Source organism: Lepeophtheirus salmonis, chromosome 7 (assembly GCF_016086655.4).
Source record: "Lepeophtheirus salmonis chromosome 7, UVic_Lsal_1.4, whole genome shotgun sequence".
NCBI classification, from domain to species: domain Eukaryota; kingdom Metazoa; phylum Arthropoda; class Copepoda; order Siphonostomatoida; family Caligidae; genus Lepeophtheirus; species Lepeophtheirus salmonis.
In genome coordinates, this window is record NC_052137.2 from 32,092,949 (window position 1) to 32,153,896 (window position 60,948).

Consider the following 60,948-nt stretch of genomic DNA (forward strand, 5'->3'; position numbering starts at 1 on the left):
AAAGCACAATCGGTTTATCTGAAGAACCAAAATCTATCGCAGATAATTTAAGTTTGGATTTAGTCGTGTGGTAAGAGTACATTTCATCTTGGGCATGACTGAAGGTAATCGAACTTAGTGAGACCATATTAATCATTGTTAATGCATCTGCAACGCTGTTATTTTTTTCCAGAGATGTATTGAATATCCTTAGTGTATTCTGAATTATATTAAATGTGTCTTTGTTGACGTGCAGACTAGAGATCTGAAATTTTAGCTAAAGCATATATCAAAGGTTTGTGATTTATACAGACTGTAAACTGTCTACCTTCCACAATATTTCGAAAATGTCTTATAAATGAATGTAGGGATAATAATTTCGGATCAAAAGTACCATATTTCAGTTTGGGAATATGTAGTTGCCTTGAAAAGAAAGGTAACTGTTTCCAATTATTGTTTGGAAGTTGCTCTATAACTCACCGAATTGCCGTGTCAGAAACATAGACAGAAAGAGCCACAAATAAGGTACAATTAACTTATGCTAATTTTGCACGATTAAATGATTATTTTACTACCATATTAGGCTCAATCCTGTATTTGATGAGAGAAGCTTTGATCCAGGGAGCTCCTTTCATTAGTTGAAAGAAAGATTGTAGAAGTTTAGCCATACTAGGAACAAATCGATGATAAAATTTAAAAAACCCTATAAATTCTTGGACTTTTAATAGATTGGAAGGAAATAGATAAGATTGAATTGTTTTGAGCTTGTCGGCGAGGGGTCTGATGATTCTACATTATGACCGAGAAAGTCTATATATGTTGCACTTAACTTACATTTGGCTAGATTAATGGCTAATTCGTAGTCATGAAGTCTTTTAAAAAGTATCGTCAAATGTTTAAGATATTGCTCCTTAGACGAACTTGCCATTAAGATGTCGTCTAGATAAACGAAGACAAATTTAGCACATTTAAAGCAAGATCCATGAGTTTTTGGAACGCTTGTGCTGAATTTTTAAGACTGAAAGGCTTATATGAAAATTTGAAAAAGGCCAAAAGGGGTAATTATTGCTGTTGTAGAATATCATCAGGTTGTACTGTAATCTGATGGACACCTTTGACTAAATCGACTTAAAAAAATTGAACATCCTGCTAAGTGTATATTCAGAAGATGATATGGATCTGGAAGTGAGACATATTGAGTCGTCAAAAATCGCCTCAGGGTCTCCACTTTCCATTAGTTTTTGGCACCATGTGCTATAGGGATACCTAAGTACCATTTGTTCGTCGAACAATACATAGTTTTTCCATTTGAAGAAATTCTTCCAATGCTATTTTCAATTTTTCTGGGAAAGCTGACGAGCCCTAACGTAAAGAGTTAGTCTAGTTGTCTCGCGGCTATGAATAATGAAGTGTTGTTGTTTATTTCATAAGAAATATAAATATTCTAATTTTGACTTAATTTTTGGAATCCTCGCTCTTCAAAATAGTTAAGTTACAAATTTCTAGGGGTTAGCTCTTTTGGATCAAAAATACACAAGAAAAAGAAGCCTCGGGTAAAAAGACATGAAAACGACTTTAAAAATGTTGGTCCAAAAAGGCACTCAGATGAGATCTATATCTCATGAACGACTCACAATAATGTGCTAAAATTTGGCATACTTAATCTACTCATGAATTTGAGCTTCTGTGCCAAAAATCATCCATATCTAAAAGGGACAGGTGACATTTTATTTTTATTTTGGTCGGTTTTACATGGAATGACCCAGTATCAAATAAAATACTAGTAATAGATTAATGTTATGAAATAAATACATATAAATATGAAATTTATTTTTCAAAATTGTGAATAAATAATATGACATTGATAGTCTGGAAGTACAACAGAGATAATAAGCTCCTGATATAATTGACTTAATCACCGAACAACCAGATGATTTAGGAGCTTTTCTCTGTTTTCTTTTTGGATAACAGGTTGTGTGATACAATTGAGGTAACGTCCTGATACGCAAAAAGCTAAGAATTATGATACTCTGAAGGGAAAAAATAAAATAAGAATCTAAAATATGTACAGTATTGCCTATAAATTTTAAAAATAATGTTCTCACATTTCTTATACTTAAATTAACATTTTCCCTACATACTTTGTTCGCATTCCCTAATTATTATACATCATTCAAAATTATGTATACCTACCCTAAAGGCATATATTATTCTTCTTTAAAAGGCATATTCAACATGAATTAGTTATGAGAATTTATGTATATAGATTACATACCTTTTTATTAGACAGACCCAAGATCCAATTATCTTACACACAATCATTTTACATAAGCAATCGGCTTGTTTATTGGTTGGGAGGAAAACTCTAATAGAATTATTCATTTTAATTAAACTTTTAGAAAACACAGTATAATTTTTTGGATTATGGGGAACATCTGCAAGGGATATGTCATTGTAGGAGACCAGGTGTAGTATTAGTGGTTTTTTTTAGAAATAAGATATTTATAGCTATTGAATAAACAGCTTGACAAAAATCACAACGCAACATTTTTCTTTTTTTTACCTTGTTATTAGAAGAAGGTTTTCATATGTAAGTATAAACAATTTCCTTATTTTTAATCCAAAAACATAAAGGCTTACATATTTAATAGTCCATATATGGGCATATTGAGTAGCTAATAAAGGTTGAACAAATACCAATTACATGTAGTATTGTCTTATTATAAATTTAATATACTTTGACATATATTTAGTGTGATTCTAGGATTTTAATTACCCAATAAACGACTACCTTACGTCCGTATAAATCCTATGATGTTACTACCCAACCGTTTACCCTTTATTATAACAACAGCAGCAATCTACACCCAAACATTGACTCTTTTAACAATCATAAAAACGTTATTATTAATTTCACTAAATGACAAAAGTACTTGATATGTTTAGCAATTTTACTTGACATCATCAATTGTCACCGCAATTTATTTGAGTTATATTAATATTTCATTTTGGATCTAGAAAACCCACCATCTAATCTATACTACGAGCAATTATGTTTAGACGAACAATCAAATAAGTTCCAGGTCCTTAACACTTCTTTGAATCCTTTCAGGTATAACGTATTATTGTATGGCCTCGCTTTCAAACCAGCAATTATGTAAACTAAAAAGGAGAAACTCCTTGGGATATTCTCGATTTCAATTATTGTTGAAAACTGTCTTAATACAGAGTAATTATCCTTACTAATGGCATCATGAATACTATGCCTAATTAATTATAATTTTTAATAATTATACCACGAATTCCATTGACATTAAATCCGAGTATGGAAAAGCTTGTCCCTGTGGAGACAACTGAACACAGACAGGAGGTAAAATAAGGGGCCGGAGGGAATCATCGAGTACAGTAGGTGCCTTGTTTTCATTAATAATGTGTATTATGTGCTAGTTTCATTTATATATTTTGGAACCAGATAGCCTATAGGTTCTTTAAGCGATGGGTACACACTAAAAAAACAAAAACATTACTACGTACGCGTAATAAGTTGAAAATACATTTTTCTTATCAAGGAGAGACATGGATAGAAACCAGAAGGAGGCGTTAAGGCAACGGGAAATACAGAGCTAATCATTAAATTAAATGATCATGTTAAAATAGATATTTTTTAAAACGTCTTATGTTACATGCATAGGTGAATACCCTGTAATTAATTACTTCATCTTATTTTTATTTGACAAATCATTTGCATATGTAGTGATGAAAATCGTGTGTATTTTGGGCATGATGAAAAATAAGAGAAATCGAAAATAAACATGGTAACCCTGACATTTAAAAAAATGTTTTGATGGAGGGCAGTTTAGTCGTTATAATTTTTCATTAAATCAGCTCCAATAAACAATGAAGAGAGGGAGAAGGGATACACTAGACCATAGACAAGAATTTATCTGATATTGGTCCTCAATTCTACTCGAGTTCATCAAGGACTTACAATTACAACTCCTCCACAAATCATCCGTTTTTTATCTGCACACACGAATATTCACATGAAATTTCCCTTCTAGGTCCTTATTTTAAAAGAAATTGTCCCGATATGTGTAAGGATTGTATTATATTAATTTAGAAATTTTTGCTCCTGGTCAGAATTATAAATGAAGGTATACCTAATGGACTCTTAAAAAAAATTCAAATATTACATTTTCTATACAAAATCAACAATTTTCTTGGAGGCTATTTTTTTTTTTTTTTTTTTTCATAACTTAGAGAAGTAATAAATAGTTAAATTTCCGTAATAAATAAGAATCAGAAACGCAAATTAAACATTATTTCCCGGATGCCAATCCAGATTACAGAAAAAAACGATTATTTGATTCCTCTTGTCATTTGATGGAAGGAATTATTCCTCTCCTGTGTTTATCTTAATTCTCTTTTTTCAAGTGTCGTTACTCTCCAACTCCCATGAGCCAAACACACCTGTGAATATTTTTTATTTTCCCTTCTCAAATGTTAATTAATAATCATTAATGATTTATTGAATAAAAGCTTGCTAGAATAAAAAATTGATACTTTTTTTTATTTCTATGTATATTCCTTGTGTCTGTAAATCATATCTATATAAAAGGAGCTCTGACGTCTCTTTTTAAGATACTTTCTTCTACCTATAGAGGAAATGACCCAAAATTAGGGTAAACTTGTCTCTCTAATTGAACAATGAAAATATAGATATTATATATAGAGCATTGACCAGTAGAAATGAGATTAAAAATAATGCAATAATAAAAATAACAATTTACAAAAATATGATCAAATAATGTATAACGTTTCAATTCAATTTATTTGTGTACTAATCATGAAGGGCTTCATTTCTTTCTCTATTTCCTTATTAAAAAATGCTTAATTGTCTAATTAATAAAGCTTCGAGTAGTCTAAAAATTCACAATTAAAATCAATGAACTTTGACCTTTACTTAAGCTAAAAAGGCTTCTAGTTGCTAACCAACATACGAGTCGAGAAAATGAGACTTGAATGTAATCCACGCTTTTGACACCATTAATAAAAGAAACTCGTTTTGTCCGTTGCAACACTATGTTGAACGAGTCTGTCGAGTTCTTTTGAACTCTTCTTTAACAACTTTGACCCTTCTACAGTCCTGATGCTAACCCCATCGACTACACTTTTTGAGTGCATCTGGAGGGGAAGGCCTGCAGTTTCTGTTATCCGAAGATGAGGGCCCTAAAATCCATTCTCAGACACCACTGGGACATCATGAGAGAAGACTACATCCTCAGCGGGTGACAGGACTTTCGCTGCCGCCTGAAAACCATCATTGCCGCTAATAACTACTTCATTAATGATTTAGAAAGCTCAGACAATCATCTATTTATAGTATTAATTTTGTTGAAATTTTTTACCTTATTAAGTTTTCTCTTCAGATATTTTAGATTGCAATTCAATTTATATTTTTTTTCTCGGATGTATAATGTGAAATTCACAGAAAGAAAAAAAATTCTTAAAGTAAACTAAGTTATCTTGAAAAAATGAAAAAACAAGAAAGCTATTTCGTGAATTGTTTTAAGATAATTGAGAAGGAATTTACTTTTTTGAAAAAATTGGCAATTTTCAAAACTTTGATATATTTTAAATATTGTTGAATTTGGATCAAACTTTGCCAATTGTATTTTCTTTGCCAAAAGGAACGGATTTTTACACGGTGACTCAAACAGTGCAAGCCTTTTTCTGAAGGCCACGAGGCTCAGAGAGATAAAATAAGGGCATATTTAGAATCAAGGGATCAAATTCTAATAAGTTAAACATATGTTGTTCTAATGCATAAAATAAAGTATAATTATATTTCTATACAGAATGAATTTAAATTGTAAACAAAACTACTCCAAATGTGCACATCAGCAATTATACTTCATAGAGGGGGATTTAAAATTTGGGACACCTATGGAGGATCGAATAAATGGGACCTATTTTTTTCCCATCCCAAATTAAGGACCTGCAAAACAAAACAAAGAGTTTTGTTTTGCAGGAGGAAAATGCAAAATCTTTGCACGCAACATGTTATATAGTTTTCTCTTCGACTCTTTCGCATTGAGAGTCTCAGGACAACATAAATATTTCTTAGAGTATATTTAGACATCTTTAAAAAGTTATTTGCAAAAAAAAAAAACTGTATTGTGAATTGTTTTCAAAATAATAAAGAAAAAGTCAGTTTCTTTAAAAAAAAAAGTGCAATATCAAAACTTTATGGTCGTTGAGCTACCTCTAAACTTTGTTCAATTTTGATGAAGCATTGACAGTTGTATTTTTTTATCACAAGAAATGGATTTTGTTCTCGCAACCCATACATTTTACAAAATAAAAATAGAAAACACACTAATGTACACACCTGCCATTTTCATTGAAACGCCTACAAGAATCTTCACTTCGATATCAAAAATATTTGTATAATATAAATCAGGGTGTACTATATACAGTAAATGATGTATATTTACATGCAATCCTTTATGCAAACGCCTGCAATAATTTACTAATACAACTAAATTCTTATTTCATACATCAAAATATGTTTATGATATACAATATACATCATGGGACACATTATAAACTTTGCTCTATTGATTTGATTTGTATTTATATGGTCAATTTGCTTTCTTTTTTGTTATACATACTGCCATATTGTTTACTTCTCAAAAACATAAAAGAAGAGTTATTATCATTTATCACATACCCGGAGACAGTTTTTGTTTACGCCTCAGATAAAGATACTTTCGTGTAAAATCTCTGAGAATGGTATTTTTTATCTATTTGAAAATGATCAAATATTAATACATTTATGTGCATATATGTTTTTCTATACATAATATATCACTGTTATAAATCTTTTGTTAGTCATTATTTGAGTAAAATATACAGAATAAATATGTTTCTCTTTGTAGTTCAGTCTTTTATTATAACTAATAAAAAACGATTAATCATAAAGATACATAATGTATAACAAAACAAGTGAGTTTAGTGTGTTTTTTTAAGAAAATTGAATCATAATGTCATTTACCGGGTCCTTTCATTTGGGTGCAATTTTTTGGTAATGTTGGTAATTTCGGTCTGATCTAAATATCATAATTCATAACAGAGCTAGCACATTGGTTGAAAAGTCCTGGCTTCACTCATAGATGGCTCTATATATTTTATAATTCCCCTCATTTTCAGTTATTAACAAAATAAAGTTTTGAAATTTCTAAAGCAATGGATCAAAAGAAATTGAGTCTTTTAATTTTACACGTCTTCTTGATGGGACAACTACCATTCAAGTCTAGCATCAGCTTGAAAAGTTTTTGAGGTATTCTGCTTCATCAGAAACATCGATTAAACATTGGTTTGTCGACTTCAAATCTTGTCAAAGAGACTCACAGAATGCAGAATATGTTGTGTACGTCCAAATGAGGTGGTAACAACCGAAAAGATCGTAAATACATCAAAAGAACATGTTGTCTCAAATAGAATGATTATATGTCCATAAGGAATCTCTTTTTAAAGTAAGCCCCAGGTTTGCTAACTTTTGACCAAAAACAAAAATGGGCTGATGATTCTGAGCAACATTTGGCCATTTTTTTCCCTACGAGGTCTTTATTCATCCACATTACACGTACACATAACTACACAAATAAGTAAATAAATAAATTATCCGGTTAAAAGTTAGTATAGAGTTGAGACAACAACTAAAATCGAAGACATACGGAATATATAAATTATAATTATATGAAAACGAAAATAAATAAAACAGAAACACTAAAGGAAAGTGTCATAAAAAAATGATTTAAAAGTAAACTTATACAAAAATATAAAAGAAAAGGATTTTGCTCCAAAGACATAATCTAAATCCAGTCATTCCAAATAATAAATTAAATTCCGCGTTTTTATAATGTATTTTTAGGGCAGAAGGAAATTATTTAGTTAGGTCACATACATATTCCTATCCTGAGTCCATCAGAAGCGTAATCTTCAATGAGAATGCAGAGTATCTCGTTGCAGAATATAAAATAATCTTCCTTAATTGCAGACCACATATAATCGATCCCTTAGCTAGTTTTTGAACTATAAGAGCAATGCAATTACTTATCGCCGCTTTTAATGTATCCTCCTCATTGGAGCAAGGGTTACGAAGGAAAGGGAAGTCCAAACAACGCCTACAACTCTTGCTAACAGTTATGAAATTGCTCTTATGCCCATCATTCTCTATTGTCGATAATTTGTTATATAATAGAGCTCCTAGGGGGTTAAAAAAGTTTAGGTAAAAGTGTTTTTACGGCTTTGAGAAGAAAATTATGTAGGTTAGTATTAAATTTTTTACTGAAATCAATAATAATTGTGGAGGCATAAACATTCCTCTGCTTATTTGAGTCCAGACCAGTTTGAATATTTTTAGAAATATGGACGTTGTGTCCGTATTTAAAAAAAAAAAACCTTTTTTCTCAACTCCCAATCTTTTGTTGAGGAAAGGCTCTACTTGCTTTGAGAGCTCCAGACCCCAATATTCTGTAATATTCATTGAGTATATTTAAGGGAATTCAATAACCATAATAATAATCTTTGGAATAAGCAAAATCCTACCACTCATGAGAGATGCAGAGAGTTGCAAATAAAGGCCTGCTGAGAAGCATGGTGCAAAATAAATTACTGCCATCATATACAAGTATTTATGTGCGGTAAGGTGAGAATGATGTCTCAAATTTGTCCTCAAAAACTGAGCCATTGTTTGGCCTATTGAACATATATCCCTGCAATTTAACTGAGTCCAGAAAGGACTTGACCATTAAAATAAATGAATATATTTGGCATAGTAAATATTTAAATGAATAACAGGTACTATTAAATTACTTGAATACCTCAAAAGAATAAGTATAGTACTTGTACTTAAAATTTCTATGGCTAACTTTTTCTTGAATTAAGTACATTTAAAACCCTGATACATACACATAACAAAATGAAGATGGTCTGAAAAGTTTCGGACCTAACAAAGATACAATAAATTTTCGCTGTTTTTTTTTATTTTTCAACATAGTCTTCTTGTAACTATACACAGTTCTCTCAGCGATACTAGTACTCGGTATTTTTTTTCTACAAAATAATGGTTCACTAGGGTAAATGTCTCTTCATTTGACGAAAATCTTTGCAGTCCACTGTTTCTACTTCATTTTTCTCTCAGGTGTATAATGGTGTATCCAAGTTTCATTTACAATAATTAATTGTTTATTGCAAGTTTTAAAAAAAAACAATGCATGGATTGTTGCGAAGGCATCTTGGTATTTATCTTACACTTATTTGGATAATGTTTTTACAAACAAAAAGTTAAATAATAATATTGTTTACTCGGATAAGAAATTCTAAGATGAATTAATCAATAATATTATCACGTCATTAATCTTTTGTAATAAGATGAAATAACGTCACGGGTTTATCATAATATATAAAATAATTAGGTGTATAAAATAAGGATTTTTTTGCATTTCTCATCCTTTACTCAAAAATGAAAAAAAAAATGGCGTCAAGCTACGTGGTTCTTTTTTAATTAAGTAACTCTTCTCAACTTTAAAACTATTTCTCCTTTAAAACTTAGGATTTCCACAGCTCAACACAATTTAATTTGAGTTTAACATCATAACTAGAGTTGTAAAAATATGATCTTTATGTTAAAAAAGAAAAATAACAATTGGCATTGTAACCCTAGCCATTTGAAGAATGCTTGGGGAAAACAGTTTGTCTGTCATGATTTAAAAATTGGATCAATCTTGTTAGGTGTTTGGATTTATTAAAGTTGTATCTATAAACTCAAGCATGAACAACCTACTACACCTAGATAAAAATATAGTTATGATAAAAGTTTAGTTATTTCTTCGAATCTTTGTTAAGAGATTTCTGAGTCTTTTATATATCTTCTCGTTAATAAAAGTTTAATACAAATGTTGAATAACAAAGCGATAAGCCTAAAAAGCTATGTAAATATCTATCTACATACATGTGCTCTTAGATAACATTTAGGATTATTTGTTTGTTGATTTTTTTAAATATAATTACATTCAACATATAATGCATTAATTTCTGAGATTTTTTGATAATTTGTGTTGGATCGGTCTACAAAAACTAAATCGACTCCAGTCCTACCAATCCGGTTCTGATTAATTTTATCAGTCCTAGGTTCGGCCTTCCTCTGTCTTTTATGATATATACATCAGTTGAAATGACAAAGTTACTAACTACGTCTTTTCAGCTGTTGAAGTTTTATCACAACTTCTTTCAAAGAGATTAAATACCCAAAGTTTAAAATTGGAGGTGTGTGGTTAGAACAAAATAAATAAACTCAGGTATTGAACGTGGCATGTAAAAAAAAAAAAAGTATGCAGATCTCTTTTTATTAATGGGTACTGGTTTTTACCTGGGTATATGTTATGTATTAATCCTTATCGATAGTTATGCTTGTACAAAAGAGATGAGTCATATCTTGACATCATAATGCACCAACGGTTATAATTTATCCCTTTTAACACACAAGGTATGGACGTCCATAGCAGGACCCTGAGTGAACTAGGATGCATGTATATTAATTATTAATTGAATTCCATAGAATATGTTTAAGTGAATATATCCACCCTCAAATTTGATGGTGAGCTCCAGGTTGTTTGATATGCTGTTGCTGTCCCTCTGGATGTACTCGGCACTTATGGAGGCACAAGCCTTGTTGACGGAGACATATTAGTACTTTCCCAAATGGCACTACTCCATCATTCTACCTATTGAAGACAAGATCACCAGTAAGGGTCTTCCCATCAAAAGATCACAATGAGTCCATTTTTTGCTCTGTCCACATGACTTTTTTTTGGCTGCTCTTTCAACAAAAGCCTGAGAATACAATACAGAGACCTTCCTCCAGCATTTTATACATTTTCTTGCCAATTCAGCAATTAAGGAATTCGCCTTTGTCTTGAAGGCCGAGTTAAGGCGTTTGACGGACACAGAAGGTTTCCTGTCTGCTGAAGGAGAGTGTCTGGGATCCACCCCCATCTTCAACCGCATGGTTATATTGTAAATATTCTTTCTTGAGACTCATGTCTTCTCCCAGATGGCCTTTTTGGATAATCCTGCACGGAGGATCGTTGCAATCTCAATCCTCTTCTCTTGCTGTAGGTGTTATGTATTGTCTTTTATTTACTTTTAGATCATGACGTAGGGATTTGTTTTAAATAGATAGTAAGGTACCTTGTGTTTTTACGAGTTGGTATATTTTAATAGTCCTATGTATGTACATCCTTTTAAATGTAATCCCTTACAGAATATATGTTTTAGTGTATGATTGTACCCCCAATCCAAAGGTGTTCTTATTGACTTTACTCCGGTCCGTTGCTTCCGTCTGTGTGGTGGTGTTCGTAGAAAATTACAGTAGGCTAATGGTGGCACCAAGGACAGTGTTTTTCTTAGTAATGGACGGTCAATTATGTGTTCCACTACATTGCTCATCGGAACATTGTAAAAAAAAGTCTTTTTAATCTCTCAAAATTGGCATTATAGAGATGAGTAAATAAATAGGGCTGGCCAGGTACATGCGCTCCTACTCATCACCCGGGCGCTAGACTCAATGGGTTCTATGGGTACTTGGTCGTTCTCATAAATGAAAATATATGTATAATATCTACATGGACTTCACAGACAGTTCCTGGGACAGATGGAGTAAATATATAATTAATAAATAATTAAAAAGTGCAACTCTATCTCACCAATTAAAGGAACATAAAATAAACACATAAAAGCTATTATTTAATATTTTCTTCAACTCCAATTAGATGTGAAGAAACCCCAATCAACTGTCAATAAGGATATTACTATAAGGACAGATTAAAATGATATTAATCCTAATGGAAGGTTTCCTATTTCTTTAGAACCACTGAAGGAGGTTCACAGGAACTGTGTTAGTGCTATTGATGAAGAAGTTCAGGCTCAGATATCCTACATTTCAGATGTTTGTACTAAATCACCTGATAAAGCAGTTCGGATGAATCATCACGAAAATGCGACTCAAGATGAGTATGAAGGTGAATTATAATCTCAAGGTTGTATGAAGGAGAAGGAACAACTTATTTCAATTAATATGCCCCAAGGTAGAAATTTGGTTTCTACACGTGTAAAGAAATTTAGGTCGAGTTTCCCTAAGGAATTATAAATTAATAATAAATAGACTTTGCAATATTGTTAGACCAACCAAATGACAAAATCAAAAGTGATATTTCATCAAGAAAATCAAGAAGACCTACTGGTGATATTTCTGAAGAATATATTATTCTGTGTAGATCCAGAGCTGCCTCCCATACAAAAATACTCGCTTCAGAATCTCAAATGGCAACAAAAGGTAATGAGTAAACCCAAAAGTTATTTAAAAAATCATTTTCTTTTTATCTTTAAATTACAATTCCCTTCAGAGTTTGGGGAGAAAAGACGATTTGATTAGATTATTAAAATTTTTAGAAACTCTTGATATTATTATATTATCTGACACGAGGTGCAGTTTAGAGAATCAATTTTGCTTGTCAGAATACTACTATTTTTTTAATCAAACGCGGAAAGTGAATAGTAGCATTCTGGCAAGTAAAAGTGATTCAGTTATTTTAAAAAATACAGCCAAAAATCGAACACCATTGTTCTGATAGAAATCTAATCAAGGTCCAAGGTAGGGTATCTAGCTCTTTTTTGATGTAATTGGGGTATACCGTCCAAATCGTTACAATCCGACTTTTTTTATGTACAACTTTCAGGTTTTATATCACGTGTACCAACCATAATGAGTGGAGATTTGAATATGAAACTTAAATAGATTCTATTCAAAGTACAAGGAATCATCATTCTCGAGCTACGGCGCCCCTCTCTTCCAATTTAAAGACACACAGATTTTATGCCTGTGCTGACTTAGTAAGAGATTATAGTCATACTTTTTTTCTGTGTGTATCAAATGGATACGTTAAAGTTGTACAAAGGGATAAACACTAAAATATGTGACCATTGTGGTTTATTTATTGAAATGAGCCCCATTTCAAGGAAAGCAAGAATTAGAGATCTTTGGAAGCTTAATTCTCTACTACTGGAGGATATTAATGGGAATGATGGAACAGTTGATAAAATTGACAATGTAAAATCAAGTGTTAAGAATAGTAGTGACGTTTTCACTCAATTGCAAAAAACTGTTTATCCAAATAAAAAAGTGTTGGTCGACAAGCGGGTCCAAAAGGTGCCAATAAAAGAAGCAGACAATTGAATGAAATAGAAAATGCAAAGAAAAGTTAATAGCTGAAAATGCTAAAAAATATATGCTTGCCCAACTTTATCGAGAAGCAGACCTTTTTCATAGAGTTAAATTGAAAGTAACGAGCATCGAGGGTTGATCGAAATCATGATTACAATGTTTACAGTTTGAAAAGAAAAATAACCTTAATAACAACTTATCAATGATACTGAAAAATGGTATTGAATCGAATGATCCTGAATTCGTTTGCAAGGAGATGTGGTCTTTTTACTCCAATATGTATAATTGTATTGAATGCAAACATACATATACATGAGATACAATTTAAGAAATGCTTATCTTGCTCCGATTTTACTCTCGTTTTATGAAAAGGTTATGAGTGTTGGTTTTTTGCCTGAGTTCACTTCAGAAGGACACATCGTCCTGCTTCCGAAACAAAAAAAGGATACTAGATATCTTAATAATTTAAGATCACTTGTTATGCATAATTGCTTATTCAAATTTATTTCATTCGTAGTCACTAATCCTATAAACAAAGTTTCAAGCAAAATTTGACATGGATCACAATATGGTTTTGTAAAATGTGCAAATAAAAAAAATATAAACAGAGTACGGAAATATATAAACAATTGAGCTCGTAAATGGAGATTTTTCATAAATTAATGAAAGGATCCAAGCCCGATTTTAGCTGTCAAAGCCACGCCATGATCCCAAAGTTTAATTAAAGATGTACAAATTTTATTTATAGGGATAAAAAGCCGCTCCCTTGACATCACCAATCTCAGAAATTTGTGTTATGAAATACACTAACAAAATGTTAAAATATTGGATATACAGTATAATTTTTTTAAACAAGAACTTGAACAAATTTGGTTTTAATTTTACAAGATCTAAATTAACCGAAAATAGACGAAAATGTTTTAATCAAATTGAAAATATCAATGAGGATGAAATATCTTCTTAAGAAAAATATTATGAAATAGATCAAATGTATCGCAAAGCTGTCAAACTCAAAATTGAAGGAAGTTAGTATTTTGGGCTCTTGGATTGAAGCCAGCAGCGTGGATATGAATCTGCAGGATATTTTTATAAAAGAATGAAGAAATAAATTAACTTTTTCACTTCTCTAAGTTTGAACATGTGAGATAAAATCAAGGCCTGGAATATATATATGTATATTATCAAGTCCAGTGCATCTACTTCGTGTAAATCCTTTTCAAATGTTAACATTCTTGAAAATATCAAATATGGAACGCACATTTTTCGAATTTCACAAGAAAAAAAAAACACTAAAAATAGAATCTATAAACATTTAGATTATGAAGGCTTAGGCAATTTCAATTTGTTTGGTTTTTGGAAGTCTTTCAATAGCATCTGGATTCGTAAACTATGGTACAGGTAACAACATTTCTGGTAGGAATATTTCAATAATATTTTGATACGGGAAAGTATTGGCTTTTTAAATAACCCAAATGATGTTCCCACAAAAATATTATCAAAAATGTCAATATTTTCATCTCGAATAAAAAGATTTGTGAGGGATCTACAAGTATTCTGGAGAAATATAAACTTTCATTGAAATGGGAAATGCTGATGAGGGAAAATTTAAATAAAATGACTATAACAACAATATGCTCTGATATTGCAGGGGATGTCGTATTGTCTAATTCCTTGATCAATCAAATTGCCTTTAAACGTTTATCTTTGATATTCGGTTCATTTTTGAATTTGCAAAGACCAATTATGCCTTTTAAGTTGAGAATTTCATGAGTTTCAACAGCCTTCCTAAGGAACTATTCCAAAAAAAAAATTCTTCTGCCTTCCAAAATTATTTAAAAAGACGAAATATATCCTAACAAAACCCAGTAGATTGTATAAATGCTATAAAAGTTCAATTTCTAACTTCTCCTGAAAAATAGTTTAAATATTTCAGGACTACTTTCTGGCACACTTGAAGTCGATGAAAAGCTTATCAAAGACAAAAGAAATTTATGCTTTTCCTTCAAAGAAATGCCTGAAACGACAGATCACATCATGTAGGAGTGCATCCAACTACATTTGACCTACATGGGTACTACACAACTCATTGAAGAGCGACAAGGTAAGAAACTTGAAAGGATCGACTTTCTGACAATTAGTGAAAACGCTAAAATTGACGCCGTGATCACCAAGGTACAGTTCATTTTATAGAAGCTAAGGACTATAAAAGACAATTATTTAAATGGAATAATTCCTATTTTAACTTTCTACTCGACACCTTTATATTCCATTTAATTTGACATTTTAATTTAATATCGCTTTGAACTTTCTACCTGATATGTTTTATTAAGATATATTTGATGTGATTTCGTTGCTTTTGTTTTTAATATTTTTAAAGAACTTTTAATTACAAGAAGAATGTATCCTTATAGAGGCCGAGAAAAAAAAAACTTCCTCGACTACAAATTTTGGGTGCATGTTCAAGGAGAAGGCCTACAGTGTCCGTCGTCCAAACTCCGAGGTCCTCAAAGCCATTATCAGAAAGCACTGTGACTCCATGACAGATGACTACATATGTAGCGGGTACCAGCCCTTATGCCTCTGCCTGGAAGCCATCATTATCGCTAAGGGTGGCTGCATTAATGATTAAGATAACCCAGACAAGCATCTACTTATATTTTAATTTTGTTGAAATTCTATTTTTAAGTACTAAATTATATCTTGTTGAAATTTAAAATTGAAAGTGTTTAGATTTTAATAGAACACTTAGTACTGAGTCAAACAATTACAAAACTGGTGACTTTGACAAGAATAATTTTTTTCTCACCTTCTTAGAGGAAAAATACTTACCAAATTTTATAGAATAAACAAAAAATGTGTGTAAAATACACATTTTTATAAAACTTTGCAAAAACTTTTTTTATTCACAATTCTTTTATATGTACAAAGTAATTACGTAAATAAATATACAATTATAAACATTTTAATTTAAAGTTATTCCTTCAAATAAGAACTTTCAAAAATTTCCCCCAAAGAGGTCATATGAAAAATAAAAACACATAATAGCATAAATCATGCGCAGTGGGATTCTAGTGGGAAGTTAAGTGTCATTTATTTAAAAATTTAAAAAAATGAAGTGCAATAATTTTAATAAAAAAAACATCAATAATAAAACACATCCATAATTTTTACAATATAAAAATAATCGAAGAGTCCGGGTTATAAATTCTAAAACTTCTGAGTATTACCTACAGTAACTTCTTATATTGGAATGATACCAACGGATAGAATTTCACTTATTTTGCCTGTGGCATCTAAGACGTGCCATAAGCATTGGGGATTTTCAAGGAAAGGATGATATATCTAGCTGCGGATGCCATAAAAGTTGTGGCTAATAAGTATGTAAGGATATATTAGCCAATAGGATGTAAGCTTTCCATCAATTAATGCCGAAGGGCTCAATAAAGCAAAATCAATGGCTTTAGACTTATATAGAGACTGATTCTTCTTTTGAGGTGATCCAAAGAGTATAGAAGCTTTGATTAAATTCAAGGGTCCATCTTCCAGACCTGTGGAAACGAATCTTTGCAAAATTTTGACACCTCTACAATCCACAAAGGCATGCAGTATATTATTAAATAATTTCCCACAATCTTTGCATGGTTTATCAAATGTAATACCTATTGGCAGAGATCTCAAATTGAGAGTCAAATTTCCTAACACCCGATATATACATAACGGGTGGTTAAAATTATTTTTCCCCAATTTTCTCGAAGTCCTAACATATTTAATTAGTAATCACAAATAGATTGAGCTACGTCCATTGGTTTAATAAAAGTCATTTTAAGATGCCAGTGTTTCGGAACAATAATATGTTGTTGTTTTTTTGTTACTTAAAGGGAAGTAAAAACGACCATCGCCAAATGGGGTTTGCACCTTTAAGTCATGAATGATTAAAAAAATTACAGGGATTCTTCCTTTAATTTCTTTGGAGTGTTAAGATTCCTAAAGAAGAAAAGCTTCTTAACCTTGCCTCGGATTACATCCACAATAGAATCCCCATTGAATAAAGGAACAGCTGACTAAATATTGAGTTGAGGTGCAGCCCATACCGGGGAGTGAGCAGTAATTTTCTCGTTGGTGAGGTCAGTACCAATCATGAGCCTATGGCAGAACTCGTTCTATGGAACCTGTCTCATCCATTCAACGTCTGGTTTCCTGGACATATTGATAGAAATCTTGGTATATATTTTGAAATTACATTCACTAGAAGTGTCATTCCGCCCCAAATGAGTGATTTAGGCCTTTTTATGGGGGTTAAATAGCATTTGTGAAATAGCTTTTTATGCCACTCTTGTTCCTTTTTTATCACCCTCATAGCAAATTGAGGCGAAGCAGTGGGTTTGTATATAACTAGGGGAACTACTTGTATGTAATTTATATCAATTCTTCTCTTAAGATTAAAATTTATCCACCTTGCGAGGTTTTGGTAAATAACACAATATATAGAATGCCAATTCAAAATATGAGCACCTTGACACTCCCAAATCATGCCCAAGATCTCAATTTGACGACAACTTCTTACTTTTTGATCCTTACATGGCTTCCAAGCAATGTAGAGGAAGAACGGAGGTTTTTGCCTATTGAGTCTTAAGCCAGATCTTTTCTCATACTTTTCGAAGAAGTTCAGCAAGATATTGATTCTTTGAAGAAGCTGTGACTCTGAATTAGCTTCTACTGCTAAAGTAATATTCTCTTTATAAGCATCGATCAGACGCGGTTTGTCATTAAAATAAACACCAAATCCACCGTACTTTTTAAAAATTTGTATAGTGAATTCTTCTATGGATGCAATGAATAAAAAAAGCGCGGTCGGGCAGCCTTGTCTGTAGCTTTTTTTTCTGATAAATTGGTTCACTTTCTACTCCATTTAACGTAATAATTGATGAAACATTATATAAAAAGCCGCTCATTGGATCAAAAAACTTTTAGGGGAAAAGTCTCTAAATAGCTTTGAAAAAATGACAACGATTTATCGAATCGAATGCTTTACTCAAGTCAACTCCGATGATTGCTCCATAGTTTGTTTCTAGTACTGACTGATTCGATAGCTGCTTGGATGTTTCGTGACACATCGGAAATTTTCATTTTCTTCAAGAAGCCTCTCTGAGCCATTCCAATATTTTTATTTAATATGGGCTCCATTTGCACAGCCAAAACTCACCATAAAATTATGTAATAGGTATTCAATACGGTAATAGACCTCCAATGATTGAAGTACGTCCTCTCTCCTTTATTAGGAATCAAAGCTATTCTTCCTTGTGTGAATGATCCAAGTATTCTAAACGTCATTTCAATCGTACACCCCATTAAATACAGAAAGGCCTTAATTTCATACGGCCACAAGGGAAAAAGCTATATTTTTCATTGAATAATTGTTGTCATTCCGCCCATATTCACGTCTTTTAGGGAAAAAATCTTCACAGTTTGGACTACTGATTGGAAAACGGAATGAAAATATTGCAAAATTTCTTTTGAGCTTGTAATTAGTTTGCAAATAGTAATAGTTTTTTTTATTCCAGGAGATGAGTAATTTTATTGTCTGGGAATTTTTTTAAGTCTTCTTTTTTAATCACTCTTATCCATAACTTTGTCATTCATTTCCTTCTTGGTTATTTCTGCCTTATAAATGAATTAAAAGTATCTCCCGTAAAGGTTCGATTAAATAAAAAGCTAGAAGTTAACAATTTTTCTACTTTGTTTTGATATATTCATTTTTCTTTTTTCCTATCCCCAAAAATTTTTGAAGCGGAAGTTTAAATAACTCGAGATATAACATGTATTTCTTACTTTGCGTTGAATTTGGAATTATAACATTGAATAAAAAAAAATAAAAAATTTGTACTCAATGTTGTTGTTTTTTGCCAAGAATCTATCTTGATAAAATAAATGAACGCCGTTTCAAATAACAATAGAACCTGATCTCTATTAGTTTATGATCAAATGCTGGTTTAAGTTGTAGGACAACAACCCCAAGTCAATCCAAGAAGACTCTTTGTTTCTATTCTTTTTTTTTTAAGACGTCTACCAAATTAAACCTCACACAAATCTCGACCAAGACTTTTGAATTTGGATAGTGATTTTTCAACCCATCAAGGTCAACGATCAAGTCTCCAACCCATATAAAACGAAGAGGGTCTTTCTTTGAATATTCATTATTGATTGGAAGAAAGGAGTGGTCATTTGCTAATCATTTGTTCCAATATTTTATTCCAATGTAACCCTTTACAAAATTAACATGATTAACTTTTTTCCTGACTAGTGTCAGAAAACATCCAGTAAACAAGCCTCCATTAATGGTCAAATTAATTTAGCCCTTTTTTTGTTAAACTTGCCCTCAAGAGTCCATGAATCTTATCTGATCAGAATTAAACATAGCTTTACGTATTTAACTCCAAATTCTGGACAACTTTTATTTTATGTTTATGCCTGAATATCTCTCGAATTTGTCAGTTTTTATTACTAATTTTTCAAGCAGAACGAACAAAATTCAGACAGACACAAAAGTTACTTTAATGTTTTGAAGGATAATTGTGTTCAAATAGTAATAAGGATAATTAATTGTTTTTACATCAATAATCCGTAAAATGTAATCTTAATCCGGATTTTATCTTTATTGGGGTCCGAACTTTTTGTTAAATATTATTAAAATAAAACACAAGTATCTGTCTAAATTTGGTTTCGGATCTGGATCCCGAAATTTACTCGAATGTTTACGTCTAAAGATCAAAACCTACCCGAATCTGAGAAAATGTGAATCCATCCTATCTTTAATTACAGTTCATGATTCCCCCCTCCAAGTTTACGTTATTTTCCTTTTTAACACTAGAACGATTAAGCTATCATTTTTTATATCCATTTGAGGTATAATGAAAATCTTTGGAAACTTATTGATTGTATGTGTTTTTAAGTTCTTCTTTTATTAGTTGTGAATATCCGTACTATTAAAAAAAGAAAAATCCTATACTTGGGGAGAATTACATAATTTTACTGATTATCAACTGATTTTGAGCAGTTAGTTAATTTGTTGTCTCACACAACTTTTTCACTGAAAAAAGAGAAAAAAGCGACAAAATCTGTTAGCCAATTGTTTCAAACTATGGAAATTAATCAATCACTGTTGAAAATATTTCAAATTCAGCCAATCAATGTTTAGAGTACCGATTAAGGGAAAAGAAGTAGAAACATTGACGACTGACAACAAAATACACTGTGTATTTCTGAGTTAGCGAGTTAACGTTGTGACATACTAAGTGGAGGAAATAAGGCCAGCTGATAAATATTTGTTTATTGTAGGGTCCTTAGCAATACTCATTTTGTCTTCTATCACGGGCGTATTTTATATATATTTTTTTTTGGGGGGGAACTTTTGAAAAAAAATTCAAAATCCATAGCTCATCTCAAAAAATTTCAAAAGAATTAAAACTTTAAAAAAAAAAATTCAAAAATTAAACTCTATGGAAAAAAAATTTCAAAAATTAAACTCTATGGAAAAAAAATTTCAAACTTTGTAATTATTATATAAATAAATTTCAAATATTCAATTTTTGGAGAAAAAAATTCCAAAAATTAACAGTTGTTTAAACATAGTTCAATTTTTTTGTAAAAAAATTAAAAAATGAAATTTCAAATATTAAATTTTGGATCGAAAACAAATCTTAAAAATCTATAGTTAATTAAAGAGTATGCAATTGTTTCAAAAAATATTTCAAAAGTTAAATTATTTGTAAGAAATTTAAAAAATCTATAGTTTTTCAAAAAAATTAAATTTGTTGGAAAAAAAAATAACCCTTTTATTTCGTCACTTCTTTTTTTTATCCCGATTTAAAAAAATCTAGTAAAAAGAAAAAATACTTTTATTTGGGGGGATTAAGCCCCTCCAGACCACCCCCTGTGGACGCTTCTGCCTAGGGGCGTTAGATGCTTCTCGATAACGCCATGTGGGAATTAATTTTCTGTCTTTTTGGATAAGTGGTTCAGCGATGTAAACATGATTGTAATGAAAAAAAATATTATTTTGTCATTTGCTTGAAAAGAGTAATTATTTTTAATATTTATGTAACAACCACAAAATATCCAACGTACTTCAATGACAAAAATAAATGAGTTTATCTATCCGATAATCCTTTTAATGACTGTAAGTAGCACTCAAAAAGGATTTATCCATTTCTAGGTACACCAATGGCATGTAGAATTATTTGTTTGTTTATTTAATAATTGTATTTAATTAAAAATAGTGAATGATCTGCTTGAGCAGTCAAAATTATTTCGCAAGTACATTTGTGTATCATGACTAATTGGAATAAGCCATAAAAATATTTTTGCGTTCCTTATTTCATCGAAATGAGTAATTATTTTTGCTTGCAAGGGAACGGTTATTATAATTTTTTTTATTGTCATAAAAAATTATGAGTTTATTACAGTCTTGTAAATGTAATAAATTATGCAAAAATAGAAATTTATACAATTCAAAGAAATTGTCGTTTTTTAACGATGTTTTGCTGTTTTATCCATGAAGGTGTAAAAAAATTTGTCATGGTGTAAAGATGAAGGTCACTCGCAAAAAAAAAGTGTAGTTCACCATAAAGGCGGGTTGCCACATCTATCGAGATTTTGTAAATATACGTGTTAAAGCATGGAACGGACAAATAGACTAGATATTTTTAAGGACTTTCCATATCATTATCTTCAAACCTCAACCTCATTTCCAAATCAAGAAGTTTTGTGATTTAAAATGAAACTTATCATCTGGAAGAGAGAAAATACCACAAAAAAAATAATTTTGGAAGCATCTGAGTAACTAAAATGCTTGCAAAATTTATTTTTGAAAGCGGTTTTCTATCATTTGGGTCAAGGTGGTCTTTCTTTACTTTCTAATTAAAATTCGGTCTCTTCGATATATATAATTCCTAAAAATATCCCTGATTGTACTTTAATTTTTTTTTTTTTTTGGTACAATTCCTCCTTTCCATCTAATTCTAATGATCTCATTTTTGATGTTTCTCGTCTTTCTTCCAAGCATCTAAGTAAGTTATAATTTTTTGAATTTATGTCATATAAAAGAATTATGTACTTATTTGAGCTTCTTTTTTTTTTTTTTTTTTTAATATCCATCATTTGTTCCAACTCCTGATTCCACGCAGTGTCTTCTTTCACAGCTAGTTCCTTCCCATTTTCCTTCTCCCTTCGCCTTCCTTTCTCAGCCTCGCGTCTTCTTACTACAGTTGGTATTTTCTTGGCACTCAGGTAAAACACATTCTCTTACTTGATAACCACCATCCCATTGGACCTCATCTATAACCTCCCTCAATGATTCCACCCCTTCTGGGAGCTTTAGTAGTTCATTATTTAGTTCCTATCTTGTTTTCCTATTTAAAAATTTTGTTGAGCATATAATTTCCAAGACAAAGAAGTGATCCGACAACCCATTGGATGAAATTCTTTCTAAATATATGTCTGAGAGTAGTACTTTGTCTGCAACATATATGTGGTCTAGTCTACTCGGGGTAACTTGATCAATATATTTCCGGATAAATGTCAAATCATTCATACTATTATTTTTATGTTACATGACTGTTTGAATTTGTCAAGCCATTTAGTGATGTGTAATACCTTCCATAATTTTCAGATACATTAAAATCTCCCACCACTCTCCTGAGATTTGCTCCTAACTCCATTGAATACCCTGCGAGCATTTTGGTGTCTCTTAAGGAACATATATTACAATAACATAGAAATTTTCTTCTTTACCTTCTATTTCCAAGATCTTTTCTTTTCTTTTCGATTTCTCAATACGCTTTTCCAGTCATCTCTAAGACGCATAAGGTTTGTAGATTTCGAAAAAGAACACGTAGCTTCCCTTTGTACATTTGAATAGGATTGTACATCCTTTAATCCTTCTACTGAGATGAGACTGTTTATGTTTGTTGAGACCTACTCAACGTTCTGTATCGAGATTATACCTCCTAGTTGGTATTCTGTTGAATACAACTGGGATCAGACGTTTTTACTCTGGGATTGAGTATTTCTTAATACTCAATTACTATTATTAAATAAATTTAGCTTATAAAGTATTTTTATTCAAAAAAAAGTCAGTAAAAGGTTGAAATAAGGTCAAGTTTATCCTCACTGATTTTTTTACTTCGAGTAATATGGATATCATTTATTTTAACGAGCATCAGATGAACATACAGTAAAAAATGCAAGTTATAGTAGTCTTTTCTCTTTTTGACCAATTAACACAAAACATTAATGAAAAAGTTATAAATATTTTCAATAGTAAATTTATTTAGCTAAATTTCTTGTAAAAAAAAGGGGTTTTTGTATTACCAAGTGTTTGGAGGGCATTTCGGTAAAAATTGTCAAATTTCAAAACTTTGGAGCCGTTGAGCTACTTCTAAATATTTTTTAAAGCCGTTCAAAATTTCTTTACGATGTCTTTAGTCCAAAAAAAAAATTTGTGACCCTAGCAAATCAACATTCCTCAAATTTAAAAAATAAACTCCACCCTAATATATATAAATGTTCCATATGTTATAATTTTACGTTGGTAGTTAATATTTATGGGCGTTAGTGTGATCAAACGATTATCTGAGTAGACACATATGATTGATTTATTTTAAATCCCAAAGTCCAGAAATCAAAGACAGTGAACGTTTTTAATAATAGAAATAGCCTTCATCATTAAAATATTACCAATGATTTCGTATCATAAGTTATTTACTGTATTCTTCACAAAGATATATTTGATAGCTGTCAGTCTAAAAAAACTGTATCCATATATGCAAAATAAAAATGCAAAAACAATTGGGTTTTTTTTCAAGGTGTGTCAAAACGCAAAATAATTATGAAAGATTAAATGGTGTAGATCAGATAATTTGAACATTATCTTTTAAGAGTTGAACTTTTTTTTTTGACAGTGTGTGCATTGTCTATAAAGATTATCATTTTGAACGCATCAAAGTGCATTTTCTTTAATATATATTATGTAAAAAGTTGAGTGTTTTACGATTAAAATATCAATTTTGCATCTACAGCCAGCGCATGTATTACATAATAAAATGTCGACTTGAAATTTGACAATTTATATTTTCTACTGATTTCTCATCTATTGAATCCATTTTGTACTCATAACTATTAATTAAAAGGCTAAAATACTTTAATAAATTAAAGGCACTAAGAAAAAAAATGTAATCTTTTAAAATAACCTTAGGAAACATTAAATTGAGGGTCTTAATATATGTAGTTAAACATTAGAAATTTATATGGAATATTCATTATTTTTAAAAATTTTGGCCTCCAAATAGGTATGTACTCACAAATTTTGATGAGGTCGCGCATCATGCGTGTATAAAATAATTTGTGTTTGCATCACAAATAGAAAAAAAACACGCCTAAGAATGACTTTGAAGCGAATAAATTAATTAAATTTACAAAATCTATATTAAAAATTGCAAAATTACGAATAAATCCTACAACCGATATTACTGGGTGGTAGATTGAAATCTGAACACTTACTAATTCAATAATTAATCAAGGCTGAGTTATTGAAATTAATTCATATTTCGATATATTAAACCATAAACAATTAGTTACAAAAAAAAATATATAGCTCTCTAGCTTACGTAAAAGTCGAGAAAATGACACTTGAACATGATCAACGAATTTCCATTCACGCACTCCAAGCAATTGGGTCCTCTAAGACACCCGTCAGCAATGGGAGAGGATGAAGAGATTTATCAAAAAGGCCAAACAGGCTCCGGAGGACTTAAAGAAAACAGCCAAGGCCAATCCTCTCAAGTCCATGAGGGTCCATCCAAGAGATTTCGCGGTTTCACAACAAACAGTTCAAAGAGCTTTAAAAAAGTGAATGGAAAGAGCCTCGTGAGGGTGGAGAGGCCCCTTATGACACCAACAGTGAAATATAATTTCAAAAGGCTTTATTAGCTTACCATATTTATATTACAGCATAAAAAGACCTTCAAAAATTGTGATTTTCTTTTTTTTATTCCCTAAATTGATATTAATATTTTAATTAAGCATAATGTATGTAATACCTACCTTTCTTCTTCATCATAACTAATTAATTATTTATAACTCCTGATGCCATTGCATATAATAAGTTGACTTACATGTATCATGTTTCTTAAACATTGAGTGACGTAGATAGACATTAAAAATATATTTTTAGACCAAGATTTGAGTAATATACATAACACAGAACTTACAAACATATAATCCTTATTGTTGTATAATTTATGAAACGTATTGAGGTTGCGTTATTAATTTTTTAAACAATGTTCCGGGATTTTCTTTGAAAATGAATCTGAGGAGGAATGGCTTCAGCTTTAACTTTATCTTGGGATATAATAAAGAGGGATGAAGCACGGAGATTGAAATCGTTCAACCTCGTTTTTGCTGAGGGAAAACCTTCAAAAATCTAAATCTTTGATATTTAGCATGATTTGGAAACAAGCCACGGAACAAAGTGAAGTATCTTGACATACATGGAGATTATGTTATTACAACAATTATAGGACTTCAATAAAACAACATTTATAATGTAGAAAACAATTTATTAGCATTATATAAACCAATGAAAAACAATAATAATACATTAAAAAATGAAGTTTAAATAATAATATGCATATGATTTTTTTAAATGCTCTCACAAAAAAAAAAATTAGTGCAGTAAAAAATAATACATATATCACCCTGAATACAGAAATGAAATGCACATTTACTTTTATTAATATTATAAATTACTATAATATTAAATTCATATGAAATTAGACGTTTCTAAGCAATTAATTCAATCAATTTAAAAATAATTATATAATTTTACTATTTATATAGCACTTTTTGAACAAGGTCCATTGTATATATTAGTCTTCCTCTGTCCTTATTGATGGTGAAGAGAGCAAAATTTGCAAATTTTAATTTATTGGTATACGAGACATTAGAAGAAATCAATTTCTCAATTTTTGTAATTAGATCTTTAGGTTCCACATTTTAGTCTTCCGACACAAGAATAACTTTCAAATAAGCTGTAATGTTATGAATTGCATCAACAATCTTAACTTTATTTGAACTCACAATATACACAAACTATGACACTGGAAGCTTCTTATGATTTTGATAATGTTAAAAGTAAGCTCTTGCTCTTAAAATAACCTTAATTGGATGTCTGATAAACTGTTGAGTGGATTGGAGGAGTGAAACGCGTCTATTTTTTCATTTAATAATTCCAATTATATACTGCATCTTTCATCAGAAGATGCCAAATTTGTATTTCACCTTTTGTAAGATTAAGGAGTGTGTTTTGAGTACAAAGATTGATGGAACTATATCTTTTTTTTAGTTTGCTTTTTTTTTCATAGGCCATGACATGTAGAACGGAGGATTTGTTATTCGATAGGTCGTCTTCAAAGCCCTTATTCAAAAAATGTAATGAGTCCATATTTGAATTATAGTAGGTGTCTAATCCTTTCTACAGATATCTTTAATCCATAGTCTCCAAAGATTTAGGAGTGTCGGTTCCAATAATGCAGCTTACGATACAGCATTTATCTGAGTAGAGAAAACGATCTTATACTGTAAGTCCACTACAGTAAAGCAAATCAAGTCATATCCAAGTCCTTGAATATTTTTATGAAGCTCATTTCAATTCCATTACTATAATATAGGGTCCATAGTGTTAAAATTTTTCTTAAGTCCGCAATATAATAGCTTTGGAGTCAAAGTCAAGTCTCGAGTCTTTGATTGTGAGATCATCTACAAAATATGGACTCAAGTCCAACTCGTGTCGCAAGTCTAGATTCCAAGTTACCACCTCTGGCAATAATTGACCATATTATCTTAAGTTATATATTTATTATTATAATAACAATTCATAAATCCTAAATGTATAATTCAAATAAGGACAAATCAAAGAACAAAATAATTTCTTCTTTCCCCACAGCAATTTTTGGGTGTGAGGCGTGCTTCATCCCTCTTTATTAAATCGATTCTATGTCCCGCCGGTATGTTAAAAAGAAACCAAAAGTTATCGGGGTAACCCTCACAATTTGAAAAATGTTTGAGAGTAGAGAAGCTTAGCTGTCAGGATGTTTTATTAGATTAGCTGTGAGCAGCCCTGAGAGATATCGAAAGAAAGAAAGAAAACACAAATCATACTCGATATCACGCAACCTCTGAAGCTCACCTTTTCAGTTAGTTATTCAAATGATATTGTTTATTACTGTTGTAATATTAAGGACTTTTAATAATGCCATTAATTACATATGTGTGACTCGTAAAAAGTAAATGAGTCAGTTCCTGAACAGCAGTAAGTCTTCGGGAGTCCTTATTTCTTTCCTCAAATCACGAGGCAGACAAGTATCTCCTTGATGTTCGTCATATGGGATTCAAGATGTCAAATTTTACAACGAGACAGCCAGGGTATTTCCTTAGTTATAGTGGCAGAGGATATCCATCTCCTTAGAGATGGACTTTAATGAGAGGAGGATGAAAAACACCAATCTGATCCCTCATTAATTGTTGTCTTCGAGGAAGAGTTATCAACATAAACGTACGAAGATATATCATATTCTATTCAAATATAGCTTTATAAAGTTATAGGGATTTCCCGCTGGTGCGGCGGGATGGTTTCGCTTGCCACAAATGAAATAAGCAAAGTCATTTTCCTTATCCCATTCATTCCAAACCTTACTTCCATCCTTTGGTCATGACTTCAAAACCTTTTAAAACGCAATGTTCATATGGCAACTCCTTTTGTCGTTTTCTTTTCTGTTGATCCCATCATTGACTCGGCATAAGCCTCATATCAATATATTTTATGAGCCAATTGATAAGGTTATCAGATTATGGTATTTGTGAGATCCTTAATTTGAAGTATTGTATTAAGATGATTATTATATTTCAGATTTAGTGTTTCTGAAATCTTCCTCTAAAATAATGGACACAATGACTGGTCAATTTAATGGCTTGCTCGAACTTCATATAGTTATTAAGAAACTTACAATCACTTTGCATCATCAATAATTCAAGAAAGTTAGATGCCAATTCAGAATCCAACTACTGATATATATATATGTATACCTATTATAAACGATCGGAACAACGGGATAGAGTACAATGAAACGAAGCTATTGTCATTTTGAAAACGTTAATATCATATTCATTCCACTATAAACCTACTATTTACATAGTCTGTTCTAAATAGTCTCTAATTATTTGTTTTTAAACAGCAAAACTTAACCAAATAAGGAAATTTGTATATAATATAGTGATGATTATTTTTTATACTTTTATAATACAATTTTTAAAAACCCAAATATATTGTTAAAATTTATTGTTGATTGTGTTCTTGTTTGATAGTTATGGTATAATAAAGTTTGTTTTTTTAACATTTTAATTTTTAATACTATTATATAAAACAATACATATATTAATTACTACATTCAAAGCTCTCCATTTTTGCTAGAAAATCTATGAAAAGAAGCTTCTTTAACATCTTTTCAAGCGACTTTTCCAATTTTACAAGATAGAACTATTTATGTAGATGGCATCTATTTATAATAAAAGTTACCGTTATAAAATGAATTTAGAAGATTGATACGGATAATTATAGTCAGTTACATTTATATTGTTTGTAAATATTTACATTAATTTTTTAAATCCAATGTAAGACTTGTAGCTCACTCCCTGTTTAAAAATTCAAATAATATTTATTTATGTCATCATTCAATGTATTTAGGAAGGACTACTAAAGAGTTACCATATTTTTCCTTCGTTATTATTAATAGAAAAAGGCGAGCTTCTGAGACTTCGTTGACTTATAAAATTTTCCACTCATCCATATATCTATTAATTAATGTATAATGGTAATGCTCTGAACAAAGGTATGGAGAGAGTTGATCTTATGTACAAGAGACCGCTGTTTACAGTTTATCTATCGAATCCTAAGTCATCGACACGTTTTTTGTTACATAATTTCCGTTGATACCATTAATAATGTAGTTCTTCTTAATTGCAAAATTGTTATTGCCAAGAATCGGATTCAATATTATAAAGTGTACCATAAATAATTTCCATTGTCATCGTTGAGACCAACAAAATTATAAAAACGTTATTGCAATTTTGATTCATGTCACATATTTACTCGAGTTTCATAAAACATAAATGAAATTGTTTACTGTAGAAGTTAATTATAGATATTATGTTAATTTGATAGTTTGTAACCTTCCTTTACGCATGTTAAAATAGAAAAAAATCACTTATGTTTATTCAAAGGCACTTTTCATTGTACTTACAAGTCCAATATTAGTTATTTTTCTATTGAAGAAAGTATAATTTGTTTAAGATAAAAATAATTGTAAAATTAATTAACAAATTTGTACTTCAAAAATATTTAATATTTATATAAAAGCTTTTAAGGGGTAAATTAATTGATAAATATTATTTTATGGCTGATAATTTATGTAAAAATATATGGAGTTGCGACGAGGATTCTAGATTTTTGGCATGCCATCCTTGTAATTATGGAACTATAGTCCAGAAGATGTTCAAAGTAGAACAACGCAATTAAACCCAAACTCACGAAAGGAATTTGAAACTGTTTGCAAGTCATATAATGAATTCCAATTATGAACATTCCAATTTTACAGAAGATATAACAAAAATGATTGTCTCCTGCAATATTCCACTCCATATCGTTAATCATCAAAATTTTGTTAAGTTTATGGAAATTTACAATGGAAAAGTATTCTTTCGCTTCACCATCACCAAGTAATATGGAGTCTATAAGAAAAATAGTGTTGACCAAGATTTTATAAAAACTTGAGGAGAAGGATATATTTATTCCATTGGACGAAACTACTGACACTCGACAGCGGTCTATAACTACAATGTTGGTTGGTTGGTCCTTTATATGGTTAATTTTTGGATCTTCCTTATTTCATTAATTTGGAAGGTATCCATGATTACAAGTGGTGCTGTAAAAAGTATCAGTAACGTCTTCATTACCAACGGAGTCTCATATTGTGTTAAAGCAACCGAAAACCTTATTTTCTAATTATGTTGCATATCACTTGTCTTGCTCATAGGCTGAACAGAATAACAACGCTCTGACCTGATTTCTTTTAAAATACAAACACTATCATCTCTGAAGTTAATATATATATTTTTTTATTCAGGTGATCTAAAACTATGATGTAATCTATAAAACAAAAGATGTTTTGAAGAATGATCCACTTTTGTATGAAATAATGTTTATTTAACACAATTTAAATCCAATCCAGGTAAGCAATAAAGCTTTGAAAGATAAATTATTGCTACTCCCAACTGTGACTGTCGTAGAAAATCTATGCCAAGATACTACGCTTGAACCTTTCAAAATTAATGTCTCTAGATAATTGGCACGATAAACTATCAATCACGATATAGAGTTTTTAACATACAAAAACACTTCTTTCGTTAAATTTCATTCCGAGAGGGTTTCCAACGTGATGTCGTACATAAATGTACCAAAAAAAAAAAAAAAAGCATAAAGCAATAAATTTACGTTTTCTATCACCTGAATTAAAAAATACATTCTTCACTCCAGAGATGAGTATTTGTATTTTCGAAATAATCAGGAAGAGCGTTGCTATTCTGTTCAGACCATGAACTTGACAAGTGATATGCAACATCATTGGAAAATGTTGTTTAAGGTTTTGGCTGCTTTAATACAACATGAAGCTTCGTCAGTAATGAAAACCTGGACATTATTCAAATTTTTAATACCTTTGCATAATTATTTATTACAAAATTTGGGACAGAAAGTTAAAACATTATCATCAAAAAGTTTTTTTGTAAAAATCTAAATGTATCTTTTCTTTAATAAATTGGCATGTGTAAATAAATACTAAGTTTCATTATTGACTGAAAAAAATAAGGTTCTGTGTTGGTTGTTTAGAATTTGTCTTCACATTTTTTTGAGGAGTATGTGAAAAATATTTTCAAATTTATGGTGATACCAAAGGTTTGAAATATCTTTATAATTCCCACTTCAGTGCTGAATGGCAGGTGAGGAATGACTAAACAGTAGGTTAATAATGAATCATTAGTATTGCCGCCACAACAATCTGGCCTAACATATAACGGGAAAAACTCACTAAGATAATTTTGATTTAATTAGCAGAAAATGTAATATAATACTAGCTCTATATGAAATTATTTTATAACATATCAATCACCTATATCAATAAACTCTCTGGTTTCGTTTGGCTTATCATATAGTATCTTTTAATCAACAACTCATCACCCCTAAAGTATACTTAAATGAAAGAAATGGTGGTCCTAAAAAGGACCTATTAATTCATTTGTACTATGGTTATCAATCTCCAAGACTAATGAATTTACTTGGAGGAGGTGTATTTGGTCACAGCCTTGGTGCCTTCAGAGACAGCGTGCTTGGCCAACTCTCCGGGGAGGAGGAGACGGACAGCGGTTTGGATTTCTCTGGAGGTGATGGTGGATCTCTTGTTGTAGTGAGCGAGACGAGAGGACTCGGCGGCGATTCTCTCAAAGATGTCGTTCACGAAAGAGTTCATGATGCTCATGGCCTTGGAGGAGACACCAGTGTCGGGGTGGACCTGCTTCAAGACCTTGTAGATGTAGATGGCATAAGATTCTTTCCTCTTGTGGGACCTTTTCTTTCCAGCAGGCTTGGTGATGTCCTTTTGGGCTTTTCCTGCCTTCTTGGCGGCCTTTCCTGTAGACTTGGGTGGCATGATTGTTATTAGTTCAGTGAACGAAAATAAACTGGATGATCTCCCTCTGAACCGGCTGGTATTTATATGAAAAGAGAGGGGATTGACGAGTTGAATCCCCCGAGCGCGCTCTCTCCAAAGTAAAATCCGCGGGGAAATATCTATATAGAAGCATTTATAAAAAAGTATTCCTTAGCAATTGTCAATATCTATGACACAATGTTATTTTTAATAATTTATCTTGATTAAATAAGATAATTTGAATTTATGTAGACTAATTAGTTATGTAGTTATGTTAACAAAAATCATAACTTTGTAATTATCTTTTATATAATAACTAATATGAAATTTTGGCTGCAAATTACAATGATGCAAAGATTACCTTACTTGTTTGGATACTGACGGATTAATTGCAATTTTCTTGGAAAAAAATTAAAAATTTATAAGGCACACTCGTCCCATTTTCCATGAGTATTTGTTTGTTTTGTCTACTTGAACACTAAATGGCGCATCGGATTTCAAAACATCGTCATAACAAACATAATAACGCATACTTATTCATACTAAATAATTTATCTTACAGTTGACATTAAGACTATTGTAATACAGTATAGCCTGATAAAATTTGTCCACTTCAAACTCAGATCAACCAGAGAGACTAGGAAGGAGAAATTTATAAGCATTGAGTGACTAAATAATACAAAATTCAACTAGTTCGAAATATAATCCTATGGTAGATCTACTTAATCCGACAGAATTTTTTTTGAAGTGGTACTCTCTACATTTTTAACATACCTAAATGATGTATATTGGTTTAAGTTTGTAGGATTGTTTTCATTAATCTTGCTTGTCTTGCTTTACCAAAAATATACATTTTTTCATAAGGGCATAATGCAATAGGGGTATTAATCCCCGGGCCCCTAATTTTTTTCCAGAAGTTGTATTTTTGCTAGATAAATTGTTCGTTATCAACTGTTAACGTTGTCCAACAGTAAAAATGGCACAAGAATAACATCCTCTGATTCACAATATGGCCTTACTTTTCTCTCATAGCCTCATGGCCTTTAGATAAAGGCCATACATTTTTTAATAATTTTGGCTATTTTTTAAAGTTAAAAGCTGTTTTAAGCCCTTGGTGTTGAGGATAGGTATAAATAATGTAAATATATTTTAAAGCCGAATGTCAAAAAATTTTAAAACAATTTTTAAAATGTCTGCATCAAACTTTTAACTCGAGTTATCTTTGTTTAAAGTGGAAAATAGCTGCTTTTTATTCAGAGGCTCAGAGCTTCATGAAAAAAATATTTTATTGGATAGCTGAAAGTACAAACTTTAATTTAAAAAAAAGAGCTTCTCGAAAAATATTCTATATCGTTGTCAATTTGAGATAAGGCCACGACAATATTTCAAAGATGAAACTCATTTTTGAGTTAATCTCATATTAAAAGTCCATATGTATTGGCACACCCCAGATGGAAACAAAGAGAGAGAAATAGAAAATTATAAAAAAAAGATATTTCCGAATTTTCGTATGTGACCAATAAAGGACTAACTAAATTTGGTCTGCTCTAGGATTTCCAAACCAGACCAAAGACATCTAAATACCATTAATTTCGAGTAGAATATGCTCAAAAACTCTTGAAATAAAGCACATGGATTAGTATTGAATATTTAGCACTGATGTGTGTACTCCATAAATAAATTATACACCGTATTATAAAATATTTATTGATTTGTGCAGAAAATTAATTAAGGAAAATAGTTATCTTTTATTTTAATCAATATTCCCACTTTAATATACAAGGCGGGAAACTGACAGATAAATTTTAAATAGTATTTTCTCGGCTATTTTATAAATATGGTTACAAAAAGAAAGTATGAGATACTTAGAGAATTTGTTCTATTTAATCGGGAAAAAAAAATATATATATTATTACAATATGGAAGTATTTATTATCACAATTAAATTATGACTCAATTTATTGAGTAGAAAAAGTCATAGAGAATTTTTTTATCAGAGATACTAAACTTTCATGATTTTTCTGTCACATATTAAAATAACAACTATCAATACACTCTCTGGCTTCATTTGGCCGATAGTATTATTAAATATCAACTCATTACCATTAAAGTATACTTAATTAAAAGAGATGGTGGTCCTAAAAAGGACCTATTAATTCATTTGTACTATGGTTATCAATCTCCAAGACTAATGATTTTACTTGGAGGAGGTGTATTTGGTCACAGCTTTGGTGCCTTCAGAGACAGCGTGCTTGGCCAACTCTCCGGGGAGGAGGAGACGGACAGCGGTTTGGATTTCTCTGGAGGTGATGGTGGATCTCTTGTTGTAGTGAGCGAGACGAGAGGATTCGGCGGCGATTCTCTCAAAGATGTCGTTCACGAAAGAGTTCATGATGCTCATGGCCTTGGAGGAGACACCAGTGTCGGGGTGGACCTGTTTCAAGACCTTGTAGATGTAGATGGCATAGGATTCTTTCCTCTTGTGGGACCTTTTCTTTCCAGCAGGCTTGGTGATGTCCTTTTGGGCTTTTCCTGCCTTCTTGGCGGCTTTTCCAGTAGATTTGGGAGGCATGATTGTTATTAGTTCAGTGTATAAATATAAACTGGATGATCTCCCTCTTCACCGGCTGGTATTTATATGAAAAGAGAGGGGATTGACGAGTTGAATCCCCCGAGCGCGCTCTCTCTAAAGGAAAATGCGCGGGAAAATATCTTCATGTTAGTGTACATAATTTTTATTTTTGATATATCATATGTCAGTTTTAGAAACCGTAAACATTAATAAAATAAATTGCATAGATTCAAAACTGTTTCAGTAATTTTTTTTGGCCTCAAAATACAATAAAGGGAAAAAAAAGCTTTTGTAAATCAAATTCTCCCAAGTTTAAATTTAAGATTGCCATAGTAAACAAATTTTGGCTTCTAATAAAAATATTGTGTTCCTGATGACTTTTACTTCAAGAAACAGGAAAATTACCGTAATGACCCATAATATATCATTTTTTTCGGCTACAGAAAACAATATTTAATATACAATCAATGAAGCTTGATATCCTAATATATGTACAAAAATATTAATCAAGTAACAAATCTTAAATAACTATTAAAGAATTGATTTTATATTAAGGTATATGGGTTAAAGTTTTTCTCATTTTCTTGTGTTTCTTTAGACATTTTTTCATGTAAAAATAATACAAAAGTAATCAAAACATTTTTTAAATCTAAAAAAATGTATATACAAACTATATTTTACAAATTAATATCTTTCTAGACGGTAAAATAATACTAAATATTTGTTCATATATTAAACAAAATAATTGTTTAAAACCATCTTTTAGTTAAAAACAAAGCTAAAATTTTGTGTTATTACGAAATATTTACATGTTTTTATTTAAAAACCTTCAGCTTCATCCCATTTTCCAAATGCCTTTAATGCTATCCAATGCAATACCCTTGCGGAAATTCCTTTTGACTTCTCTACGAATCTTTACTCCACAAAACGTAAGAAAGTTGAGAAAGGCCAGTCCAAAAAAAACTGTCAACTCAAAATTGGAAAGGATTTAACAAAAATCCATAGAACTATCATTTGTTATCTTCTCAAGTGATCAAATTGAAATTATTTAAATGATAATTAACGCTATCTGTGCGTAGTTAATATATTGATATATAAAGTCAACTTACAATAAAAATAATTAGCTACGGATCCTTTCAATCAAATGGTTAAAAGAGATTCAAATGTGGTTTTGACTCTGATTTGTGAATGAGTGTCTTAAAATATAATTTAAGCTAATATAAAAGGGTACCCTGTGCAAGTTTTTCTTACATAATACTTTATCTTTGTATCTCAAAATTGAAGACAGCGACAGCAGAACATTCTAATTCAATTATCCCAACCTCTCAATACTACTTTCCTATTTTTTTTTTTTTTTAAATCCGTTTATTCTCCACTTCTTTTTCTGTTTCATGACTTCGTGGATTTGATGCCATATATATGTTTTTCACAATGATAACCATTAATTTCATCCAAGAAGAATAAATATTATTCCCAAATTGGACTTTTTTGATAACTTTGGATAAAAAATTGTTCTTTTGTAAGTTTTGCAAATTAGACGAATTGGAAATTTTGACAACTTTATTTTGGATTTCATTTGTTATTTTCTATCAATTTTAATATTATTGGTTCATTTGTAATATATGGTATTTTATTAATTACCTGTGATTACCAGATGAAAATTTTAGCATATTTATATAATTGACTACTTATTGTATTTTTTATATTTTCTTTTGATTGTAATTAAGAAAGAAATTTGAATTGATCCTAAATAAAGAAAAATTCAAAACAAATACATATTTATTGGTGCAATAATTTTACTTTTTGGGCCACAAATCAGACTTTGCATACTGATTGTGACTATGAAATGTCAAATTATAGTAATTTGAATAATACTTATTTCTTTGCCTCTATATTTATTAAGATCAAAATGTCAAAAAGAGGTGTGATCTTGACCACATCCCTTGTTGTGGTCATCGGGTAATGATTGTTGCAAATGGAGAATTTGTTTAATAAGATAATAAGTAATTATGGCTCATCAAAAAAGAAATAATGATAAGCATATTTAACAGACAACTTTTTAATAACCCATAGGAAAATTTGATTAATCATAAAGAATAATTCATTAACAATACACAAGCTTCAGGTATACTTAAATAAAGAAAATGGTGGTCCTAAAAAGGACCTGGTATTTCATTTGTACTTTAATTACAAATCCCCAAGAATGGTTAATTTACTTGGAAGAAGTGTATTTGGTCACAGCCTTGGTACCTTCAGAGACAGCGTGCTTGGCCAACTCTCCGGGGAGGAGGAGACGGACAGCGGTTTGGATTTCTCTGGAGGTGATGGTGGATCTCTTGTTGTAGTGAGCGAGACGAGAGGACTCGGCGGCGATTCTCTCAAAGATGTCGTTCACGAAAGAGTTCATGATGCTCATGGCCTTGGAGGAGACACCAGTGTCGGGGTGGACCTGTTTCAAGACCTTGTAAATGTAGATGGCATAGGATTCTTTCCTCTTGTGGGACCTTTTCTTTCCAGCAGGCTTGGTGATGTCCTTTTGGGCTTTTCCTGCCTTCTTGGCGGCTTTTCCTGTAGATTTGGGTGGCATGATTGTTAATAGTTTAGTGAATGTAGATAAACTGGATGATCTCCCTCTGAACCGGCTGGTATTTATATGAAGAGGGAGGAGATTGAGAAGTTATAGCGAGCGAGCGAATGCTCTTTTTTTATGGGAAAATGAGCGGGAAAAATGTCTAGAATAGATACGTTATTCTATAAATAATTCAATTTATTTTATTTTTTTCATGCAATTTGAACTATATTTGTTATATAAAATAAACCATTATTTAAAAACAAATAAAACGGAATGTTAGATCTTTAACTCAAACTTGGTTTGAATGACGAATTAGATTTGAAATCTTTATGACAACCCTTGTTTTTGAATAGGTGTTTGTAATCCAGTCATCTAATGGTTCCATATGAATGTATAATTAATAAAATGGTAGCATTTGATATATCATTTAATAGTTTTTGAGTTATAGAACAAAATACTTCAAATTTTGCATTTTTATTCAGGTATAAAAAAGTATGGTTGACCTTGATGATATGTCTTTAACTTAAATCTCTCAAACAACACACCTATCTATTAGCTTGGGGAAAATGAAACGTTTATTTTTTTATAACTCTAAAATTTTGATATGAAATTTCTGAAATAAGATTTCTGACTTTTTAGCAGGTTATTAAGTTAAGAAAATCTTCTTATCTAAAACCAATTTACATGTAATATCCATCTCATAAAAAGTATTTATAGAATTTATTTCTGAATCCAAATCAATAGTTTAGTTGAACCATTAATTGTGGCGATAGTTTCAAATTCATATATAATTAAACTAAAGATATTATAATTTGAGGTTTTGATTATGTTATGTAAGTTCCACTCATCTAGTAACCATTGTTTGTAAAAAGTAAAGTGAACTAATTGAACCTCCGACATTGGGTATAGAACATCGTCAAATAACAAATATTCAGCATAAATTATTTAGGTATTAAGATTAGTTTCAATGTTCATATTTTTGTTTGAATAATACAACAAATGGTTGTGCTAAACCATTTGTTTTGGATAATAAATCAATTCCACCAATAATCATTTATGGGAATAAATATTGACTGTGAATTACTTACAAAATACACGATTTGCTTAACTTTATTAGGGTTACACCTCTAAAAATGATTACATTAGAAATTTTATTGTTTAATTTAATTTATAAAAACTAATCAAACATATCTCTCAAAGACACGGACCCACCACTTAAATATTTTTTTCAAAATTGTTATGTATTGATTTTATTTTACTAAAGAAATATTAGATCAAAAAGTGCTCAAGATCAACCATATTTTGTCTAAATATAATAAAATAATTTAAAATCAATTTTATAAGTGCTTTACAAACTATTATAAAAACTGAAAGGTCGTCAAAATGATTTTGATCAAATTAGATTAAAGTTAGATTGAGTGAAAGATTTGCAACTGCATTTTTGAGTGTTCATTAATAGTTATTTGAGATAAAAAAAAAAAAAAAAAAAGTACATCCTTCATGGTACAATTATAAAAAAGATTTCGTGGGCAATATTTCATTTCAGAAACTATAATTGCAAAAATATATATACTTTTTTTATAGTAGAATTTTATTTTAACGAAATTATCAATGATATATAATATAATTTTTACTATTGTAGGATTCACTCGACTAATTATTACAAACATGATATATTCACAAATGTTTTCCCAGTCCTGGATGAAGTCATTGGTTATTAATTAAATAAGTTTTATATAATTTTATAGAATTATGGATTTTTTTTTTTGTAATTAGAATTCTAAAGAATGAATTTTCTTCACCTGAGCAGTTGTCATTATTAATTCACTCCTGAGTAGTAGTGAATTTTCTATTTTACTAGAATCAATTATACTAAAATATTGCTGTGTACTCATAAAAAGTGGACTTTGAAGATTTGTTGCAGAGGTATAATTTTAAGTCCATGTTGTCTTCAGAGTAGAGTTGAGTAGTACTTGTCAACATCCTTCTTGATTTTCTTCTCCCCTCGTCACAGCTGATTGCAGCTGATGCTCCTTTTTTAATTTTCAGATAACTGGCTTTTAAAAATCAAGATAATGCAGTATTTTAATGGTCATCATCCTATTCAAATATCTATAAAAATGTATCATACCTGGAACTTATTGGTTTGATATTACCTTTGCATCTTTTCTTGATAAGTTTCTTATAGTCAACAGTTAGCTCAACGCAAGGTTCTTGCTTGTTTAACATTTTAAGTCTTGATTGAATTTTGTGATAAATTTGTGTTATGAAATTAAACACTTGAATAAAAATGAGGTTATATATATATTTTTAAATAAATGAACTAAGTATTCCTTAAATCAGAGTGTTCTATAGAAATATGATTTTTTTTGTTTTTTTTTTTTCAAAATGAGTACAAAAAAAAAAAGTACTAAATATTTGAAAAGGGGATTCGAAAACGTCAAAATTGAGGCATTTGAATTTCATAAACAATACAGTTTTATAAGCATAATCTAAAGTAATTATCGATACATTTTACTATATTATATCAATTAATCAAAATGCAAATATTTTACAAAGGGCTTTAAAAAAAAATATGGAATAATTTCCCCAGTTCCTATCAGATGCTGGTTACAATATCCGATTTGATGTTTAAAACAAGGGAAATATTTCTTAAAATTTTAATCAATAAAAGTTCAATTAATTAAGTTTATGTTCAAGTATATGTTGTTTATTAATAAACTGGTTTCATTGATCCTGTTATCTTTTATTGAACTCAAGATATTTTTTTTTTTTTTTGTGTGAAAAATGAAAAAAAAACGAGACTCTTTTCTTTAGCCCTTTTTAAGTTATTCATCATTTTATGATAAAGAATATCATAGAAAATTATTCCATATTGTTTTATTAAAGCCTAATTCAAAAAATATGCATTTTTTTTCTTGTGTGATGTTGTATTTTATGGGGCTGTATATGCAAGCACAACAAAATTATCTTATTATTAATGTTTATTATAGTTTACTTATGCAGAAAGTAGATTACCTGAATGATCTTCTTGTTAACCAGAAAGTATTTAAATGAAAAAAGAGGGGATTGAGGAAGTAAATATAAAGAGCACGCGCTCTCTAAAGGAAAATGCGCGGGAAAATTACGCAGATCATTGTTTTTCAATATAAATTAAAAGCAGTTTGATCATTTTTGACATTCTTGAAGGTAAAATATGTGTTAGTATATATGTATTTAACATAGTTGATATGTAAAATATTATAAAACTTTTAATTATTTTTTAAGTTTGAATTGGTATTGGGGTAATGATGAACACATGTTGTAAAATATTTAATATAAATTACTTTCATCCTCTAATTGATTATAATTAATAAATACTTACAGCTTTATAAAGGAAATTGAATGAAAGATATTCAAGGCATGATTTTAAGAGTTTTCACCGCGTCTTTTTTGTGAGTAACATATGAATCTTATCTTTAATTGAATAAAACTATCATTTTGGGAGTTGAATTATTTTGCTACAAGATGGCGCCACTCTTTGACGTTATGTTTTTTTTTTCATTTACCTAAAGAACGCTCATGCCCATTGCATTCAAGGTATGAACAGTAACTCGACGTACAACAAACCTACGTTACTGACTATTTGCAATGGAAAGTTGGGTACTTTGGCTAGATTCTTATTTTGTATCTCAGAGTCAGATATTGGAAAATAAAAACAATTGTTTTGTGGGTGTGTGTGTGTCTTATCTTTGAAGCTCAAGTCCAAGCTATATTCAATATATTTTCTTCCCAAATGATAAACTAACAAACATTTCATGGGCATGGTTTGTTTTATGCAATAAGAGAACAAAGCTTTTTGGCACGGGGTTTTTACAGGTGTATGTGGACGTATATTGAATATATATTGTTCGTCACCACAAAAGGCAGGAATAATTATTTTCTCAAAAATGTGTGCTCTCATTAGCTCTTAGACTGCGTTGCAAATTGTACTTATTGTAGCCAAAATTGAGCGTTGCAATAGACGAGTGACAAATTTATAGATTCTACATAAAAGACTCTATGGGGTGAATATATTTTTTTATATCAAATAAAAGTTCTAAACTATAGCTAAAACATAAATATATCTTTGATATATTGGTTTGTTTGTATATATGACGTTTTAAATAAATTGAGATTTTCTCATTCGCTTAATTTTTCTTTAAGATTACTTTTATGTTTGACGCAAAACAATATGTAGTTTCTTAACGTTTTAGTACTAGCAAGTTGATTTAAAAAAAAAAAAAAATCTTCATGTTGGGACATTTTTAGATTTGAAGAAAACTTATTCATTAAATCATCTTATTTTGCTTCATACATCAGACATAAAATTTTTGTTATTTTGGATTCAAAGGAGCTGTAGGTATATTAGTAAATAATTATAGAAAACACAATTTTGTATTTTTTATATAATAATTATCCTGTAATTTTTGTGACAGAAACAATGTTTAAACTACATATTCCGTTATTGAACGATATTTGGTGGCACCTTCTACGCTTTAAACATATACCAAAAGATAGCAAATAATTATTTACAACTTATAAAAGTTTAAAAAATTTAATGATATGATTTAAAACTCTCTGATAAATACGAGAGTTGTCTGAAAAGTTTATCACCTCAACGTGATGATTGCAGCACTCACTCGTGAATAAAAGCGAGTCACAACCTATTTAGCAGCTCGTGAAACTTACTCATCAAAGTTTAAAACATTTTAGAACGACAATTGTTATTGAATAGTCGTTTGAGTGAGTGTTTTTTGTTACAATAGGCGAAATCGAGTATCGAGATGTCATTAAATAATTGTTTTTGAAAGTACATTAAATTAGATTCTAACAATATCCAACATTTAAAGGCTAGTTGTGTAAAAATTTGACGAGTCTAAGTTAATCCACCTCTGAGGTATTGAGACAAGAATAAAAGTTTTTCGTTATCAATAAAATTGCTGAGAAAAAGGCTGATTACTATTTGGATAGGTTAAAGAGAAAATAACATCGTTGGGATCAGGAAACTATTCTTAAAAAAAGAAAGAAAAATGGCTTGTACCTTTGGTAGGCTTGAAATATTTCCGACAACCCTCGTAAGTTCCTTTAAAACTTAAGTCTTTGCAGAATTTGAGGACTAATTAAAGCGAGTTACACTTTTTTATAAAAATGAAAAACTCTTATTTAGGGAAAAATAATTCCTCAATTAAATTTCAAATATTAAATTTGCAAAAAAAAAAATAACATAAATTCATATTTATTCTCAAAAAAATAATTTTTGGGCTAGTAAAATTCAAAAACTATCTCAAAAAATATAATTTTTGGGATGTTAAATTCAAGAACTATCTCAAAAAATTAATAGTTATGGGGAAAAAAAATTCAAAATTTAAATTTTTATATAATTTTTTTGAAAATATCTTACAAATAAGAGAAAAACTTGAAAAATCTAATTAAATATCAAATATTAATTTTTCTAGTAAATAACAAAAATTCCTTAATTTGGGGAGGGGAGGCAATAGCCCCTCCAGACGCTCATGGATATGCTTATAGGATCTTCAAAAAAATTCTTTAACGAGCAATAGAAGGTTCAGGTGGGGAAACGCCTGACCACTTTTTTATTTGGGTTAGCTCCTATTTAAAAAAGCTAAACATAATTACTGAATTGTTTTTTGTATATTTTTTTCTTTGCCCAATTTATCTGATAGTTGACTGATGATTTTTGTGACTCATAATTCCTTTGCAATGGACTTAAGAGAGATTAATAAACTTAGAATTAATATTGCTTCTACTCAAACATATGTGGTTACACTAACCCGCACAACTGATGAGTCGATGACACAAGAGGGGGTGGGCGAATCAGAAGTTTGCTTTTTTTTTTCAGTGTGACAAGATTACTTTATTTGAACATCACGTGATTGTATTAAAAACCTCTTTCTCTCCTGGAAATTCCTTCCATGTTTCGGCAATTTTAAATTTAAATTGCTGGAAATCTAATGTTCCGCGTCCACTCTTTATTATGGCACACCAAAAGGGCTATAGAAATTTACAAAATATTTCCTGTACATGTTACATATGGGATTCTTGTTCTTTTCTAGGAATTAATCCTACAATTAAAATTTTTCTTATTATACCATTTATAACAGTGTTTAATTTGCTTCACATTTTAAGCTTCTGTTAGTCTGCAAATTCTATTAACCTCACCAAAATTAAGTTTAATATTTTTTTAAGCCTATAACTAAGTATTATGTTTTTAAATAAATGTATAAATATTGATATAAACATATGACAAATTCATCTTAATTACACTTTCCATGATTTTTTTTGTACTATTTAGGTGAAGCTTAGAGAATAAACACTTAATCAAGAAATTGGTGGTCCTTAAAAGGACCTATTATTTCATTTGTACTATGGTTATCAATCTCCAAGACTAATGATTTTACTTGGAGGAGGTGTATTTGGTCACAGCTTTGGTGCCTTCAGAGACAGCGTGCTTGGCCAACTCTCCGGGGAGGAGGAGACGGACAGCGGTTTGGATTTCTCTGGAGGTGATGGTGGATCTCTTGTTGTAGTGAGCGAGACGGGAGGACTCGGCGGCGATTCTCTCAAAGATGTCGTTCACGAAAGAGTTCATGATGCTCATGGCCTTGGAGGAGACACCAGTGTCGGGGTGGACCTGTTTCAAGACCTTATAGATGTAGATGGCATAGGATTCTTTCCTCTTGTGGGACCTTTTCTTTCCAGCAGGCTTGGTGATGTCCTTTTGGGCTTTTCCTGCCTTCTTGGCGGCTTTTCCTGTAGACTTGGGTGGCATGATTGTTACTAGTTCAGTGAATGAATATAAACTGGATGATCTCCCTCTTAACCGGCTGGTATTTATATAAAAAGAGAGGGGATTGACGAGTTGAATCCCCCGAGCGCGCTCTCTCTAAAGTAAAATGCGCGGGAAAATATCTTTATGTTTGTATACATAATTTTTATTTTTGATATCTGTCAGTTTTAGAAACCGTAAACATTAATAAAATAAATTGCATAGATTCAACACAAAAAAATCAAATACACCCAAGTTTTAATTTAAGATTGCTCTAGTGATCAAATTTTAGCTTTTTATTAAGATATTGTGTTACTGATGACTTTTACTTCAAGAAACAAGAAAATTACAGGAATGACCCATAAATTATTATTTTTTTGACTACAGAAAGCCATATTTAATATACAATCAATAGAGCTTGATTGCTTAATATGTGTACAAAAATTATTAATCAAGCAACAAATCTTAAATAACTATTAAAGAATTGATTTGATTTTAAGGTATATGGGTTAATGTTTTTCTCATTTTTTTGCGTTTCTTTAGACATTTTTTATGTAAAAATACTATAAAAACAATCAAAACATTTTTTAAATCTAAAAAAATGTATTTACAAACTATATTTTACAAATTAATGTCTTTCTAGGCGGTAAAATAATACTAAATATTTGTTCATATATGTTAAACAAAATAATAGTCAAAAACCACCTTCTAGATAAAAAAAAAAGCTAAAATTTTGTAAGGACATGACTATTTTCATGTCCTTACAGGAAAATTATAGGGAAATCATCCTTCAAAAGGGATTAGTCTTGCTGTAACACGTTCATTTAAGCAAAGTTTTGTAGTTTAAGAAAAGGTTTTTATTTAAAAACCTTCAGCCTCATCCCAGTTTCCAAAAGCCCTTAACCTTATCCAAAGCCATACCCTTTTGGGAAATTCCTTTTGACTTCTCTACGAATCTTTACTCCACAAAACGTAGCAAAGGTGAGAAAGGCCAGTCCAAAAAAACTGTCAACTCAAATTAGAAATGATTTTTCGAAATGAATTCGAAGGTTTCGTTGTCTCTAATTTTGAAATAGAAAGATAAATTATGACGTGCGAGCAAACTTGTACAGAGTAACCATATAAAAATCACTAAAAATAAAATATAATGATACATTTTCACACAATTAATTAATACTAAGTTTCCATTCATTTTGTCAAGTTTATTTATTAAATTATTTTCTTTTTAGCGTATTTTACAGGTCGCACTTATACATAATTTTTCGTAAAACAGTACCACAGCGGTAGATCCTATGTTGATAATGAAAAATCTAATAAGTAGATGCTATGTTATTTAAAAAAAAATATTACAGAACAAAAAATATATATGCAGTTCTTTGTTCGACAAATAATTATTCGGTCATCTGAAGTTTTAAACTACTATTGTATTGGAGATATTTTTTATAAATTTTATATGGGACAGTCTTATTTTTGACAGTTTATTGTGTACCATATGAAAATTTTAGACTATTTTTAAAAGTGACTATTAATAGTATTTTTTTATTTTCTTTTGATTGTAATTAAGAAAAAAATTTGAATTGGTCTTACGTAAAGAAAAATTCGAATCATAAATACAATTTTATTGGTGCAATAATTTTGCCTCTTGACTTATTGGGCCAAAAATCAGACTTTGCATACTGATTATGACTATGAAAAGTCATATTATAGTAATTTGAATAATACTTATTTCTTTGCCTCTATATTTATTAAGATCCTAAATGTCAAAAAGAGGTGTGATCATGACCACATCCCCTGTTGTGGTAATCGGGTAATGATAGTTGCAAATGGAGAATTTGTTTAATAAAGATGGTTAATAATTATGGCTCATCAAAAAAGAAATAATGATAAGCATATTTAACAGACAACTTTTTAATAACCCATAGGAAAATTTGATTAATCATAAAGAATAATTCATTAACAATACATAGGCTTCAGGTATACTTAAATAAAGAAAATAGTGGTCCTAAAAAGGACCTGGTATTTCATTTGTACTTTGGTTATCGATCCCCAAGAAAGGTGATTTACTTAGAGGAGGTGTATTTGGTTACAGCCTTGGTGCCTTCAGAGACAGCGTGCTTGGCCAACTCTCCGGGGAGGAGGAGACGGACAGCGGTTTGGATTTCTCTGGAGGTGATGGTGGATCTCTTGTTGTAGTGAGCTAGACGAGAGGACTCGGCGGCAATTCTCTCAAAGATGTCGTTCACGAAAGAGTTCATGATGCTCATGGCCTTGGAGGAGACACCAGTGTCGGGGTGGACCTGTTTCAAGACCTTGTAGATGTAGATGGCATAGGATTCTTTCCTCTTGTGGGACCTTTTCTTTCCAGCAGGCTTGGTGATGTCCTTTTGGGCTTTTCCTGCCTTCTTGGCGGCCTTTCCTGTAGACTTGGGTGGCATGATTGTTATTAGTTTAGTGAATGTAGATAAACTGGATGATCTCCCTCTGAACCGGCTGGTATTTATATGAAGAGGGAGGAGATTGAGAAGTTATATTGAGCGAGCGAATTCTCCTTTTTTGTTATGGGAAAATGCGCGGGAACATAATTATTTCTAAAAAACTCTTGATTCTGAAAATAAAAAAATACCACCTTCATTGTAACATGGTGTTGGTCTTGTGATAAGGGAAACAATATCTTGTATTCGATAAATTTGATAGAATGTACTTAAGTATCAATTAAGAAATCACCTTCCGAACTTGCATTTGATTCTTATTTTATATTTATTACTGTATGCGTGTATGAATAAAATATAGGGAAAAATATCTTCATAGCTGTATATATCATTTTTATTTATGGCATATGACGGCTTAGAAACCATTAACATTTATAATAATTTCCTTCATCGTTACTATATCCATGGTGGAGTGGCTTGTTATTAGATCTCATTTACAATTGAACTATTTTAAGATAGATTTTATTATTAGCAAAGTGCAGCTAGCGGTATATTCTGTCTTCTCAAATAGGTACAAGATCCACATGGCCTTGGCAGACTCCTGGATCGAACGTTAGACCTCTTGGCAGTGTCCAACGAAAACGGAAGAGAACTAAAACTGATATATTTTTTTGATTATAGTCCTTCTTTAGTTTTTCATTACAAACTTGTCAACTCGAATAATAAGACGTTTACTGAACCAAGAAGGATTTTTAGACCGTGCTAGAATATATAAACCGCAACTCATCAATAGTGAATATATGCCGATGTTACATTTAAGAAAAAAAAAACGTATTTGTAATTTTTTATGGTCACATAATTCTCCATAATCTTATGCAAACTCGAAGGATTCATTGTTCAAAAGTGAAGAAATCATAATAAATAAATATATAGCTAAAACCCCTATTCGTGAATTTAAGAAAGTTCTAACTTCAGTACATAAATGCAAATTATTTTTTTCTTCTTATAGATTTATATAATCTCGAAGAAAAATAAAAATTCAATAGATTCAGTAATGTGTGAGTTTTATCAAATTATATAAAGTAAAAAATGGTAAATGAAAATCAAATACTGTCAAGTTTAAAAATAAATTTTGCCCTTGGATGGAGATGGTTTATTCCTGATTGATTTACCATCTAGAAACAAAAAAATTACATATTCAGTATATCACAAGAATACCCAAACCTACTAATACACATATTCATATTACATACACACTCATAAAACACTTAAGTTCAAACTTAATAATATGAAACAATACGAAATGACCACTTGAAAAAAAAAAAAAAATTATATCACATTGTTATAGTTGAAGTTCATAAAAATAAGATTGCCTGTTGTTTATATAATTCAAACTCAGTTAGATCTACTTTTTCTATTTTAAAAGAAAAGTAAACTTTGTTATATCATGTCATGGAGATCAATACTTCGATGGAATGATTACTTTAGAGGCCACACGAAGTGTTTCCTTGGTTCCCTCAAGTATAGGAGTTGCTGTGAAGAGGGACTCATTCCAAACCTCTCCCTTATCCCGTTTCCGACGGCTTCCATCATTTTTGTCAACAACTTGCAAACTCGGAATACGTGTGGGATTTTTTCTGTTTAGTTGCATTCTGCACAAATACAACGTGAGTCTTTAAACTGTTTCTGTGTAAAGAAAACCCCCGACTATATTCTATATTTTAGATACATCTATCTTGGACTAAGAATAGGATCTAAGACGGACTTTCTGCAGTGAAGAACCACCCTGCTTTACTTTTTTGATGCATTCACAAATTTATCCTAACTCCTTTGTTAGTTTACTCAAATTGTCTATACTCTAAATTTCATATACCGCAACTAATTTCTGATTTCAATTCAATTTGTAGGACCTACACAATCCTGTTATTTTATAAAAAAATATAATAGTCAACCATATTAAAATGAAGTACATGTTTGGCACTTAAAACTCGTTAAAAGTAATAAATATTTTGTATATTCCACTGGAATAAAGTTGAAGTATTTTAACTACTCATGTTTATGTCAAATTATATCTTGTTGAGACCTATAAACAAATATTCTGTATTAAAATAATTTATTTTTTTACGTGCCTTAAACTAATACAAGTAGTTTAGCCATTTAATTGATATTTACGAATGTAAAATGGATTAAATGGTTTTTAAAAAAATATCAAAACTTAAGTTTATGACGATTGTGAATCATGAAATACAATTTATTTATTTTAGGGATGACTTTTACGCAAATTGAATAAGTTTCTTAAAAAAGAATGTTACTAACGAAGGGCTTAAATCTTCTTCTCCAAAATATCTCCCCATTATTGAAGTAGAAATGTTATATGGATAATTTCGGTTCACTCTTGGCTTATAGTTGATGTGAATTTAATCATCATTTTCAATAGTGAATGCATTTTTCGAGTTTCAAGGACGTCACCCACCATTTTTAATCATAGTCTATGTCCTAACATTTCAGGAATATTAATTTTGACGAGCTCACTCTAAAAAAAAGATGCCTCCCTTTTCTATTGCAAGTTAATAGGTTTTTCTCTAAGACCTTTCCCCCTACATTCCATTCGCCGCGCCTATCATCGTTCTCCTCAGAAATTCATTGGATGATGTGACTTTTTTGCTTTCAAAGAAGTATAAGTTTTTTGTATTTCTTCGTGACAATGTCTTCAATATTATTATTTATATATAAAATCAAGTGTTAAGTTTTATTTCCTCATGGTTTTTACTTCTAGAGAGCTAAGCATTTATCTTTTTGTAATTAAACTTACTCAATCATCGAAAAAAGAAAGTTCCTCCGAGTAAAACCATAAATGCTTGATATATTTGCATGCGATGGTTTTGAAATATGTCCATTAATTGAAGAATATTCTATAATTATCTGGCCTGAGATGCATTGATCCAAGTTTCCATGCATAGTCGTACAATGAAAACACATTAATGGATTTTCTCGTTCTTCCCTTCGAATCAATTCGAATTATAATCTAAATATCTTCAGTTGTTGACTAATTATTCTTTTTGAAAGCCAAAGGGTATGGTGTATTACACTAGGTAATATGAACTTAACTCATCACTCAGGGCATTGCCAAGAAATAAAATGATTAGTTCTGATTATTTTCTATTTTTGTCGCTTGAAAATAATTTTTTCAAGACTATCCATTGCAAATTCAATTGAAATGTCTTATATGCCTTCAAAAAGGCAATATATCCTAACATTTTGAAGAAAGAAACATCTGATGACGATATAGTACCCATACACTTAAGAAAAAAGCAGTTGCAATAACTGCAAGGTTGGTTCGATCTTGTGGTAACAAAATCATCTAAAAATAGTCTCACGGAGCTCCGTCTTAGAGTTAAAAAAAAGTTGTCCCTGAACTTTTCTCCTGACCAAGGTAGCACTTTCTTACTTTGAAGTTCGATGTACGTATCTGCATTGAGCTGCTCTTTCCTCTCTATAAAAATAGAAGGACTATCCTCGCCTATTCTGGCAAAAATTCTCAAGACCGTGTTAGCGGTGAATAAGTCCCTAGGACGATGAACAGTGGTAAGGCTGCACTTGAGCTTCTTGGATATGGTCATGGGGAGATCCTGGTTGAGAAAAGCTGTTGTCCATTTTACTCTTTCTCCTTCGTTTTGTTATGAATTCCTTCGAAACTTTACATAAGGAATCTTGTGCCAAAAAAACTATATTTTTCCGAGTTTGACGAAAATCGACAATTAAATTTCCGATTTAATAAAATTTAAATTAAGCCACCCCTTAGATTTATTTTATGATGTTTAGAAGCTATAAGTAAAAGTTTTTTACCAAGTAAATCTTTAATTAGAACTCAAATTTCATTAGGCTTGCAAGTATTTGAACTTGTAGTGTCAAATTCATTGCTTTGATTTTGCATTTTTTAAAATAATTTGAGCACAATAAAATGCTTTGATGGCTATAATATGTATGCACACACATATGTTAATAAAAGAAAATGACTAATATTAAAGTATATATAAATACTGTTAAGTTCATTCTGAATACCAAATCAAAATGGATATCTTGTAGTATTCATGCAAATCCTACTAAATTTTATGTATATTTTTTATAGATATTAATTCTTTTTAGCTTACATGGTTAAATGGAATTGAACAATAATACTGTAAGCAGTCATTATTTTGCTATAATTAGTCCATTAACCTAAAATTTATTAATATATCTGTTTATTTTAAATAAAAAAAAAAAACATTTTAACCAACTTGAAATTTTGTTTTATTGGAATGTAATGGTGTTTTTGAAATAAATGTTAAGAAAAAGGGTCATTAAAACAAAGGTAATATTTATAATCAAAATAATCGGATAACTTTTGAAACACCAAAGATGTTTAGTTTTGTTCTATAAAATTGAATTATATAGATATTTTTCCAAGAAAAGGTTGTGGAAGGTCATTTAGGCCAAGATTATTAAAAATTTATATTTTGCTTAATTTAATGTTAATTAAACGCATTTGCAAAATTTTATATTTATCAGTTTAATAGTTGGATTGCAATATGCTTAGGGAATAAAAAAGGGTTTTATAAGCAAATTTTAAAACTACAACATTTGATGTTTTTTGGACAAATAAATATAGATTGGTTCAGAATAGTTGTAAAATATACTTTTTACATTTTTGAAGCTCAATTTATTATTTTTACAAAAAGCTTTAATTTGAGGTATATGGACAGTATTTAAGCAAATATCCTGTTTTTTTTTTTAAATATAAATTTGATGGCAGTTGATATCTCTTGAAACATTTCAAACTTTCTCAAGAGTTCTTTTAGTTAGTCAAAAATTATGTTTTAATATGAGTCATTTTTTTTCACTATCATTTCTCGTTTGTAAATATTTGAAGGGAAAAATAACAATTAATCATATACCTATATATTGAACAAAATAATTTTAAATAACTCAAAACATTAATATATTTTTAAAAAGAAAACAAATTTCCCTTTTTACTTTTGGTGTAAGTAATCAGTCTCTGCACACAGTCATTGAAAGTGTGAAGACAAATCAATGTGATTTAAAAGTATATATTTCTTTGCATCGACATTATGTATATTATAAATGAAAGTGTCAAAGTTGGGTGGTCATAAACACCTTTCCCTGGTAATAAATATTGCAATTAGTAGAATTTGTTAAACAAAGACGACTCTTCCAAAAATAAATACTGATAAACAGGATCAGAGTTTTCAAACGACTTTTGAGTTCAAGAAGAGAAAATTTGATTAATCATAAAGAATATTTCATGAACAAAACATAAGCTTCAGGTATACTTAAAGAAAAGAAATGGTGGTCCTAAAAAGGACCTGGTATATCATTTGTACTTCGGTTATCGATCCCCAAGAATGGTGATTTACTTAGAGGAGGTGTATTTGGTTACAGCCTTGGTGCCTTCAGAGACAGCGTGCTTGGCCAACTCTCCGGGGAGGAGAAGTCGGACAGCGGTTTGGATTTCTCTGGAGGTGATGGTGGATCTCTTGTTGTAGTGAGCGAGACGAGAGGACTCGGCGGCGATTCTCTCAAAGATGTCGTTCACGAAAGAGTTCATGATGCTCATGGCCTTGGAGGAGACACCAGTGTCGGGGTGGACCTGTTTCAAGACCTTGTAGATGTAGATGGCATAAGATTCTTTCCTTTTGTGGGACCTTTTCTTTCCAGCAGGCTTGGTGATGTCCTTTTGGGCTTTGCCTGCCTTCTTGGCGGCCTTTCCTGTAGACTTGGGTGGCATGATTGTTAATAGTTCAGTGAACGTAGATAAACTGGATGATCTCCCTCTTAACCGGCTGGTATTTATATAAAAAGAGAGGGGATTGAGGAGTTGAATTTTCTGCGTGCGCGCTCTTTTAAGTAAAATGCGCGGGAAACAATATGATATGAATAATAAACAACAGTGGAGTCTTAAAGTAATATATACCACCTTTATTCTTTCAGGGTGTTGGTCTAGTGATAATACAGTAATCCTTCTATATTTGATGGTCTTCAAATTTATTTTTTAAAGTGAATCAGTATCATAAAAAAGGAAGACTTACTACTGATATTTTCTGCCGATCATTGAAATCATACAAGGTGCGCAGGGTATTCGGAATGCCACTTCAAACCGGTTTCTTGACCTCTTAACATGTTTTTTTAGGTTCCTGCTCTTTAACACATCAAGGGTATATATATAGGGCCGAAAAAACAAAGTTAGTTTCCTCAAGATGAATGGGCTGGTTACAGAGGCCCAAAGGGGATCCCTAGTCTCTGGAATCAGCGCAGGTAGGTTCAATGTTGAAATAGCAGAATTTCACTTCATTCGAAGCTCCACTGTAAGAAAAGTGGCAAGGCTCTACCATGACCCTCCGGCCAGTGAGGGGAAGAATGACGACTTTGACGTCAAACTCTTTATCAACTATGCCTATAATATATTTTGTTCACTCCAAACTAAAATGGCAGTATAGTTCTCTCAAAACACTGAACAACTATAAACATGTTTATTTATTAAACGAGGAATTTTATATTCAAATTGGTATGAAATGCAGAAGAAACCATATTTTTAAAACCATTGTAACCCAATAGTTTGTATTTTCAAACCAAAAACAACAAAACTAACAAAATTACACAAATGTCAGAATTAAAATGTACCTATCAAAGTATAATTGTAAAACCGATATCCAAATTTAGAATTCTTTGTAGATTTAATTTTCATAAAATATCTGAGTTCAATTAATTTATCATTTTACGTAATAATACTTCGCTTATCAATCGCGAAAACTGCCAAAAGATACAAAAATAGTTTAATAATTTTTTGGGGGTACAAGGCTGAAAATTTAGATTCTGTAAAAAAATTAATTGCCAAATTAATTTTTTTCCATATTTCCCTACTTGATGTGAGTCCCTTAGATTGAAAACAAGAGCACTTCAACGATACCAAATATATTTTTGAATTTTATAGGATACTATTAATTACACTATTCACTTATCAGAGTTAAGAGACCCTTTTATGGAAGACTCCTGAAGAATAAAACGGGATATTCAATAAAAATACGTCTGGATCAGTTCTGTATCAACCTCGACAACACTATTTGGAATTATACGGGATGTATTCTGCAAAATCCTTTCAAAAACTTGGAATAAAAATTGTTGGGATATACATTAGCTACATGTTCCTTATTTACAAATAATGAGATCTCCACCCACCGGAGAAATATTGTACCGTTTGTAAAATAGAAGTTGAGTCCTCTTGCATATATTCCAAAGTTCCCCTAAGATGCTCTACCTTCGTAAGACAGCTGAAGATTTAGTATTCAACGCTTTTGGTGTGATGCTCTCGGAGAGCAACTGGCTCATAATGATAAATTCGGAAGTGGGTCAAAATTTGAAGTTGGAGTGCATAATAATAGACTTACTACTATCAGTTTTTGAACATAAACAGAGCAGTAACTATCCCAAGCCTTCTTTAGTTAAATCATTTGAAAATTAAAATGACACTATGACTCTTCTTTGATGCACTTTGGTTGTTTTATTGTCTAATTATTTATTTATTTTGTAGTGTACTACCTTTTGTTTGTTTCTAATTTATCTTTTAATGTTTTACCTAGGAATTTTTGACGTTTAAAATGTAATGATGTATTAAATTATTATTGCTCGGTCGAAATTAAATTAAAACAAAAATTTAAAAAAATGATACATTTCAAACAATTTTTTCCCTTGGCTGAAATAGTGTCTTTCTGATTGTTTTTACCTCAAGGAAAAGAAAATTACCAAAATAACCAACAATTTCAGGTTTGTGGCCTTCAGAGAGCAATATTTTTATATTACGTAAAAGCTTAAAAGATTAATAAATATACAAAAACAAACAAACTTAGGTAAGAAAACCTTAATCATTTTTGGAATATTATTGTTTTTAAGGTGATTTTTTTATTTATTTGATTGATTAAAAACTATGACTTTTGTCAATGTGGTTTTCAAAATGAGGAATTTCCAAAAAAGTTGGTCACCTTTTGTCATTTTTTTTCGTACTTCCAAGACATTTTCTTCAGTTCAGAAAAAGATACATAATTATAAACTATTTTTTTTTTAAATATATAACTATATTTTATGGTTTTTTCTTTTATTTACATCTTTAATTGAGAAAAATAACAAAAAAAAAGAAGGATTTTAAGCATCTTTATCATGTTTTCCTATATAAAATTATTTAGGAATACACCATTTTAATCGAAGGGGTGAAAAAGGATAATTTGTTGATATGTGTAATAGTAATTTTTATAAATCTATAGTAACTGAAGATAATAAATTAATTAGTTTTTTGGTTGTTTTTTTTTACTAGTTGTACACTTTTCTTAATGTTATTTATAGATTAAAATTTGAAAAAAAAATTAAAACATACTTACATAAATTTACAGGGACCACCAAATGTATATCCTTCTACAAATGGTTAAAAACTGTTTTATAATGAATGCTCAGCTCCTGGGAGATGCTACCATTGCTAACAGGTCGGTATATTAAGATATTTTGAATGATTTTATCGACATTTTTGACTAGAGGCCACTATAACAGAACAAAATCGCTCATACTGAACCAAAATATTATTAGCCCAGTATAAATCACTTGGTCCTTTCGATACACTTTTGTCTTTCAGTTAGTAAGAATGGGGAATTTCATCCTTTGATACCTCCAAACTTGTCATACGATAATTCACAACGGAATTGTTAAAGCGGTATACTGTCCAAAAAGTGTTTTTAGTATATACTCACCGTTACAACGCCTTATCGTATGATCTGATGTGACCAATAATGAGCAATATATAATTAGTTAAAAAAACTGCAGGAAATACAAAAATACTTTTTACCGAATCTATTATTAAATTTGTAGGATTCAAGAGCGCTAGACAATAATCATGGCCTTTCACTCAAGTGGTCTCGGTATTTCATTAAGAAGAGGAAAGTGGCTGCCTTTAAAATTTTGAAACAAGTATGTTGGGCATTTTTTCCAAAAATCTTCAAAAAAAAATTTGGACCAATGATCGGTTTTTTTTCAAAAATAAATGGGATTGGGATCATTTTTTGGAAATAAAAAAAAATCGTTTTTGCAACGATGTTTACATTGCCTTTGAAAAAAATGTACGGATCTTTTATATTTTAAAAATTCACACAACCTACCTTAAACGAAAATTTTATCCAATTTGGAAAGATTTAAATATGCTAATGATTTCTTTCAATTTTAGGAAGAATTTTTTTGAATGATACTGATGCTCGTAGTATAGTAAATAAATAAGTATGTTGATGATTCCATAAATTTTCAAAAAAAATGGATACTGATTTTCTCTGAAGATCAGCTTTTAACCTTCCTTACATCCTTAAGCCCATCTCAATCATTGGACAACCATGCAAGTACCTCATGTATCTTTAAATTCCTTTCCTTACAGGATCTAAAAATTGAACAGACAAAAATATATAATTATAATGGACTTTGATATATGTTATGGACATATTCATTGATTCCTTTAAGGTAACATCTTTTGTCTTTCACTGTAAAGAACACCCCCAACGATATTCTATATTTTAGATAGATCTGGTTTAGACTAACCAGACGGACTTTATGTAGTAAAGAATCATCCCTTGCTACTTCTACAAACTTATCCATAAAATCTTCTTTAGCAAGATAGCTCCTCATTCTCGCAATAGAAATGTTATATGTATCTCTTCTGTTCACTTTTGGTTTGAAGGAGAATTGTTGAAGGGAATCATTCAGCATTTTCATAAGTGTATGAGTTTCTCAAGTTTCAAGGATGTCACTCACCATATTTAGTCATAGTCTACGTCCCATCCAAAAGTAATTATAATTTAAACACACATCCTGGATATTATGGATTTAAATGTGTAACGGACGGATCCCAACTATTCCATGGAGCAGTGATTCTTCTTAGCTAACATCTTTGTTCCGGAAAATGTGATGTAAAATGGAATATAAGTGGAATAAAATGACTCAAGGTTTTCTGATTAGTAATGATTTGTATTCGTCAATGATAATTGATTGATATAATGAGTTAATTTTTAAGCAAGTAAATTCCGAATCTACTTTTCACTTATAATTGGAACAATACCAAAAAACACAAATCGCTGAAAAAGTAAAATTTATCACTTGACTTCTTTTTATAAATTGTTATCCAGTTTTTCGATGTTCTTACTCTTCATTTTAGTAAATAAAATTGAAAGGTTCTGTTAAATAGACTCTAAAATTACTCATTGAAAAACAGTTCACAAAAAAAAGGGGAGAGACTCCAACTTATTTGCAATCATTTGTGAAGGGAACAGCTTAAAAAAATAACACTCTTCAAATAGCGATCTAGTAAAAATCTCGTACGCGTTTAGGTCATATTTTATACCCCTCTATAAGAGACACGATTTTCATTAAAAAGGATTGAAAAAACGTACAACCTAGAAACGTATTTTGTACTAGTAGATTTACCGAGTATGTCATGGCGTCGACAACAGACAGACAAACTTCACTTTATAAATATATAAGTTATGCACTCCCATATTATTTTTGTTTTTGATATGACGCGCAGAACTTCAGAAACACACCCATGTTGTCGAAATGAGTCATTTACAAACCAACAAATGCATGAATTTTGCTTTATTAATAGAGATTAATCCTACAAAATAAAAGAAGGGTTACATCAGATACTCAACTCTGGGATGAAGATAAATTAAATTGATCTTCCTTATGACAAGTCTGCCTGGCTTGACCAAACAAAGGATAGCTGATATACCTGTTCTATGACACATTGCCAAACGGAGACTCTACCGATAGGACACTTTGGGAATGACCATAGTGCCCAATGGACACTTTGTGACACATTGCCGGGGGGAAAAAAATGTATATATATAATGATTATCCATGCTGCAAACCTATGTAATTATCTACAAGGCTACGTCAATGACAAACAGATATTGATATTATAGGATAAGATATGATCTTGGGATAGAAGAGTGTCAACCAAATAGATAAGAACAAAAACACATTCGATCTATACGACTGATTTATTCGCACTTTCATTGATAGATTGACTTCTTTTCTTTCTTAAACATTTTTTTTTATTTCTAATTTATTTATCTACTTGGCTGTTGTGATGATTTTTGTTCAAACTGTTCTAATGACAGTTTGAGGCAACTGTGGAAGTGTTCTTATAATTACATCAATCAATTATTAATAAATGAACACTCAATCATTACAATTCGTGGCGAATAATTAAACATTTTATCTTTTAAAATATGTGTAACATAGGAATCTCAAATATTAATAAAATAGGAGTGAGGAATTCAATTATTTTTTTTATGGAAAGTGTTATTCAGCATAGTTGCTTTCAGCAATATGGGTCTCAGCAAAGTGTCTGTGCATGTTTCTAAATATAATTAAGACTTTTGTTAATATAAGCTGCCTATAATATGAATTTGTGGAGAGAATATGAATTACAAAAATAGAGAGGAAACCTTCTAATTTTAAAATAGCATTAATGCATGGGAAGTTTAATTATCCTATTTGAATGAACATGTTTTCATTTTATTTTGCATTCAATTTAGAAAAATATAAGCGAAAATTCTTCTTTTACAGGGAAACGCTTATTTCACGACATCAAATATTTAAAAAAAAAAAAAAGTAGAAGCAAATACATCAACCGTTTTCTTTTTCCAATCAGTATAGTTAGTTTTTTGTTTACACAGATATCTTCTTTATCTACGGATTAGTCCATTAAATTCTAAACATTCTAAACTTCAATAAGATATAATTTATTAATTAAAAATAAAATTTCAACATAATTTATACTATAAATAGATTTTTGTCTAAGATCTCCTAATAATTAATGTAGCCACCCGGCGGGAATGATTTTGTTTAAAGCATTAATCAAAATCATTCTCATTGCTACTGAAGGGTTGTGTTGATTTTAATTTTTAATATTGTTACGTTGATATAAGTTATATATTTTTCTTCATAGCCGTAGTAGTTATAAAAAATAATAGACATTGAATTATTCAATCATCAATGGTCCTCTACTATTTCGATAAAACTATAATATTAAAAAAATTCTTGTATTATAGACTAACCAATTCTGTTATTGATGGGACAAAGGGCAGTAGCCTGCGTGAGGTAATTCAACTGTAGTAGCGTTTTGCTTTATTTTTTAACTTTATCATTTAAGTGACATTCAATTAAAATTTGTTGAAAAAATACGTTCTGGTGCAATCTATAAATAAATTCAATTAATAGCAGACATAAATAAAAATTCAATTAAGTTGTATAAAATGTTGGTATATGTAATTCAATCCAACTTCGGGTAATTGAGCATTTAATTAAAATCCACATCAATCTCTACCTACATATAAAAATAAAATTATAAAAATATATTTCAGTATATTTTACCTACAATATGTTCTCATACCCAGAAAATGGTCTTTGAGCGGGGTAACAGAAAGTTAATAAGTATATTACGGGATCTTTTTAAAAAAAAATACGGTGAAATTTATGAAGAAATAATAAATTTTAAGCTGGTCAAACACATAACATTTTCTCAATTCTCATATTCTTCATTCTTATCTATTAGTTTGGCGAAAAAGTAATTCTGTATTTTTCACATTATTTCAATGCCTTATAAGAATTGTTACAATAATCTGATTAAAGCCAAGTATACTCCAGTTTGTTAGATAACTTGTAACCAACAAGAATCCAACTACATAATGCCCTTTTCGTTAAGCCTGCATTCCTTATAAACAATTGAAATCAGTATTATAAAATTAGATTGTATTTAGGGTTCAGTCTTATGTATATGAAGACACAATAAAATTCAATTGTAGTTACTCATTACTTAGATATTCTCTCCTCAGGTTCCCTTAAGTATATTCTGCCAGAATGTATAAATAAAAGAAACAATTATGATAATTTGAAGAATGTTTAGGAAGAGAACATATAAACTATCATTAAATTTTATTAGATCAGCTCCAAGGGTAAAGAAAAAAATACAAAAACCCACTTCGTATATAGACTGGAACTACCCGGACGTCGATCCTCAATTCTACTCCGAGCCCAACAAGGACTTATAACTTCCGAGTAAGCCCTCATTGTTACTTTCTGTCCTTCAAGAACATACGAAACTAGTTATTCTTTATAATAAGATTTTCTGTTTTCAAGTAGTAAATAAAAATGATGATAGATTTGGAAAATCAACAAACTCTGTTCAGATTGTCAAGTAGAAAAAGCGGCTACAATCTACATAGTAGAACAAATGTAATTTCACCTTTTTCGCTTCTCGAGTATGAAAACAAAAAGATTCAGAATTAGTTTGTTGCCAACAATAAAAAAATATAAAAGGTACATTCCTAAATTTCTAAGTAATTCATAAATACTCGTAGCACATGCATAATTTCTATAATAATTCTTCATAGTCTTAAAAGTGAAAAAAACAAACATATGTTACACTCGACATTTTATGTGCAATGTAGAAATTATTTACTTTTAATATTGCATACATTTTAGAAAGGATTAATTAATTATATCAGCTTGCAATGAATCATTTGATATATGGACTCTCATACGTGCATATCAAAACATCAAGTTAAAGTTTGCAATTGTTTACTATCTCCCCGTTGCAACTTTGAAATATGATAAATCAATATTTTTAACTTTGACTATATACCCACGGATGCCTTCATGGCTTTAACGCTCGGATGATGGATATTGCAGGCCTCCTCTAAATTTAAAGGAAAAAAAAAAAGAAAGACGAGGGATTTATATCCGGAGGATATGGTGCACCATTCGTTTCTGCAAGACAGCGATGTTGTTAGTTAAGAAGTTCTTCGTAATTTTCGCAGTGTGAGCGGGGTCCCCAATAGTCTCAAAGACTATTTTGCCATCGTCCTGGGCCCATTGAATCAGATGGCTTCGACAAGCCGATGTACATGACTTCCTGGAACCTGTAACCCTCGGAGAACCAGATCAGGAGCGTCCTTAAAAGTATCTGCAAAATTGATGGGATGTTTTCCGGACCCCTCCTTCCTCTTTATGGTCTCGTTGTGGTCTACCCTTTTCTTTTTCATTGTAGATGGTATTATGAGCTATTACCGTCATCCTACCACCTCTGTTAGACTGGGGCCCACATCGAAGAAGAGTTGATGCCATAATCCTTGGACCAGCTGTAACGCTATATTCTCCCCTTTAGTGTTTGATGTAGCCTTTATACCATATATGATAGCCTCAGGATGTCTCTTGAAGGCTGGGCACGTCTTTCTTATGTACTATTTCACCATATCAGCCCAGTGATTGTTTACTGTGGCTTTCAATCACATGTTGTGTATGTACCTAAGAGTACAGGGTCGGAACTCTACATGAGATCAAAATGTGTAGCCAAAGTATTGGCATATGATATTTCTATGGTGATTTTAATAGAACAAAGCCATTT

At 30.6% G+C, this 60,948-nt stretch overlaps 6 protein-coding genes and 1 long non-coding RNA gene across 7 annotated transcripts; 1 reads left to right on the plus strand and 6 right to left on the minus strand.

Moving 5' to 3' along the window:
• Positions 1-27,397: 27,397 nt before the first annotated feature.
• LOC121121969 (uncharacterized) lies at positions 27,398-29,091 on the plus strand. The gene is made up of 2 exons (XR_005865639.2): positions 27,398-28,173; positions 28,230-29,091. It is a non-coding gene; the product is annotated as an uncharacterized lncRNA (long non-coding RNA).
• Positions 29,092-30,471: 1,380 nt separating this feature from the next.
• On the minus strand, positions 30,472-32,124 carry LOC121122038 (histone H2B). The gene has a single exon (XM_071890003.1). It carries the CDS (start codon positions 32,077-32,079, stop codon positions 31,705-31,707), a length of 375 nt encoding a protein of 124 aa, XP_071746104.1. The 5' UTR covers positions 32,080-32,124; the 3' UTR covers positions 30,472-31,704.
• A 2,018-nt stretch (positions 32,125-34,142) lies between these two features.
• LOC121122136 (histone H2B-like) lies at positions 34,143-34,664 on the minus strand. The gene has a single exon (XM_040717142.2). It carries the CDS (start codon positions 34,649-34,651, stop codon positions 34,277-34,279), a length of 375 nt encoding a protein of 124 aa, XP_040573076.1. The 5' UTR covers positions 34,652-34,664; the 3' UTR covers positions 34,143-34,276.
• A 2,030-nt stretch (positions 34,665-36,694) lies between these two features.
• Positions 36,695-37,260, minus strand: LOC121121492 (histone H2B-like). The gene has a single exon (XM_040716439.2). It carries the CDS (start codon positions 37,236-37,238, stop codon positions 36,864-36,866), a length of 375 nt encoding a protein of 124 aa, XP_040572373.1. The 5' UTR covers positions 37,239-37,260; the 3' UTR covers positions 36,695-36,863.
• Positions 37,261-43,507: 6,247 nt separating this feature from the next.
• Positions 43,508-44,159, minus strand: LOC121122168 (histone H2B-like). Its single transcript, XM_040717175.2, has one exon. The coding sequence runs from the start codon at positions 44,032-44,034 to the stop codon at positions 43,660-43,662; it is 375 nt and encodes a 124-aa protein (XP_040573109.1). The 5' UTR covers positions 44,035-44,159; the 3' UTR covers positions 43,508-43,659.
• Positions 44,160-46,061: 1,902 nt separating this feature from the next.
• On the minus strand, positions 46,062-46,495 carry LOC121121509 (histone H2B-like). Its single transcript, XM_040716458.2, has one exon. It carries the CDS (start codon positions 46,464-46,466, stop codon positions 46,092-46,094), a length of 375 nt encoding a protein of 124 aa, XP_040572392.1. The 5' UTR covers positions 46,467-46,495; the 3' UTR covers positions 46,062-46,091.
• Positions 46,496-51,531: 5,036 nt separating this feature from the next.
• LOC121122033 (histone H2B) lies at positions 51,532-52,272 on the minus strand. Its single transcript, XM_040717042.2, has one exon. The coding sequence runs from the start codon at positions 52,243-52,245 to the stop codon at positions 51,871-51,873; it is 375 nt and encodes a 124-aa protein (XP_040572976.1). The 5' UTR covers positions 52,246-52,272; the 3' UTR covers positions 51,532-51,870.
• Positions 52,273-60,948: the final 8,676 nt, after the last annotated feature.

Coding starts and splice junctions, on each gene's coding strand:
- LOC121122033 (XM_040717042.2), bottom strand. CDS start 52,245: ATGCCACCCAAGTCTACAGGAAAGGCCGCCAAGAAGGCAGGCAAAGCC.
- LOC121122038 (XM_071890003.1), bottom strand. CDS start 32,079: ATGCCACCCAAGTCTACAGGAAAGGCCGCCAAGAAGGCAGGAAAAGCC.
- LOC121121492 (XM_040716439.2), bottom strand. CDS start 37,238: ATGCCACCCAAATCTACAGGAAAAGCCGCCAAGAAGGCAGGAAAAGCC.
- LOC121122168 (XM_040717175.2), bottom strand. CDS start 44,034: ATGCCACCCAAGTCTACAGGAAAAGCCGCCAAGAAGGCAGGAAAAGCC.
- LOC121122136 (XM_040717142.2), bottom strand. CDS start 34,651: ATGCCTCCCAAATCTACTGGAAAAGCCGCCAAGAAGGCAGGAAAAGCC.
- LOC121121509 (XM_040716458.2), bottom strand. CDS start 46,466: ATGCCACCCAAGTCTACAGGAAAGGCCGCCAAGAAGGCAGGAAAAGCC.